The sequence below is a fragment of the Cryptomeria japonica genome, chromosome 6 (genome assembly GCF_030272615.1).
Source record: "Cryptomeria japonica chromosome 6, Sugi_1.0, whole genome shotgun sequence".
NCBI classification, from domain to species: Eukaryota; Viridiplantae; Streptophyta; class Pinopsida; order Cupressales; family Cupressaceae; genus Cryptomeria; species Cryptomeria japonica.
This window is the reverse complement of record NC_081410.1, coordinates 523,490,159-523,562,247: the sequence shown is the minus strand read 5'-3', so window position 1 is coordinate 523,562,247 and position 72,089 is coordinate 523,490,159.

Genomic DNA, 72,089 nt, shown 5'->3' with positions numbered 1-72,089 from the left:
TAGTTACTAGTTCGATGGAAGAGTTGTGGAGAGTTATTATTTGGCAATTGATATTTATGGTGGACTTCACTTTCAACAAGTGGTGTGAGATAGGTGTTACATATAGCAAGGTGACTATTTATAGATGAGTTATGTATTGTTGCATTATAATTTGCTATGTGAAATTTGTCATGGGTTTAGCAAGTTTTAGTTTATGACTCCACATACCTCTTTAACATTGGAGCTAGTTTTAGAAACCATTGGCACTTTTTGCTTGTGTTGAGATCTATAAATACATGGCTTATTTGTGTATTTTACATGATAGGTTGTATATCTTCTAAGAAGCTTTATTGTGTCGGAAATTCTCTAGATTTCACTATTGTTGTATTTACTCCTAAAGAGCATTGGCTCTAGGCATCGTATTGTAATTATTGGTGTTGCTAATAATACAATTGAGTTTGGATTTTGGAGTGTGCTTTTTTTCCTCATAAGTTTTTTCCCACTTATATCTAGTGTTTTGGTTTATTTATTTAAATATGACTTTGTATGTGTTTATCTAATCTACAATAGTTTAAAATATTGTAAGATTTTTTTGTCATCATCTCTCCTATTAGACTTATCATTTGGAAGCGTTATCCCACACTTTGGTTTTCTTTTAAAATAGATCTATTTGTTATATATTCAATAACTAATGCCAAACAACCAAATATATTTATTTTCACCAAAAATAGCCTATATATCCTAGAATTTTAGTTCTTTTAAATTCTATGGCCTAAAAAATATATTTTTTGTATTCTTAGCATTATGAAAAAGGTCAGAACACCTTTCCTAGCACTCTTAAATCCTTCTAAAGTTTCATGCATGCAAAATATTCTATAATGCCAATCAAACTGACCAAGATTCCAATCTTGGACACTCCATTAGGAAATTCAATAATTGTGTCATAAACACAAATTAGGGAAGATGCTTTATAACTGATTTTTTACCTTTTCATTTTAACCTCCCAATTTAATGGCCTCTTAAATAATATCCCAAATATATAAAGAATAAATAATATTTGTAAAGGGGAAAATTGGGGTTTCCACCCCAAGGAGGATGAAAACTGCTAATTTTGTGATTTAAGACCTTTACATTCAAAAGAGAGTTATAATCCACCAGATCCAGTCACAAATGATAAGGAGTGAATACTAAGTGGATTGGATTGATTTGGTTAATTTGAGTTCCCTCTTTTATGATTTGAAGTGTTTATTTAGTGTAAAATGTTGAGATTTAAAGACAAAATTGAGAAAACAGTGAGCCATAGATTGTTGGCAATTGACCCTCATCTGGGCTTATGGTGTTGTCATTGATGGAAACACATATCATTTTGGGTTGGATACTTATCCGGTATTCAAGGTTTAACATCTACCAATCAAGGAAATCGGCAAGCAAGGGAAACCGGCAAACTAGGAACAGGTATTTGGAAGCCGACATGGAAGATTGATCCAGCAAAGGTTTTAGGAGCAATGGTCACGAAGATTAATGTTTATATTTTTGTCTAGGCAAACATGTATTTATTTTTTGTAACATGATTGTAAGCCGACATAAGGCATTCATGTTTATGTATGTAAAGGGTATATAAGTCAGTTTTGCTAGGTCATTTTGATATATAGATGTGATAGGTTATGTGATATTATACGACTGAGATCTTGAATGGCAGAATGTGGATGTAATGATCTGTTGTCGATCTTTGTTATTTGTGGAAAGGATTGGAAAGTGAACAAGGTTACCAGTAAAGAAGAAGATAGTGATAACTGGTACAGTCTGTACTTAAATTGAAATTCATCCAGCATATTTGTTGCACACTTTGAGTTTAGAATTTTATTTGTAGTTCAGTACTTTGTATCTGTAGTCAGTGAGGCTCCTTTGTGTTGACCAGTGCGCTCTAGGCAGTGTGCCTTCCTGCATGTGCAGGCCCCCATCTTATATAATATTTATTCATCTGTCCAGTGGATAGATATTATGGGTCACAAATCCCACTATGGTTTTTCCTCTGAGGTTTTCCATGTATAAATCTGTGGTATTATGTTGTTGATCTTTGTGGTTGCTTTGTTCTTCATTATACTTTTTTATATGTTTATCGGCTGTTAATTGGTAAAATATCTAAAGGAATTAAATTTTACTTAATTGGTAGACATTGATTCACCCCCCCCCCACCCTCTTAGTGTTCTTGGATTCCAACAATAATTATTGCAAGGTGTGTGCCCTTGGTCTCCTTGTGCTGTGTAGTGCAGCACTCGGGTTTGTGACATGGATTAACCACCTCCTATGGATTCTATAGGTCTAGTGGTTGTATCGGGCATTAACAGGTCGATCTTTGGTGCAACGGCAACCACACTTGTAACAAGTGGTATCAGAGCTTGGTCACAAGTTCAAACCACTCGCTTGCGCTGGGGGGATTGTTGCAAGGTGTGTGCCCTTGATCTCCTTGTGCTATGCAGTGCAGCGCTCGGGTTTGTGACATGTCTTAACTACCTCTTGTGGATTCTATAAGTCTATTGGTTGTATGAAGCATTAACAAGTCGATCTTTTGGTGCAATTCTCTAGGAAATTTAAATTTAAAATTAGGATTATGTAAAAATAATCTCTTAATTTAAATTTAAAATTATCCAAAAGAGATTTTAATTTAGAATTAGGGCCTTATGAAAATAACCTCTTTATTTTTTGAAATGTTGAAATTTATGAATTAATTTAAATTTAAAAATTGGGGCTCTTTTAATTAACCACTTAATTTTAAAATTTAAATTTAAAATTGAAATTTCATCCAAGATTGTAATTTTGAATTGGAATTGAAATTAGCAACCAAATTTGAAGTGGGAATTTCAAAATTTAAACAACCCACAAGCTTAATTTTAAAAATTAGGGTTTTTGGAACTAACCACTTAATTTTAAAATTTAATTGTGAAATTTGTCTTGTAAATAAAATTTTAAATTTTGAAATTGAAAGAGTACTTAGATCTGAAATAATTAATCCAAATTAAAAAATTCACAAGCTCAATTTTGAAATTAAAAATTAGGGTTTTAGTGAAATTAACCTCTAAATTTTTAAAATTTGCAAGGAAATCAAACTAGTAAATGAAAACTTGAATTTTAAATTGCATACACTTGAATCTAAAAAAAAAATCAGAATTAATGGTGTAAGGATTCAGGTTCACCAAAATGTAAAGGGAAAAAATTAGGGTTTCCATCCAAAGCAGGATGAAAACAGCTAATTTTATGATTTAAGACCTTTACATTCAAAAGAGGGTTATAACCCACTAGATCTAGTCACAAATCAGATAAGGACTGAATACTAAGTGGATTGGATTGATTTGGTTAATTTGGGCTCCCTCTTTTATGAGTTGAAGTGTTAATTTAGTGTAAAATATTGAGAATTGAAGACATTTTTTTTTGTAGTAGATTTCTAGGTAGGATCATGTGCGAGTTTTTAGATCAACGTTTGGGATCACACTCTATGATCCATCATCAGGATGCATGAGAGCACAAGTAGAAAATTTTCTTCGTATGCTCTCATGCATCTTGATGCTGGATCATGGAGTGTGATCTGAAATGTTGATCTAAAAACTCACACACGATCTTATCCAGAAATCTACTACAAAAAAATTTGATGGATTGTGGAAATCTTATATCTCAAATTGAAGACAAAATTGAGAAAATAGTGAGCTATGAATATGGGATTTTATCATGCACTTGGAATTTAGCAGTATAAGTTGATTAAGACATGTCCCTTGAAAATGCCCTCAAAAAGAAGGGACCATGACACGGCAACACAGTCCTCCAAATTTTTTCGCACACCAAAAAGGGTTGTTATGTCTCTATGTTTGAAGCTTATTCTGAGAAGTACAGTTGCGCACCTATTTCATGCACACAGAATGAAAGGGAAATAGGTTAGGAATAGGGGTTTGCCTAAGTCAAACCTCGGTTGAGGAATCAACTGTTAGGACCCAGAGACAACTGAGAGGGGGGGTGAATCAGTTGTCTATTAATTTCAACCCAGATATAACTTAACCAAACTTAATGCATAATAATGGTAAACCAAACTTAATGCGGGTAGACAGTTTGATAGTTAATAACAGTACCAGTAAAGTTTAATGCATGAAACAGAAAGACAAATAACATACACAACACATAACAAAGTTATTTGTACGTGGAAACCCTCTAAGGGTAAAAACCATGGTGGGAAACCTTACCCACAATCAGATGATACTACTACAGATAGTATGTGTGTACAAATGGGGTCTACACATGCAAAAAGGCCAACTGCCTAGAGCTCACTGTTCAATCACAAAATGGGAGTCACACTTACTACAATTGGATGGTTAAATCCAATGATAATGTACTGCTCAAAATAGCATCTTCATATGCTGGATTCAGTACCGGTTAAGCTCTGATTGTCTTTGTCATACCTTCCTTAAATCTTCAAATGATGTCTACATGTATAGCTCTGCTTATATTCACATATACCTTATTAAAATTATTTTTCCTCTCCTTTTCTATATTTAATCTCACAAATGAGATCTTACATATATACCAAAACCTAAGACCAAATGTGTAGGTCGGCTCACTAAGATATTACAATAAAATCAATTACAAATGAATCAATATGTGATGCATGATGTCGGCTCAATGCATTTACAACAATAACCAATCAATAAAACATCTTCATAATGTGTCGTGCTGATCTGGAATAGATAACGCTTGTCGGTCCATAACCTGGACCTATTTGTCGGTAATAGAAAATATGCAAACTCGATTAGACCAATAACCAAATCACCAAAACCAAGTGTCCAAACAATGTCTTTGACATAACCAAGTAATCTCCAAATGATGACAGATCATCCTCAATGTCGGTGAATAATATAACCTGTCAGTGAACTAGATACTGGTGACTGTGCATAAGTCACTGAACATGTCGATGAACATAACCAAAGATCTCCAGAAGAATAAGTGTTGACAAGTGTTGACATCAATGACAAAACCAATGCAACACATCCATAATACCAACAATCTCCCTCTTTGGCATTGATGGCAACACAAGATGGAAAAACCATCTAAGTGCTAAAGCAGAAATGCCAAAAAACCAAAAACCAATAATTTCCCAAAGAGGTCATTAACCAGAAATCAAAATACAGATACAGAGAGTAAAAATCTCTCCCCTAATGAATAATCTCTCCCCAAAAGATAATGTGTTTTTCCATAGATATCTCTCCCCCTTTGACATCAAATGTTAGAGCAATACAAAACCAAATACAATCAGTTCATAGAACTTATTACAAATACCAATTGTTATAACCAAATTTATTCAATCTACTCCCCCTGAGAAGTAGCTCTCCTTCATCAAAGCCGGAAAAAGATTTCTTTGTTAATTTTGTCGGTCTGATGCCATGTTCCAATTGTCTAAGTTTCTACTGGTGAGGGTATAACTCCAAGCTTCTCTCTTAGATATTCAAAAGTTTCCTTAGACAAAGGCTTAGTAAAGATATCTGCAATTCACTCTTTAGTATTCATATAAACCAATGTCACTTATTTTGCTTCAACATTCTCTCAGAAAATTGAATTTGATTGAAACATGTTTAGTTTTAGAGTGAAATACCGGATTCTTTGATATATCAATTGCTGCCATATTATCACAGTAAATGATTATAGGTTCTTTTCACTTTACCTTTATGTCCTTCAACATTTACTTAATCCATAATACCTGTGTACAATTAGTTGCTGCTGCAACATATTTTGATTCTGTTGTTGATAGTGATGTACAATTTTTTTTCTTGCTCAACCATGAAATTAGTCTGCTGCAAGGAAAAAATGCTCCACCGGTGGTGTTTTTTCTGTCATCTACATCTCTTTCCCAATTTGCATCTATGTATGCACATAAATCAAAATTTTCATCTTTAGGATACCATAAACCAAGATTTGTTGTGCCTTGTAGATACCGAAAAGTCCTTTTTACTGTTGATTCATGATTTTCCATAGGATTACTTTGAAATCTTGAAACAATGCATACTGCATCCATAATTTGTGTCAAATATAGTAAACCTCCTATCATAGACTTGTATCTTGTCGGATTAATAGGTGTTGATTCATCCTTCAATGATAGTTTATCAGTTGTAGTCATAGGTGTGCTTACCGGTTTAGAGTTTTCCATGCCAAATTTCTTAAGTAATTCCTTCAAGTACTTTGATTGATTTATGAATATACCTTTATCAGTCTGTGAAATTTGCAGTCCTAAAAAGGATTTTATCTCCCCAATCATAGACATTTCAAATTCTTCCTGCATCTTATTAGAAAAGTGTTTACACAATCCATCTTCTCCTCCAAAAATGATATCATCAACAAAAACTTCAATAACCAAGATGTCATCATTAGTCACTTTGAAATATAAGTTGATGTCAGCATTACCTTTAGTGTAACCAAGCTTCAAAAAATATTTGTCCAATCTAGCATACCAAGCTCTAGGAGCTTGCTTCAATCCATATAAAGATTTCCTTAACCTGCAAACCATATCTTTGTCATCTGTCAAAGAAAATCGATCAGGTTGTTCAATGCAAACTTCCTCTTCAAGATCACCATTCAGAAATGCACTTTTAACATCCATTTGATATACTTTATAGTTCTTGTGTGCTACAAAAGCTAAGAATAATTTGACTGCCTCAATTCTAGCTATCGGTGCAAAGGTTTCATTGTAATCAATTCCTTCTTTCTATGAATATCCCTTACACACTAATCTTTCTTTGTTTCTGATTACCTTATCTCTTCATTAAGTTTATTTCTGAATACCCATTTAGTTCCAATTACATTTTTGTTTCTAGGTCGGGGAACCAATGTCCATGTGTTATTCTATTCAATTTGTTCTAATTCATCAATAGCAGTTACTTTCATTTTGTATGTCGGTGGCAATGCTCTTAAAACTTTAGAAATAATTTCATCTTCACTTAAGGATCCTCCACAATATTGTATACCCAAAACAATTTCATTAACTCTTTCCATAAAAGCATAAATCCTTTCATCTTCTTCCATTTTCAGATTTTCATACCTGACCCGGAAGCATTCCAGTTTTGCAATTTTGACAGTGGTATCACCTTCATTTAATGTCTCCAATTTATCCCAAATAGCTTTAGCAGTAGATTGGTGTAATGCCCCGCCAGGAACCCTAAAGGAAAACAACACAACTAGGCAACTAAAGGGTGAAATAAAAAAAAAATTAAAAGACTAAGTGCATTAGCTACAACCATTGCACGTTTAATAACACAGCGGAAGTCTAACATATGATTTCCTAAGGGTTACCAACGAAGATTAATTCATAGATTATATTAACACCACAGTTAATCCAATTGTCCATTTAATTAGATAAATTAAATGCTTAAGTTTTACACTACACATACATCTAAATTCCATAATGAAGAAATTAAAGTATTCCAATACATCCAATTTCCATAAATCATTTAAACATAACATCAAAGCAATTGAATTAACATACATTCCACTGACATACTATTACAATATCCATAAGTACATGACTTCCAATAATGTCACAGATTACAAAGTTACAATCTCAAGGTTACATAAAAGTCTGATACAATGACCACAAGGTCTCAACTGAACAATGATCTCGAACAAGAGCTGGTACATAAACCACGAACTAAGAAACACTAGCGAAGCCTTTCCTCACCTGAAAATACAATCCAAAACATCCGATGGGAAGTGGCACTACCACCTGACTATGTGATCCCGAAATGGAACCACCCCACCGTGCTAGGAGATAGTAGAAAACCCTCAAGCAAGCAAAGTAAGACAAGTACGAAAGGACTACAAGACTTCACAAACATCCATGTGACTCAACTCACAAAACACTAGTGACTCTAAGGAGAGAGTGTCATCACATGTCCTACGGTGGATACCATGGTACAGCCTCCATAGGTCCCGGCCCCCATCCTAGGTTTCTCCTGGTAACCTCTCCCGAGCCTCCAATTCCATCTAAGTCTCATGCGGAGCCTACCAATCCTTTCGTGAAGACAAGGTAGTAATTTTGCCATTCCAGGCCTTCTCGTAACATTATGAGCCCTGTACAAGCACTACACCTATGCACGAGGTACATTATCTTAATTAATATTTATTCTACCCACCCCCTAATCAATTATTAGGTTATCACTTTTTAACTGACTTTTGACAGGTTATCCTGTCATCCACTTCGAGCACAGCCCCCGCTCTAAAGCCACTCTCTCTCATAGGACACTAACATGAAAGGTCTCTCTACGAGAACTTTATGGTGAAACAGAAAACCATAACCAATCCTGACAAAGCACAGGTGAAGGATACACAATCACTAACCCAAGATTGACCATTTGGACAAAACACACAATGGCTCACATCAATAAGGTTATACAACAACACTTGACCAAGGAGAAATAATAACATAGGACACAATGACAATTCAACATGAATTGCAATGAAATTAAGCTTGACTGCAAACACCATTTACACAAGATCCTAATATAGGCAATCTTTTCTTACAACAGCCAAAAGCATAAATAATTTGCAAATAAAGAATTTCCAGATAATAAGAAAATACAACTATATTACACAAGGAAAACCAATGTTGTCATTTGTCCAATAAAGTTAAATAAAATCACATAAAAATTAACCCCCTAAATATATGTTCATGATTAATTTACAAATAAACCCGATTAGCTTATATCAATAATTTAAATTAAATTCCAAATTAAAAATTATATATAATAATATAATATAATTTCATAAATATATATATTCTACGAATATAATATTATATAATTATATCACATTAAAATATATAATAAAAATAAGATTTAATTTTGAAATATCTTTCATTTCCAAAATAACATAATTAAAACCACAGAAAATACTATATACATATATATATAATATTATTATTTTATTTTTTTTAATTAAATTTATTTTATTTTATTTTTTTTAATTAATTTTTTTTATTATTATTATTAATTTTTTTTTAATTATTTTTTTTTTTAATACAACAATCTAAAACAAGTAAATTGTCTTTTCACCCAAAATTTATTTCCAATCAAATTTATTTACAGGGAAATTAATTAATACATAATATCTCCAAAATAATATAATAAAATAATTTCCCTTAACTTTTAATAATACAATAAATTCAATTAATAATTAAATTTATTTCTATAATGACTAATAATATCACAGAGATACACAAATGTTAAAAAACACTGCCATAGCCAAATATCGAAACAAAAATCAAACAAGAGGGAATGATTTCTCTGGTAAATCCCATTCCTCTCAAATCTTGCAATTTCCATGCACAATAAAAATCTTGGCAAACTTTGTCAAAATAACTTTTCCCAATTTTCTCAAAATTTAATCTACAAACACCCAAGTAATAACTTATTTCCACAAACTAGAAATTAACTTCAGAAATGGACTTTAGCCAAGAACAAGAAATAATCAGACAGGATTTTAGATTTGACAAACATCTTAACACACACATACCTATTTCCTATGTATCTAAAATAAAGACTTGTTCCCCTATTTAAACTAAAATTCTAGGTTCAATAGCTTTTTCTCAAAAACCCAAATTTAGAATAAAAGTAATTTTATTTTCTTTTCTAATTTTATAACAAAAGATAAGCTAACATGCAATAATTAAAAATCATTATTCTTTCTTTTCTTTTCTCATGCAAATTAATTAATTTTCTAAATAAAGAATTAAAGCAATACTTTAATTCTAATTAATTCTTTTATTCATTTATTTATTTATTCTTTTATTCTTTTATTTATTTATCCTTTTATTCTTTTATTTATTTATTTATTTATTCTTTTATTTATTTAAAATTCTAGGAAATAATAAATACAATTAATTTAATTTATTTTTTCCACAAAAATTTAAATAAAAATATATTTCTAATATCATGCAGCTTGCAACTTAATTTAATAATTTCTTTTAATTAACTAAATTTATAATCTCAATGCATAAACAATTTAACTATGAGATAATTCCATAAACTTAATTAATTAATTAATTAAATCCACTAAAACACTCAAATTGAACAAATCTCAAGCAATTACCCATAAAAGATCAAATGGCAAAATACGAAGGTCGAACAAACTAACAAGACGACCAACTGACGACACTCACACGAGTGTAACTGAGTAAAATAGGGTCAACTACTATCTCCTCCACTTCCATCAGAAAATATAAGGCACGCTCAGACATGTGAAGCCAGGTGGAGATGATACCCCGTACCTACCCGATACTTGTACCTGCAATATCATGCATCACTGAACCACACATGCATATATATACAATATAGAAAACACGGCATATACACCGATGAAGGAGAATCGCGACGTTCCCTGTCTCACCAAAATGAGTAAAGGAAAATCGTTCCCTTGCATCCAATACACTCGCAAACATGCAACATATAATTCCACATTGCATAAATAAAGTAAAATGTCAGTACATAGCAATAATCCATAAAATGCCATAAATCACAAGTATTGAAATACTGCAAATAAATTATGCATCTCATATCCAGATAAATCATGAAATAATGTCATAAAAATATGAATAACACATCGTGTTAATGTATCCACTGAAAGTAAACAATAATAAATATGAGTCTAATAAGTTCAAACGAGTAGGGGTACTACAATCGGTCTGATAATCCCATGATTTGTTGATCTGACAATGCACTCAAAAGTGCTTCTCTTGCTTTGCAATCATTCTCCTAGTCTTTAGCTAAGGTTGGTGGATTAGGTTGACTCTGAGTAGGACCAACATAGCCATTCTTTGTAACATCCCATATGTCTTTTCCAATGCAATTTAGATGTGTCTCCATTCTGATCTTCCATATACCATAGTTAGTTCCATCAAGCTTCAGATTGTCCTTCCTGAAATAGTTAGTTGCCATATAATCTCCTCAAGCTATTAAAATTCTGCAAAAAGAGGACTAGGCTCTGATACCAATTGTTAGGACCCAGAGGCAATTGAGAGGGGGGGGTGAATCAGTTATCTATTAATTTCAACCCAAATATAACTTCACCAAACTTAATGCATAATACCAATAAACCAAACTTAATGCCAGTAGACAGTTTGACAGTTAATAACAATACTGGTAAAGTTCAATGCATGAAATAGAAAGACAAATAACATACACAACACATAACACAGTTATTTGTATGTGGAAACCCTCTAAGGGGAAAAACCATGGTGGGAAACCTTACCCACAATCAGATGATACTACTGTAGATAGTATGTGTGTACAAATGAGGTTTGCACATGCAAAAAGGCCAACTACCTAGAGCTCACTGCTCAATCACAAAATGGGAGTCACACTGACTACAATTGGATGGTTAAATCCAATGATAATGTACAGCTCAAAATATCATCTTCATATGTTGGATTCAGTACCATTTAAGCTTTGATTGTCTTCTTCATACCTTCCTTGAATCTTCAAATGATGTCTACGTGTATAGCTCTTATTATATTTGCATATACCTTATTACAATTCTTTTTCCTCTCCTTTTCTATATTTAATCTCACAAATGAGATCTTAAATATATACCAAAACCTAAGACCAAATGTGTAGGTTGGCTCACTAAGATATTACAATAAAATTAATTACAAATGAATCAATATGTGATGCATGATGTCGGCTCAATGCATTTACAACAATAACCAATCAATAAAACATCTCCATAATGTGTCGTGTTGATCTGGAATAGATAACGCTTGCCGGTCCATAACCTAGACCTATTTGTCGGTAACAGCAAATATGCAAACTTGATTAGACCAATAACCAAATCACCAAAACCAAGTGTCCAAACAATATCTTGACATAACCAAGTAATCTCTAGATGATAATAGATCATCCTTAGTGTTGGTGAACAATATAACCTACCGGTGACTATGCATAAGCCACTGAACATGTCGGTGAACATAACCAAAGATCTCCAGAAGAATAAGTGTTGACATCAATGACAAAACCAATGCAACAGATCCATAATACCAACATCAACCTTAAATGAAATGTTGCAAGTACTGAAATAAATAATGGAAATATATACCTCAGATCTATAATGACTGATGATGATGCTTTTCTTCTTGAATGTAACCACATATGTTGAATGAAATGGCATGAACATGACAAAACCTTAACACACACACATTCTTGCAAATGATTTATGTAATGTTGCTCCACAATGGATAGATGAAGAATATGCAGCCTTGAAGACCTCTAGAAATGATTGATGATGAATGCTTCAATGCTTGAATGTTCTTGTTGCCTTATGATCGTATTTTCCCTTATTGTTGCCTTATTCCCAAATGAGAGAGGAAGACATCCTTATATACTTGTCTATCGTCAAACATTATTTTTTCGACATAGGCCGACATGGAGAAGTAATTCTTGCTCAAATTCTAGATAGGGCCTAGGGTTCAAATTAGGACCCAATTAGGGAGGACCATGGCCTGGCACCATGCCCTAGTCCTAGCCCAAATTAGACCAGGGTTAAGGTGTCTCGGTAAGGTACAAGATGAAAATATGACATTTATTGCATGGCAAAGGCATAAATGGGTCCAAATCAAGTGTGAGGATGAGAACACTAAGGTGAGGGCCCCAAATACGGTCAAAATTGCAAAGGGTGCAATTTTAGGATGCTACAATATCATCACCCACACATGGTATCCTATTTAGCCCATTCCAACATGTTTGGAGTTCATATAGATTTTATCACCTACATAATTAAATATAATTAATCAATACTTAAGATTACAAAGTGAATGAAACCCTTGATCATAACATCTTAGATAGAGGTTGATGCAATCACGATTGGAGGTTCCAATGAATGACTATTCATCGATTCAACCAACCATCAAGGGACACACATAATATAGGGATATCATGGAAACACTAATATTCACATTGAGTTAAACTTTCGATATTATCATCATGATTACAAATTAATTTTCCATAGTGGGCCCTCTTACATGCTAGGTTGTAGTCATTTCCCTTGTCATCCACAAAACAACTAAACTATGGAATTGCCACTTCTAGAACTTAACGCATGGGCTACACGGATTAATTTTATATGAATTCAACTAAAATTACATTATAATTTAACATTAGGAATTATAAACTTCTATAATGACATATACTTTGACATATTTTTATATCCCTCTAGATTGCACTCACATCATACTCCTTATTCTCTACTCATAATCTCCATCTCAAACCTCACACTCTTACTATACTTCTTCCTTAGCTCTTCACTTGATTTTAAATAATCATCATTCTTGTATAAATAACATTCTCAAGCCTCCTCTATGATTTGTGATGGCCATAAGGTGATACAATCCCAATACCACTTAAAACATGTCATTAGCTAGAAATAATAACTTTCCAAATTATAAATGATACAATGGTAGAGAACCTCTATACAATACACAACACCCATCCATGGTTAATCAAATTATTACATATATTCCTCTATTAGTCCAACCCCAAATAACTTATCTCAAATAAAAATAATCACAATTATACATAATTACTCTAAAATCAATTTGTAATATTTTATTTATCAAAATATCCTTAATGTTCTAATTGATTAAAAAAATAGGTTTTCAAGACCCAAAACCTTTAAAATAGGAGATTTTATTTATCAAAATATCCTTAAATGTTAACATGACATCCATCAAGAATAATTCAAACTACCTTCAAAATAAAGAAAGTCAATTTCAAATTATAATAGATTGCACTCTCTTTATCATAGAGAGGTAATCATAGTCTTACAAATAAACAAATAACTAAAATCAAGCACATAACAATTATCCCCAAAATGATGGAAAATTGCAACATAGCCCAGGAATGCTCCTACATCAAACACTTGGGGTTAATAAAAAATGAATTCCTCATTCTCTAGGATAGTCTACCCCTACTTGGGAATTCCAACCTATATCTTCCTAACTCGCTCTTTCCACCTCCTTAGGTATGCCTCAAGTGATCCACCTTATGCACTACTTTCCCCAGAACTATCTACCATCTCATCCAACTTTGTCATATGTGGTTGCAATAGTCTATTACATCAATCATCTTTGGTGCCACTTTATTTTGACACGTAATCAATCATAATCTTCAAGTATCCACTAGTTTCTCACATGTGCCAACCTCCTTTTTAGCTATCACATACTCTTATGTTATGTACTTAATATATAGATTGCACTCTAACTTCTAGTTCTTTTCTTCACGGTCAAATCCTTGTGTCATTAACCATACTTGAAATAGGTTCTTCTGAAGGATTTCTACCTTTTCCTCTCAGATTATCTTCTACTCTACTAGGGAAAACTCTCCATACTCTCAATCAACCTCTTTTTTGCATGCATCATTACTCCTCTCATCTTCAAGATAACATCCATTGTTATCTCTATCTCTATGGTAGTAAATTTCATCTTTTTTCTCTTTGAGATGGTAAATTCAACCTTCCCTTTTGTTGTGGTATTGGATACCTCTTTTGTAACCCCTTGAGATTTATCCTCAACCACTTCATGTTGTCCTAACTCTTTAGCTCTTCTATTTCCTTTGTCTCTAGTAGATCTTGTTGACTGAGGTGTTAGCACGACAAATAAGAGAAGGTCCATAGGCGGAGCTCCTCTCTTCAAAAGTGAAAAAATATCCACTCCAAGGTTATGGAAGCCTAGATCATAGTAGCACAAGATAGATCAATGTGAACAGTTATGATTGTAAGCAAGGGGGGTTATTGGTATCCTTACTCTCGAGACTGGAAATATAGTGCCTTTACTTCTGAAACTAAAAATCTACTTCTCTTTTTTGTGTTTTTTTTATTTTAATCTCCAACAATAACTAAAAGAACAATTTTATTTTAACAATCCTACTCTAATTTTCTGATCACAAAATAAATAGAAACAAAAGGAAGGTTAAGGAAACTACTTAAAAATAATTCTAATAGACAATACTCATCAAAAGATCACTCAAAAGCTTCGACGGTTAAACCATATCAACTTAATCATATTTGTATAAATTAGATCAACACAATTCACACAAATATAATGCAATCATAAAAGGAACAAAATGACAACAAATATTCAGAATTCATACAACTCTGAGGCCATACCCATGCACACATACAAGACAAATCCCTATTATGCTCTTTGAAATATTGATGCAACCAAGTTATCCTTGCTATTGACTAATATAATGACAAGTGCTACCAATTACTAGGCTTGTTTGAATCATTAACATAAACCAATGATATGGAATATGAACGCACTTCATTCACACTTCACAAGATTAAACAATATAATTCACACCAAAAATTGTATTAATATCTCATGAAAAGTGTATATGCCAACAATCCAGCCATTTTCTTAATTAAAATGAGGTTTTATATAGAGTTTACAAGTGCATATTTGCAAACCCAAAATTAGGATTTCTAGGCAAAATTGAAGCCTGAAATTTATTAAAATCAGCAAGAAAATACCCTGCAATTGCTTCTAAACTAAAGATATAGCTCCCTAAACTAATTCTTAGTGGTAGAGGACTAATTTGGGTAGCCACATTTGAAGAAAAATACATCTTTCATCACGGTTTTAAATAACTTTTTACTGTTGTTATTTTCTTCACGAGTTTGCATTCAAAATGTGGGCATGTCTTTCTCCTCTTTGTTGCAATTGATATGGTAGTTGTTGTAGCTCTCAAGACGTGTAAAATAATGAAGAATATTCCCTTTATCTATTGCATTCAACCCTTATACAAAACTGAATCTTAATTGGCTGAAAACTAAAAACATTTATTGACTTTCAAGTTGCTTGTCTCTTGTTTAATTTGGAATTTTCTTTCAAAACTTGAAGTATTTTACTTCACTAGCTTGGCATTATTTCTAGAAAATGTTGCTTGAAGCTTTCAACCATATTATGTAACTCTTCAATGTCTGGCATCTTGGTATATTTCAGCTTTATCATTATATTTTTCACAAAGGTGGGGAATTTCTTCTTTACATCCTCAAATTGAGGAAGCTCAACCTTCATATTTTCTAGATTTTGTTTGGTTGACATCATTTCTTCAATTATTTGGGGTGGAAAATCCTTGCGCATTTTGTCCTTGAAGGCTTGTATGATGATGAGAGCACTATCTAGCTCAAGATTTTTATTTGGAAGAGTGCCATGAAGACATTCAATGACCTTATCCTTATCCTTTTTGTACTCACGTACAACCATTTGATTGGTTCTTATCCACTCTACTACTGTAACCCTATCTGCATCTTCAAGTAAAACACCTTTATCATGTAGAAACTTCTCATTAGTATTCTTTATCATCCAGAGAGTAGGGAGATAATCATCTCATAAAAGAATCGACTCTTCAATATTTATGCCTTCTTTGCTTTTCATAATTAACAAGTCATCAAGAATAGTTAATTTCTCATCCAAGTAATCATAATCTACCAAAATAGGATGAATAACTATCTCCTCGAGCTTTTCAATCTTAGCTCTCCAATTTAATGCATAAAAAATAAAAGAATCTCCAAGTGACACAATGCTAAGGTGGCCTAAATTATTGTAGAAGGAGCATTTGTATCAATTAGTCCAAGGAGTTAACTAATGCACTTTCTCAACTCTATAATTTTGAGCTTTTAGCTCCTCCTTAGTTTCTTCCTCGTCCATTCTTAAAAAAATCATATCTACAACTTGTCATAGAGATTTCCTTCTTCCTTCTTTGTTCTGTTGTCCCAAATCCACTTCTTGGATATGGTGATATTTTTATCTCATCTCACTTTCTAGCCTATCTACCAAGGGAACAACTATTTGGGCCTTTTGGTGCCCGAATACATTAGTGGTAACCACAAAAAGTTTCCTTTCTTATATTCAAGAGTTTTCAAGGCTTTTTTTATCATGGAGAAATCAAATTTATCTTCCTCCTTATATCTCCTTTCTCTTTGAGTAAATATCCTAGTCAGCCAAGCAAGAATTGAGCTCACACCTGCTATTTCCATTTGTTGTTGTCATTCATCGTCTTGAGGGAGCTCTACTCTCTCTTGGTCTTCATCATTCCCAATTTTCTCCTCTCTTGGGGCTCTTACATCTTCATGAAACTCTTCATCCTACTTATGCTTATATTCTTCTTGATCCTTTTCTTTCTCATGTATCTTTGGTTGCTCAACATTATCTTGTTCATCCATTGATGCATCAAGTTCTTGATGTTTTTCTTGATTTGGAGGCACAAATGCATCTTCTTATTCTTGTTGTTCATAAAGGATTTATTGTTCTTGCTAAGATTGTACTCATTTAGTCAATTATTTCCATGTGGATGGAGATCATCTTTTTCTTTCTCCTGTTGTTCTCCAATATCTCTTCCTAGCATGGAAAGCAAGGTTTCCTTGCCAGCTTTGTCAAAAGTATCTCCTTCTGTACCAGCATCGAGAAGTTTCAAGCTCATTTGAGTAGAAGGGACTTCAATATTTTCTTGTGGCATCTCTTCCTCTAGCACATTTGGTTGAAGAAACTATTCTTCAATTCTCACTTCTTCCTTACCTACAAATATTTATTTCTCTATCTCAATTTCTTTGTTAGGTTTAGCCTCTATATCAATCTCTATGTCCACAATTTCTTGAGGCAGTTATTGTTCAGTTGCTTGTTCTTGGGGAGAATCTATTTAAGAAGATAACTAAGGGCCTTCTCCTTTAAGAGTTGTGGTTTGCGATGTAGTAGGAATTACAGTAGGTGCTTAGTGTGTTTCATCACCTTGTTGCTACAATGAGTCTCAAGCCTTGTTCGCTTCCTCCACTGTAGATGTGGACCAAGATCCTCCTCTTTTTCTAACCAATCTTGTATTACCCTTATAGGAGGAGGATCTTTGGGACCTTTTCTCAACCTTTCATATACCATGGTATCTTCCTCTGAAACCTCTTTATATTTCTCCTTTTCCTTACCTGATCTTGTTCTTTGATGAATTGAAGGTGAAGGAGGATCTGCAAGAGTAGACATTGTTTCTTTCCCTTTGTTGGATTGAGGAGTAGTGGAAGAAGTTCCTTGTGTTTCCTTCTTATTCTTCATCTATTTATGCACTTTTAATGTAACCTTCTTATTCTTCATCTATTTATGCACTTTTAATGGAACTTGTTCTACATGTAGCCTTGCATGCTTCATTTGATCTTTGAGAGGAGGATATATTTATTTATGATTAGGGAAGATCTTTCTTACCCTTTGAAGCATTGGCCCCATCTTGTGATGATCGAGTTTGTTACACATTTGGATGTCATTGTTGTCATTGACATCAAACCTTTATCAATCTTATATTTCCCTGGTTGTTATGGGTGGTCCATATTTTGGATAGGATTAGTTGGTAGTCTGGATGTTTTGTTCTCTTGACATTATGTTGATGAGAAGATATGGGATGATGTGTTAGTATGTTTCTGGAGTTTGGTGTTCTTTACCTGGTTCAGAAGTACTTCTATTTATTTCTTTGAAGAAACTTATCATGGACCAAAATTAGTATTTTGTTATGGATATATCTTGGGATATAATAAGTTACTATTTTGTTGAGATAGATGTCATGGTTCCCTTGGATGAACTGATTTATTTGTTTTTGGTCTAGGATAAGCAATGCATTGCACAAAATAGAATTTTTGGTACTGATTTGTGCTTTTTGAATCGATCGGTTGGGTGTAAAATGTTTTTGATATTAGTTGGAAGGATTTCGGACTTGGTACATATCCTTTTTACCTTCTAGATAATATATTTTTGGGTCGATTCTATATACATGTCACATACATGCTTGGTTGACCTAGTCATGGTTTTTTTGGATCCGATTGGTATTATATATTGGTTGTAATAGATGTGGATGAGATATAGAGAGAGGATAAAGGGAAGAAGAAGTGATGTGAGTGCAGGATGGATAGATGACTAGTAGATTAGAAGTGAGTAAGAGCAGTGGTTTAGAGATATACAAAACAATCAAATGAGTATATTTTGGGAATTGTTATCGCATTCTAACAGATACTTTTTGTATATAGTTCAATCTATTAAATTTGTATTGCTTTATGAGATCAGTTTTGTATCTTGCCATCGGGAAGTTCTCTTCAATAGATCAAGTCCCTTTTTGTATCTTACCTCGGGTTGTGCATCTCAATCTGCAAGTCCAAAGTAGTAATCTCTTTTGGCAAGAAGCCTTGTCTATTGTAAAACTGCTACTATTGAGTTAAATTCTCACCATGGTTTTTCCCAGTTTGGTTTTTCCATGTAACAATATGGTGTCATTATGTGGATATGTTATTGTTATTACAATTTACTTTTAGTTCATTAATATTAATGAATAATGAAGTTAGAATCACTTTAATTTGATGATATTTTGTGAATGTTGATTAACCCCCCATCTCAGCCTTCGATATTGCTCAATGGAGTCTCTACTTGAGGATTAGGAAGCATTTTATTTGAATGAATCAACCATTTATTGGTGAAATATTTTAGATATTTCACTCTCTCCATATTCTCCAATTCCAACCAATTGGGATCAACATTATGAATTGAAACATCAAAGACTATCTTCTCCTCATAAAGAGGATGCAACTTGTTTTTATTGTGATATTTCCTATCCTCATCAGATATTAACAAGTTCTTAGGTAGATGTGCCAAATCTAGGTCTAATCTACAATAATCTTGAATTCTCACTTCGTGATCATCCATGCAATTTTCCCAATGATCCTCTATATTAGGTACACGTTTGAAATGTGAGCCCATAAACTTACTAAATGTGCCTACTAAGTCAAATTTTTTGCACTCAATCTTCAACAATTTTAAAGAAAATTAAGTAGTTCCACTTCTACGTTCTTTGTGGCTTTTATTTCCTAACATGAATGTGCATCTATGCTAACAAGCAATTGAAAACATGGCTTATGTTTGTTCTTTACCAATTTGTTTGCATCCACAAGATGTCAACATAGTTCTAAAACAACTAGTCTATTGCATAGATATCAAGACAACTTATGAGGGGTAATAGTACATCTCGCAACCCGAGTGTAAGTGAATGTTCTAAACTAAATAAAGTAATTTCCAAAGTGACAAATTTGACTAGTAGCTTCTAGGGACAACCTTTTGCTAAAATTACCTTAAATATTTTTTATCACTACAAACACGAAGAATTCATTTCCAGAGTGATGAATCCTCCAGCTTCTTTCAAGCCACAACTAAGGATAAATATTGTAAACATGTGCATTTGGGGCTATGAGAGACCCTTATTTTCTCATGCCTGGATAGGTAGACTATGTAGAAAGAATATAAATAATATAAGAAGTCATGTATAACTTGGGGTCATTCTTCACTCTTAACATCTGTTCATCCAAGTTTTCACTTGTCATCATCCCCCAATCTATGAATTCCTTTCTTGCAAGAATAGTCTTTATGAACAATAGCATCCATGGATGAAACTCCTTCACATCCGACAACCCTTCCATCCTACTAAAAAATGTAACATAATCCCAAGCATCTACATACAAATATGTTCGATTAATGATTTTTAATTTCTCTAGCTAACTGGACTTCTCAAAATTATCCATAAGATTCGCCTTAATGTATGGCATGGGATCTCTTTCATTATTGTACTATTGTTCCCCATGTTCAACAGTCACTCTAGCATTGGTATCATGTTTCTGAATGTGAAGAGAATCTTCAGTGGCATTTGGTGAAATTTCAAGGATAACATCTTCCAAAGGACTAATAGACTCTCTGTTCATCTAAATTATACTTTGATGTGCAAGCCATAATCAAGTCTCGAGACTAGAGTGCCATGAAAAAAGAAGCCACATGTACCAATCCCAATCTAACTAGTGAAATGGACCATGTAGTTCTCCCAATAGATGTGGCCATCCTTTGAAAGAACTCTTTTAATTCTACATGATCAATATCCATGTCAATGATTTATTGATCAATGGAATGCAGATTCATGAGTGGAAGGTAGCCATTGAATCTGTACTTCATTGGGATAGCTCTTTGTTGTGACATTAGCAAATTTGCACTCAAAAACACATCTATTAGAAGCTTTATTATACTAGCAAAACAATTATAATTTTTATGAGAACATCTTATTGAAGACATAAACTAACTATATAAAGCATCAAAACTAAACTAAAAGTTCTCATGAGTTAGCTAAAAAACTTATAAATCTCGGGGGTCAGGGGTAGCAACATCCCCAATCCCCGCATTGAAACACTTCAAGAACCTTTGGTGGTTAGGGGTATTTCTATCTCTAATCCCCAAAATAACAAAGGGTGAAGGATTAAGCTGGGGGCCAAGGGAATTTCTACCTTCGATCCCTGCATTAATGACCATCGGGGGTCAAGGGTAGCAATATCCTTTCTCTTCGCTAGTATTATGTGTGGCTTATGAATTCAAGAATGCGGGCGTGCAACATCCATGATCCTCAAGATGGGGGGAGTCAAGGATGTTGCATCCCTAATCCCCACCAAGGATCAAACTTCAAAAAAAAAATTGTTTCACATTATGGTCATAAGTCATTGGAGGAGTAACACTTGTGTGAGGTGAAAAATGATGATAACAAACTATTGCAAAACTACAAAGATCCAACCACATTAAACCCTAGTTCTACAATAAAACATTCACCCTACACCAATGAAGAAACATAAGAACATGCAAATCAATAAATAAAATAATAATATCATTCACATGCCAAGTAGGATTTGAGCTCCATTGTCTCCTATCTCCATTCATCTTGTTTGATATATTTACTCTCAGATTTTGTATTATGCACAAGAGTTCAACAAAGAAAGGATTGTGATTGTAAAGTTGCTTGATTGCAAAAAAGCTTGATAGACACATTAGGATTAGAAGGATAAAAGAATCCTCTTATATATAAGACACTTTAGAAAATGGAGGGATAAGATTAAGAGGTGAAAAGATAAATGGTCGAGTAGGATTAAAGAGTAGGTAGAGAAAATAATAAAATGATGAAGGGGTAGGTAGAGAAAAAATTAAGAGATAAATGACATGTGTCATGGAAGGGAAAAAGCTAATGAATTAATTAATATATAAAGATTTATTTCATTAATAAAAGAAGTGGGACCAATTAAATAAATAAAATATTTATTTAATTTAGGGAAAAAGATAATTTAAATAAATAAAATATTTATTTAAATAGGAAAAGGCTAGAATAGGATAAGTGAATTAATTAAATAAACAAAAATCAATTTAATTAATAGAAGACTAAGGATAAACTAATTAAATAAATAAAAAAATTATTTAATTAAACAGGACAATTTTAGGCATCTACAACACCAAATCATCGTTCTCTAACATTAGGCATTATTAGGTCATTCATCTGGATTGATAGACAAGACTTCAGAATTCACTTAAGGCAACTACGGAAAACAAAAATGGAACCTAAACTAACCCTAACCCTAGGTGAATTAAAGAAATGAGCAACAAAAACACGAGGGCACACACCGACCAAGTGGAACTATTGAGCAATGAAAACTCCAAAATATAACTGAAAGAACTAGTAGAAGGATGTGGCTCGAAGTGAGGTAAAACACTTGACGAAAACCCTAACACAAAGACAAAAAGGAAGAAGAAAAAAATAAAACTAGTTAGAAGGACATAAATCGCACCTACGTCAAAATCCAACTCTGCCACCAACCAATGATCACCAAAACATGCTTAGATTGCTCATAAAACATGCAAATTCACTTGGAAGTGATGAGGAGGCAACAGACCGAAAGGATGACCTTGAACCAACCAACCTCTAAGTCTCACAAACTCAACCAAAATCCCTAATTCCAAATATCCTTACACAACACCAAGTCAATAAATGGTTCAATGACACCAAACAACACCTTGGAAGGCCCAAAGGCTCCACTATGTCTACTTTCTCAAGTTCTTGTGTGATTACCCACACCCTTGCATACATGAGTGGGCTACTACTAGGCTTTAGGGTTTGAATGGCCCACTTGACCAATTCAATACAAAGATCCTTGGAGGTGTTTTCTCACAACATCTTAACACAAATGAACCAGGATTTCATGGTTTAGATCCACTGGAACATCAATTTTAACTCACTCGCCCACAAACAGAACTGGTTGCAATTAGGCCTCCATTTGAAGGAATAGGGTGATAACTTTTGACACCCTGAGGATCTAGGCAAAAAAATTATATATTCAGATACCTTTTTTGGATTTCTCAACAATATCTTAGTTTCTAGTACTGGACCAACTTACAGATATCCCAACTATCACTGCACTAACAGACCTAATAGGGCTATTAGACCTATTTGACTGAATGCCTTCCACAAATTGGTTTGGTTCTCCTAATGGGTGACCATCACTAACCATGAAATATTATTTAAACCTCCAAATTACTCTTCTACCACATTCAAACCCCTTTCCAGTGCTCTACCACTCAAGTCTCACACATTGCACTCATCAAACTAGTCTGTCACATAGAGATGCCAGACCTAGGGTTAGTTCTCCATCCTCTTCGCCCTGTTGTGTCCTCTTAATGTCTTTAGCTATTTACATATGCTATAGTGGCCTATAATATCCTATAACGGTAGAGTGTTCATTTAAGGATTGATAGGCCAAAACCCATTATTGGAGTCAAACCCTAGGGGTTTAAGGGTTTTAGGTTACCTGATAGAGATTTGCTTGTAGAATGGGGCAGCGATCACTTCAAGAATTCACACTAAAATAAAAACAAATGTAAAATGATCTATTTATATGAACTATTCCATGAGAATTCTTTCCAATCCACCTTCAGTATGCAATCAACAGAAATTACACGGTTTTATGAGTTTACAACAGTTCTTGATGCTTTAATTTTCTTTCCAAATCAACCAACATACATCCTTTGGTTTTTGGGGCCTTTAAAGGTATCTCCCAAATGACCACAACCTCCTCCAATTGTTTTTCAAACTAAACTGACCATTGGAGAATCAAGACTTAAAAAAAAGTGCAAAATTTTCATGACAACAAATTGACAATATGATAACTTTTACATAATTCAACCAACGTATACTCTAGACTATCATATTCCCCCAAAATGATGACATTTGATTCTAAAACATCAAAAATGACTCAAATATACTTGTGGTCACTTGATCCCTCAATTTAGACCATTGTGACCTTTATTGACTCAATTTACTCTACAAGACCCTAGATGACAATTTGAACCAAACAATGGACAAACTTGTCACACTCCTAGGACATTGAATTACAAAAAGGACCCATTGGGTCTTATTACATTCCTTCTAGGCTAATAAAAAATCATCTTGTTCTTGGTTCATGTCTTTATAGGTAGGTGCTCCTACACCAGGAAGTCACTCTTGACGCACAATACAAAGTGAGTAATTGATCGAGGCTCCAATATTATATATGCCCTAAAGGCCACAATCAATGCACTTTGTGGTAGGTGAGAGTGTTGGGGGTCGGGGGTTGAAATAGCCCCAATCCTTTTCACTATTATGGGATACATTAGGGGTCAAGGGTGTTGTTGTTGGAATCCAATAACCCTGAGAGTGGGGGTGAATTAGTGTTATACTGGAATGATCAATTTTAGCCTTATTAAAACATGCATACACCAACCAGTATGTCGGTACATATAGAATTGAAAGAAGTAAAGAAACCAATAAGACAATCACAAAAATGAGAACCATAACATAGAATTATACGTGGAAAACCTCAAAGAGGAAAAACCACGGTGGGATTTGTGACCCACAATATCAATCCACTGGCCATATGAAGAGATATTACAAATATAAGGGGTCAGCATTTGTAGGCAGGCTTACAGCCTAGAGCACACTGCTCAATCACAAAAGGAGCCTCACTGACTACATATAAATCTAGACAACAATCTAGAGAAGTGTTGAACTACAAAAGGTAGCATCTTCTATGCTAGAATACAGTTCCGGTTAAGCTCTATTTGTTTCGGTCTGAAACCTTAAACCCTTTACTGGAATAACCCTTACATAAATATCCTCATATACATGATCTCTCTGATATATTTCACATCATATCACATCCACATCTCCATTATATTTCCATTACCATTATGATTTTAAAATAATCTAATCCAACTGACCTATATACCCTATACAACTTATCATGCCTTATGTCGGCTTACAAAGATAATTACAATATCAATATATATGTCAACTAGATAACATAAATACATGAATATCAAAAACAATTGTCGATGTCAGATCCAAGAGATGTCGGCCTCCAATATTGATAACATTATTATAAACCATGTCAGCCTGTATTGTCAGTAATCAAAGAAATCCTTCTATCCTATTGGTGTCGGTGTAGTGTTTGTGAAGTGTCTGTCGGTACACAAGTGAACCAAAACATGAAGTCAAAACAAGATACCATGTTGCCATCAATGACAGCATAGTGAAACCAACCAATTTAGTGTCAATTGCCAAAAATCTCCCTCTTTGGAAATGATGGCAACACTCATGTGAAAAATGGTCATGGTTTCATCCTGCCTACTCCCCCTGAGCTGAATATTAATCAATGCAAAATAATTCATACTCCATGTCTCCCCCTAATGAATAAAACTCCCCTTTTTCTTTTTCACATCTATATCACTCCCCCTTTGACATCAATGCCAACAAAAATTCTAAAAAGAATGTCAAAAATACACAAACTGTACAATGAATATCCCAAAAATATCTTACCGAAGCTTAACAAATTTGAAAATTTCTGGATAAGCCTTCTCCAATAGCTCAAGATAAGTATCCCAACTAGATTTGAAAGTGTTGGAAATAGATACAAGTCCATTTAGTATATGAGAAAATGATTCTTTCTCACTTATCTTTGGCGATATGGGCTTTCCAACCATATCCATAAACTCCTTCTTATGTACACTGAGTGAATCCAACTGGGGACTCACCAAGCCTCTAAGACTTCTGTCTCTTCTTATGATTTTGTCTTTTTCCTTCTCAAGAACAGAAATTTGGGCTTCCAAAACCAAAATTTGACCATCAATGGATGTAGTCAATGAAGTCAATCCATCAAAATAATTAGCTATACTTGCAATTTTCTCCTGAAATTCCTTAATCTTCTTATCCATATTAACTGTAAGTATACCTGTATTACAACATACGTTGTATATATTTGTACACTACTTCAAATATTTATATATCAATTTCAACTTTTCATCAATCTTCTTCTTCTCACATTCAATCACCTAATCAAATGTAGCTCTTTTAGCTTGTATGAACCTCTCCAAAGCTTGCCGGTTTGAAATTTGTTGCAAGGATTGAAAATATTTGAAATGTGCTTAGTAATTGTCTTAAGATTGTCGGATGGGATCACTTCCTTGTCAATCTTGAAATCCGATACTAGTATATATAACACAGTGATAGGCTGATCAATAATCCCTTTATCCATAAATCCCTCCATCAATTTATGTGCAGCCATCATCATGAGTTTAGTAGTACTCATCTCAGTTATGTTTTTCTTTACAACCTGCAAGGTTTCAATAGACAATAATGATGGACCTACTATAGGTTCCCTGCCAGATTCCCCTTTCTTCTCCTCTAATGACTTATCCTTTATAGCTTCCTCACTTGCACTGGTGGCTTTGCCACTTGGTGCAATCTCTGTAACTATCGGTTCCTCTCTAGGAACTGTAACCTCAACCTGTACATATGTATCTAGAGGACTGTTATCCTCAACATTAGTATCTTGTACAATATCAATATTTTCACTCTATATATTTGTCGGTATCTCAACATTTGTCTATGCATCAGGGGCTTAATTTTCATTATCTTAATGTTTTTCAAAATTGAGGGTGAAGTACCCATAATACCCTTTCCTTTTCCTTCAACTGGGGTGTCTGTAGTGTCTATCTTTGATTCCAGTGAAGTAAAGAAACCTTAGTTCTCTCCAAAGAACTTAACCCATGTCTTTTGGGTCTCCTTTATTATCTCATTTACCCTTCCTAGCATCAAACTGGTTATTCTATGTTTGTTGTTAAAGACTTTTCTATCTGCCACCTCAAGTGTCCTATCCATATCCTCTGGAGTAATAGAAACACAAATAGATAACAACTCTTGAATTTTAATATGCTTGTCTTCTTGCATTGCTAATAGTCTCCTAGCATCTAACATATCATATAATTCTGTCAGTATTTGATCTTCAATTTCTATCAAGGCTTTCTTACAAATATCCAAATATAACAATACTGCTTCCTCTACCTCTCTTTGTTCATCATTCTCTAAATGATCATAGTAAAACTCTACATTCTTTAACATGCCATCCTTAGTTATTTCATCTACTAACTCTGCACAAGTTTTTGGTGGAACATTACCAGATTGAATAGCCCTATCAATGTCATTCTTCTTCTTCCTTTTTATAATATCGAATGGAGCTGAAGTTGTTCCTTTTGGTGCTTGCTTCTGTGTTAGTAACTTGAATGTAACTTTCCTAACCGGTTGCTTTTTAGCCTCTACCTTAGTTTCCTCTATTTTCTTCCTTACAACTCTTTTTAATGTCAGGGGCATGTCATCCTCGGATTCAGACTCAGTTGTGATAGACTCAATGAACACTTTTGGTTCTTTCCTCTTCCTGCCTTTCTCTAAGATAGCATCAATTAATGCTTTGATGTCCTATGAAACCTTCTCAATAAACTTACTTGCCTTTCCTTCCTGATTCTCTCTCTTCTTTTGGTTGAACTTTGTTTCAACCTCATGTGTATTTTTTTTAGTAGTACCACAGGGCTTCTCAGCCTCATCAATTGGTGCATCAATCAACATTTTTGCATAAGCATCTAAAATCTATCCATCAACTTCATAGCCCATTTCCTCAATCCAAATCTTCTAGGGCTTAATGGCTTCCATAAGTGTTTCATCCTTCTTCACCATGAAGCATATGTTCATTGACTATTTTTCAACAATATGCATAGGAATCCTTTTCCTAGATTTCATAGACTTTTGGAATCCCTTAAAATACCCCCATACTTTGTCATCCCTCTGACTGCCTAAAGTAGCAATTGACTATTTCAATTGTCTCCCTACCAGGATATCAAATGCCCATTGCCTCTTCCCAAAACTGGGAGTGTCATTCATGAAAAATAACATTAAGCAGACAATTAAGTTGCCATACTAGAAAGTCCCTTTCTTTTCACCTTTAATCTTTCCTAGGTTTATTAATAATTCATCTAACATCCAACCGCATAGATCCAGTTTCTCATTTTCTCTCATCATTTTGTAACTTGTGAAAATGTAGGAGATAGAAATAGAATTCGGTGGGTTTGACTGAGCTACCTTTTAACCGATGATCATGCTACCTGATTTGATGTCTGTATCGGTAATAGTGTTGATTCTCATAGATCTCCTGTCAGATGTTGCGCCAGTGATTTATTGGCATAACCATTAAAGACCTTCTTATCTGGACTTTGCCCAACCTATGGTAAACCAGTGATTTCCCTGACCTCTTCCTTGGTGATCTTTTAAGGTCTATCCAACTAGATAAACTCTCCATGTACTTTTCTTAAAACATACCTAATGATTTCATCTTCGAATTCTAGAATATCCAGAATGTCGGTAAACCCTAAGTCTTCAATGTGCTTGTATGTTGGTTTGATCTTTCTAGAATCTCTCGTAAGCTCACTCATGTACATTCTCTTTATATCAGATGTCCCCAAATCCTCAATGTGACAGTGTATATATTCCCTAACATCTTTGACATAAACAACTCCCTCTGAAACACGAGAAAATGCTCCAACCGAATCTTCTAGGGTAACCACATGTGGATACCGCTTGAAAATTGCCCTGGGATGGTCGTTGACCTCAACAACAGTCAGATTTGCAACAAAGATAGGAATAGTTGATTATCTCCCTTCCATGATTAAATAAAATACCTGATGATCGCTTTCGGTGAAACCCTTAACAAATTCTTTCAGTCGTCAATGAAATAGCTCAAGAAGAAATTTGATTGCTCTGAATCGCCTTTAATCGCTCTTAATCGCACTGAATGCAAGGTGATAAAAAATGAAATGAATTCGACCTTTTATCCTCCAAGAAAAACCCTAATCTTTCATTGACATCAATGGCTTCTGGTGAAAGATACCAGATCTTGAACAAAACATATCTATGTTGAATAAGCATCTCCAATGTCTGGAACATCTTCCAGAACCTCTTCTCGTGGTATATGTAGCATCTTCATGAATTTTTCCTACCCCTAAGGCATCTACCTTAGTTGCCGGATGAGCTACCTGTCGGTGCAGGAGAAACCTCCTCTTCCAAATAAGTAACCGATGCATTCCCATTTGCTGATTGTTCTTTAGTCTTCCTGACCCATTTCTGAGTATGATCTTGTCGGATTTCATTAACCTTCTCTTTTCTTTTCTCATTTGATCCTCCATTACCAACCGATGGATTTCTGCTTCTACATAATTTAGCAATATGTCCAACCTCATTACATGCATAATATGTAATATTATTCCTTTGAATTGCTTTGCTAAAACCGGTATAATTGCTTGACCTACACTGATTAGCCATATTTCCAAATTTCCCACATGCATAGCATTTAACATTCATTTTTCAATCTTCCATCTTTTGACCATACTTATTACATTTAGAACATTCATCGGGAGCAGAATCAAGGTTCTGATTTGCTCTGTTTCTACATTGCTTAGCCATGTGACCAAATCTATTGCAAACAAAACATCTACCATTAAATTTATAAGCATTAAACTACCTTGTTGGTGCCTTATGGTTTTGATCTTCATTAGCAGTACTGGAACTTTTTCCTTGCTCAAATCCAAGTCCACTGGAATCTCCAATCTATCTTTGTCTCTTCAATAACTTATCTAGTTGTGTTGAACTAATCTTGAATTTCTCTTTGTACTCACTTGCAGTAGTTAGATCTTCTCTCATAATTATTATTTGTCTCTCAAGCTCTTGTTCATTACTCTAGGATTGTACTAAATTAGTTATCAACATATCATTCTCATGAACCAACCTACCACAGTCTTCAAATTTGTTCTTCAAGGATACAGCAAGATTTTCTTCCTTTTTATTTCTGTCTTCAATCTCCTTAGACATCCTAATAGTTACAGCTTGCATTTCATTTCTCATAATCATGTTCTCCTAACTCAGCTTCTGACATTGTTCCTTAAGTGCACCTTTCTCTTCATCGTCCTAATTTTGCAAAACTTCCTTCCTCCTAGCTTGAACAGATGATAGCCTCTCCTATAGAACAAGAATGAATTCCTTAGTAGAATTTAATGCATCTTGTAGCTTTAAGTTCTTCAACCTTTCAGCATCATAATCTTCAAGTGTCATCTCGAGTTGCTTTTCCAAACCCATGTCCATGGATTCCGGATTCAGGATCCTCCTCAAGCTGTTAAACTTCCTCTGAGGCACAAGGCTTTGATACCGATTGTTGGAATCCAATAACACTAAGAGGGGGGGTGAATCAGTGTTATACCAGAATGATCAATTTTAGCCTTATTAAAACATGCATACACCAACCAGTATGTCGGTACATACAGAATTGAAAGAAGTAAAGCAACCAATAAGCCAATCACAAAAATAAGAACCATAACACATAGAATTATACGTGGAAAACCTCAAAGAGGAAAAACCACTGTAGGATTTGTGACCCACAATATCAATCTGCTGGCCATATGAAGAGATATTACAAAGTATAAGGGGCCTGCACTTGCAGGAATTCTTACAGCCTAGAGCACACTACTCAATCACAAAAGGAGCCTCATTGACTACATATAAATCCATACTACAATCTGAAGAAGTGTTGAACTGTAAAAGGTAGCATCTTCTATTCCAAAATACAGTTTCTGTTAAGCTCTGTCTTTTCCAGTCTGCCCTAAACCCTTTACCAGAATAACCCTTACATAAATATCCTCACATACATAATATCGCTGATATATTTTGCATCATATCACATCCACATCTCCATTACATTTCCATTACCATGATGATTTTAAAATGATCTAATCCAACTGACCTATATACCCTATAATTTTTATCATGCCTTATGTCGGCTTATAAAGATAATTACAATACCAATATACATGTCATCTAGATAACATAAATACATGAGTATCAAAAACAATTGTCGATGTTGGATCCAAGAGATGTCGACCTCCAATATCGATAACCTTATTATAAACCATGTCGGCTTGCATTGACGGTAACCAAAGAAATCCCTCTATCTTGTGGGTGTTGGTGTCAGTGTAGTGTCTATGAAGTGCCTGTCGATACACAAGTGAACCAAAACATGAAGCCAGAATAAGATACCATGTTGCCATCAAGGACAACATAGTGAAACCAACCAATTGAGTGTCAATTGCCAAGAGTTGCCACCCTCTATCCCTGATGTGGGAAGTGATCATTTACAAGACAAGTCAGAGTTTGGGAGTCAGGGATCCTAATCCTTGAAAGGGAAAAAGGATCCTTGAAAGGGAAAAAGGAACCTTGCATCCCTGATCTCCAAAAGGGCAAAAGAGGCAAAAATGAAAACAGAAAAAAAAGAGAATAAATATAAAAAAGAAAAAGAAAAGAAAGGGGAGGTAAAGAGAGGAAAAAAGGAAACAGGGGGAAACAAATAGAACAAGGGAATGACAAAAGAAAAGGTAGAGAAATAGAGCAACGAAAAGAAAAAAGGAAAAAAGAAAAAAAAGGGGTCCCTATTTTCTCAAATGAGAAAACGAGGTGTGATTTGTGGATTCCCAGCAAATAGCCCCCAAACAAACTAAAATACTTTTAGCATTTACTTACCAGCGAAGGATGATCTGGACCAAACCTTGGCTAAAAGAAAATAATGCAAAATTAACTTGGGTTACTATACATCATAAAGATCATTGATTTATTCATGTGTACCATCATCAAGTGTGCGCACTATGAATTAATCCATTTCGAGATTCTAGCAAGACTTCTTGAGAGAGGACCTAGGTCAAAATCTATTTTATCTTATTTTGTTTCTCAATATATCTGGGCATAGTTCTACTACCAGTCAGGCATCCATAGCCTTGATAGAGATACCTTTAATTTCCTTGGAGCATATTTCCACTACTAGCTAGACATCTATAGCCCTGATGGAGATTCTATAATCACCTCGTTATGATTGATTCCTTGAGATTTTATCAAATATTTTACTTGTTTTGATCTTTTCATTTTTTCATCATTAATTTTTTTCTTCTTTTCAACACCTTTATTATCACATACATTTCTCTCAATCACCAAACTTTACACAAAAGTTGTAATAGGGGTTGAAACCACAATGGAATCTTAAGAAAACACATTTGAAAGATGTATTCTAACTTAAGACTACTCAAAGGACAATCTTACTAAAGTTTGGTATTAAATATGTTTTGAAATGTAAACCCAAGACATAGAATAATTTCAAGTAGTCCTATATGATGAATATCCTATTGAGCTCATGATATTTCAAATGTGTCTTTCAAACAAGAGTTGAGACCTTTTGACAAGAAAATACACAAATCTTTTCAATGGTCTAATATGTCCATAGGATTAACTATTTGGGAAAAAGCCTTAAACAACCTCACTTGTCAAAAAGAATGAGAAGGGAGGAGAAAAGAAAACAACTGAAAAAAAGAAAACAAAAAGGAACAAAACCTAAAATCTGCTATAATACAAAGGGAAACAAAAAAAACCCATCCTACTAGGATCCAAAGTAATCCTTAAGAAATTTCCCATTGATGAGAAATGGAACAAGTTCTCCTTTTAAAAAACTAACCCTAAAGGAATTGTTACCAATAATTTTTTCAATCTGATATGGGCTAGTCTACAAATATTCAAACTTCAAATCACTACCAGCCTTTTCCTTAGACTTATCTCACATCAAAACTATACCAAAATTTCTAAAATATTTCACCTTAGCTCTCTTATCAAACCAACGCTTGACTACTGATTGATGTTTAGCCATGTTTTTGAGGGAAATCACCCTCTTTTCTTCAATTTCTAGCAAATTGGTAAGTCTAATATGGACTTTAACTTCACCTTTGACATGGCCTTCCATAAACTTAAGGATAGTAATTTTGAGAGTCATTGGGAAGATGAGGACAAGCCCATAGACTAATTGGAAAGGAGATGCACCCAAAGAGTTCTTTATCTTAACTCGCTCTATCCATAAAGAAAATTTCAACTAGGAGAGCTAGACCTTCGAGTTTTTCTCTAACAATCATCTTATTACCATGATTAAATTTTTATTAGTAGACTCAACCACCCCATTTCCTTGCACATAATAGCTAGATGAAAATTTAACATTACCTTGTTCACGAAATCCCACTGAAGCAAATGAGTAGAAGAAAAAGAGGGAAAATAATCACATACCAAATAAAAGGGCATCCCAAACCAAGTGATAATATATTCCTCCAAAAAGTTGATCACAACTTCAGTGGTACAATTTTTACAACTGAGGACTTCAATCCATCGGGTGCAATAGTTGATTGTAGTAAGAATATACCTATTTCTTATAGAATATGGAGGGTTAATAATATGAATAAAATCAAGGCCCCACTGGGTGAATGTATGTACCTCATATACTAGTTGCATCAGCATGGCAATATTCCTTTCTTTAGTAGCAGTCGTTTGGCAAACATGGCATGACTAAACATGTTCATGAGTATCCTGGAACAAAGTAGGTCGGTAGTAACTAGACCTTAGTATCTGATGTGCAGTGGCCTTAGTTGTTCCACATCTAGTATCATATTTATCATGAAAGTCTCATAACATGGCGACAACATCTTCTTTATCTAAACACCTTAAACACAAATCATGATAGTTCCTCTTATATAGGTACCCACCTTTAATCATGTATGAACTGCTCTTAATTTTCAATGCCTGGCACTTTGATCTTGTCATCCCATTGGGGAAACAACTTCACAAAAGATAATATACCATCTTGATACCATTCATCTGAATTCACATCTTGGAAGGAATATTGATAACAAGTAATTTTCTCCTTGGCTCCTACTAGTACCTTGAAAAGGCATTGTCCATGCACAAGTTTCATTGGTTGGATGTCCAAATATAACTCTTGTAGTATCATCATCCACTTCCCTCATCTTTCTCCCAACTCATTCTGCATAAGCATGGCTTTGACAACCAAGTCTACTACAATTGCGGTGGTTTTACTTTTTAGAATATAATGTCTAAATTTCTTAACTACTTTCACCTATTGGGAAAATGGTGTCTCAACCTTACATTTATATTAGGTTACTATTTATAGTAATTTTTCTCTTGAGCACGAAATGGTGTGAAATTCTCTCCAAAGCTTCAGATTGGCTAGATAAGCATGTCAGTAAATTTTTGTCGTAAGATCACAACTAGTTTTGAAGATATTAAAGTTTCCATTTTTTAACGGTGCGATGAAAGGTTAATTTAATTTTCAAGACTTTAGACCCTCCAAAACACCCTAAAAATTGGTAATAATAGCATAGTAGGTTATAAGGTGATAGAGCACTTCGCGAGCTTCCTGACGCATCAAACAGTTTGTCAATCAGACACTCAGTTCACAAGTTATGGCCTCTAGAACTTTGGACCCCTGTAATAGGAAATATAAAATTACATCGGACACATAAATGAATTGTAAAAAGGATGAACACGTGATGATGTGTATTTTGACACATCATAGGGCATCTAGAATGGAGATAAGGTCGGGTCTAGTTTATTGGGTGGTTTTAGCCCATGGTTTTGTAATACTGTTTGATGGTTTCTTGTATTGTATCTCCTATATATGAGGTGTGTGAGCTAGAGGTTGTGTGTAAGAGTCTTATGGCTATTGAGTTACCTCTGAGTCTCTTATTAGTGGTACTTATGTGAAGATATTTCTCTGAAAGTATATTGTAATATGTTATTGATTTCTGAATAATATATTGGGCTGCTTTTGGAGTGTGGATTTTTTTCTCCCGAAAGGGTTTTCCCCATGTAAATCATTGTGTTGTGTTGTGGTATGCATGATATTTTGTTTATTTATGTTAAAGTTCTTGTAATTGTTGTAATGACCTATAAAAAAATTGCATTACCCTCCTCTGTAGGTCAGTGTAGGAAGTTGTTATGCTACTTAACTTCCTTACATCACCAATGCAAAGGACTACTTGTCTAGATTTGGATACCTTAACTCAACATACTTAAAAGGTGCACTCATGAAGACAATTGGATTTTCATGTCTCTCTACCCTCTTTTGAGTCAACACTCCCATATAAGAATGTTCAAGGGCAAAAGAATAAATCTTAAATGGAAGTGAATAGTCAAGATTGGAAGCACGAGTGTACTAACTATAGCAATACTGATTTCATAAAACACTTTCTTTGCCTCTTAATTCCATTCTATCTTGGCATCCTTTTTGAGCATATCATTCAGAGGGTGCACTATTTCTGTAAAATTCTTGATGAACTTTCATACAAAATTATTTTTTCTAAAGAAAGACTTCAACTCCTTACTATTAGGTAAATTCATTTTTTTGTATGGCCTCAATGCATTTAGGATCTATTGCAATACCCTCGTCTAAAATTACATGGCCAAGCAATTTCTCTTCAGTGACTTCGAAGATACACTTTTTGGGGTTCAATGAAATACCAAAGTCTTGACAACGCTGAAGCACCTTTTGGAGATCACCTACATGATCAACTATATTCTTTGAAAACATGGTGATATCATCTATGTAAATGAAAATACACTTTCCCACCAAACCACTAAAAGCAATGTCCATGGCTCATTGAAATATTTCTCCGGCATTGATCAACACAAAGGGCCTTCGGTGATAAGAAAAGGTCCCCCATTTAATGGTGAAGGTTGTTTTAAGTTTTTCTTCTTCATGCATGATCACTTGGTTGTATCTTGAGTATTTGTCAAGGAAAGACATCATTTGGGAACCATTTACTATTTGCAACACTTCATCCAATGAAGGAAAGGGATAGTTATCCTTTTTAGAAGCCTGATTGAGATTTCAAAAATCCACAAAAATCTTGATCTCTCCACTCTTCTTTCTAACCGGGATGAAGTTTTCCACCCATGTGGAGTGTCAAGCTACTAGAAATACAAATTTTTAACTTCCTTAAGGATTAGGGGCTCTATTAGCACATTTACTGGGCATTCTCTCTGCCTAAATGGTCTTGTTCCCAGCTTCAATGGAATATATAGTATGTACTATCACTGATGTGTGATATGTCTTTAACTCTTCATATTTCCATGCGATAACTTCTCAATAATCTCTTAGAGCCTAGACAATTTTCTATTTTTCTTGATCAATGTATACTTTGTCGATCAGGACCTCCCTTATATCACTATCATCACCAAGGCTATGTAATTTGCCTTTATCTTCTTTAGACTCAGTGGGGGATTTTTAAACACAGAGAGGTCCATCTTAGTCAAATATCATTTCTAAATCCATCATTCCTTTTGGGATAGTATTGGTCTTAAGTTTAATGATTCCTTTATCTTCTACCTTTGTCAAATCTCTTTCCATTCATCAATATTCTAAGTTTTAAAGATACTACTACACAATATGAAATCTAGTATATATGGTCATCATCCTCAAAAACTTAAAAATTGGTAACATTATCAAGCACAAAGGGGATGAAAACTAGCTCAAAAAAAACCTTTTTGAGTCTAGAGCCCTCCATAGGCTCAAGAGAACTAGCTGAAACAGTAAGAGAATCGATGGTATTGTTCTTCCGATTAGGGGCAAACCTTATGTTGAATGCATCAAAGCTCTCAATCAAATCCCATTCTTGGTTATGGTATGCACATAGTCTCTTATCATGACATGAATATTGGCTTTGTACTTGGAAAATAACCAATTGGGAGTCACCTTTAACAATTATCAGCTTGACTTTCTTTCTAAGTGCAAACAAAAAACCATGTATTAGAACCTCATATTCTGTATTGTTATTGGTACATGGAAATTAGAGCCTTAGGGCAACAAAAAAGGACTTATGTTTAGGATTAATTAACTCAATTATATCTCCACAACCTTGCTTACTTTTGGATCTGTCAAACATTAACTTCCACATTCCTTCTTTCTTCATAATCTTTTGTTGATTCTTTACACACCCTTTCCTTGTGTGGGTGAAGTAGCTTCACTTTCCTCTTTTGACTTGGGTTGTGAGGGATGTTGATTTTCAATTGAATCCTCTTGCTGATATGATTGGTAAATGGTGGTTGGACCACTAATTGAATCCTCTAAATCCTCTAGAAGGGTAGGCTTTACTTCAATATCCAATCTATTTGAACTATCTTCATACGAGTTACTTTCTGACTCAATAGTTTGTTCGCCTGAACCTACAAATTCATGATGTGGCTCTTGAAGAAACTAGAACTCGACTCTTTCCATTACATCTTGACAAGTCAGGAAACAAAACTTTGAATGCTCTTGGTGGTAGGTGAGAATGTTGGGGGTTGGGTGTGGTAATACCCTCGATTCCTGCTACTATTCTAGGCTAAATCAGGGGTCAAGGGTGTTGCCACCCCCAATCCTTGGTGTGGGAAGTGGTAACTACAAGACAAGGTAGGACTCAAGGGTTGGTCCCAATCCTCAAAAGGGGAAATGGAACCCTACATCCTTGATCCCCACAAACTCGAAAGGGAAAAAGAGGCAAAAACAAAAAAGGGAGAAAAGGACAAGGAAGAGAAAAAAAAAAAAAAAAAGGAAGGAAAAGAGAGGAAAAAGGAAAAAGAGGGGAAACAAACACAAGGGGACAAAAAAATAAAAGGAAAAGAAATAGAACATTGAAAATACTAAAAATAAAAAAGAGAGGGGATCCTTGTTTTTTCAAAGGATAAAATGAGGTGTGAGTTGTGGAGACACAACAGTTCCACCTTTCCACTAACTCATGATTCAATGTATTCTCTATAATTGTGTTGATCAAAAGGTTAATAATTGGAGAGAGAGAGAGAGAGAGAGAGAGAGAGAGATCCTTCCTTGACCAAGCAATAACCCAAGGAGAAGGTATTTCTCCAAATGATAGAATTAACACTATTCATATCAATTACGAGTAGGCCCAAAAAATTCTTCCTAATTCAAGTACACTCATTTTGATAATCTTCCAAAATTTGAACACAGTCTCTTAAGCCAAATGGATTATTTGCAAGGATGAGTAGCTTTCATATACTCTGCTTCAGTAGTGGACAAAGTAACCACAACCTGTCACTTACTCATCCAACTAATTGCACCACCAAATAGAGTAAATACATAAGCACTGGTGGATCTTCTGCTATCAATATCACCTGCCTAGTTTGAATCCACATAACTATGAATATGAAGGGAAGTCATGTCTCCAACCAAATTACCATGATAACACAAAGAATACTCTGAGGTACCTTTCAAATATTTGAAGACTCTTTTAACTGCATCTCAATGAACTCTACCAGGATTAGACATATATCTGGAAATAACTCCCACTGCTTGTGCTATGTCTAGTCTACTATAGACCATAGCATACATCAAACTTCCAACTACACTTTGTTAAGGCACTCTTCTCATGTCTTCCACCTCTGATGGTGATGTAGGACAATCTGAATCAGCTAGTTTTGTTCCAACTACAAAAGGAACACATAATGGTCTACAATCATGCATGTTGAACCTCCCCAAAATTGAATCCAGGTACTTACTCTATCCTAGCCATAGCTTTCTATTCACTCTATCTCTTCTAATTTTCATCCCAAGAATGTGCTTTGCAGCACCAAGATCTTTCATTTCAAATTTAGCAATGAGTTGAGACTTTAGTTCTAAAATCATACCTTTCCCTTTACCAATGAACAATGTATCATCGGCATACAATGCAATGTATAGGAAATGATCACCATCAAATTTATAATAAACATAGTGATTTGATTTAGAACACTCAAATCCCAAACTCAACACATATGTATAAAATTTTTGGTACCGCATCCTATAACTCTGTTTGAGGCCATTCAAAGATTTCTTTAATTTACAAACCAAATTACTTTTACCTTTCACCACATAGTGCTTCGATTGTGTCATATAAATATCCTCCTCCAAATCACCATGAAGGAAAACATTTTTCACATCCATTTTCTCAACCTTTAAATCATAAGTAGCAACAATAATAGAAAGAAATCTAATGGATGTCATTTTTGCAACAAGAGAAAATATCTCACCATAATCAACACCCTCAACCTGAGAGTAGCCTTTTGCAGCCAACCTTGCTTTATACTTCTCAATGCTTCCATCTGAACCAATATTTTTCTTGAACACCCATTTACAACCAACAGGCTTTCGTCCTTCAAGCAATTGTACAAGATCCTAAGTATTATTCTTTTTCAAAGCTGCCTTTTTTTCTTCCATAGCAATCTTCCAAGATTCTGCATCATTCATGTCTAATGCCTCTTCTATAGATCTAGGTTCATCCATATTAGTATTCAAAGAAAAAATATGTCTACAATCGTCAGATGAATACCTTTCAAGTGGTTGTGTATGTCTTGTAGACCTTAGAACAAACTAAGTTGGAGGTTCTTCCCCCTCTTCTGAAGATTCAGAGCTAGATGAGCTCTCCTCAACTTCTTGCCTATCAAGTGGTCTTGATTCAACTCTTTCAGGTGTAGAAGAGAATTGAATCACATCTTTCTATTTGGTTTGTTATGGCTGCAATGTAATAGAAGGAGACTTAATTTCTTTAAAAATAACACTTCTATTATGAATTACCTTCTGTGCAACAGGGTCCCAAAGCTTGTATCCTTTCACACCATAACTGTAACCGATGAAGATACATTTCACAGCCTTGTTCTCCAACTGCGTTTGCTTCTCCTTTGGCACATATGCATATGTTACATATGTTAGACAATTCAGATAATCGGAAGACAACTGAGAGGGGGGGGGTGAATCAGTTGTCACATATTACCAGAAGCATTAGCAATTTAAACTTTAATACCAGAACTCAAAATAATAATAGTGGAATAGCAATTAATCCAATTAAGCATAAACAATAATCACAAAATAAAAGCCATCCACACAACACCAAGATTTGTATGTGGAAAACTTGATAAAGGGAAAAATCATGGTGGGAAGCCTACCGATAGCCAGATAATACTTCTACAATAATTATGTGAATTACAATGAAGGGGACTACACTTGCAGAAAGGCCAACAGCCTAGAGAAAACTGTTCATCACAAAAGGAGCCTCACTGACTACATATAAATCCAGACTACAATCCGGAGAAGTGTTCAATTGAAAAAGATAGCATCTTCTATGCTTGAGTACAGTTCTTGTTAAGCTCAATATCAGAGGACTAAATCTCTTACACAAACCCAATTTGATCCCCAATGATTGACCAACTCCTCTGCCTAAATGATATTACATTAATCGCACATTACATTCCTTGACCATGACCTCTTACATTAACCATGATGATCTATAATGAGATCTTACATCTTATTTATACAAACCCTCGACCATAATAAACCAATTACATAATTACAAACCATGTCAGCCTTACACCAAACAAGTAATATCAACACATAAGACATCCCAAAAATACATCAATAGGCCCTATCCACACATTACATTAAAGTCGGTCCATAACCTAGATCAATCAGGACCAAGTATGGGTCCACATATTTCAGAAATGATCTCCAAATGCCAAGTCTTGAACATGATCACCAATAGCATCCTGAAACGCCATCAAAAGATGCACCAACACCACTTATGCAAAAGATCTCCACCAAAATCTTTGTCGGTGAAACCCTCACCGGAACTAGAAACCAATATTCTAAGCAAGTAGGATAGCATCCAATCACTAGACCAAAACCAACTGACCAAATAAGAGTATAAGTATCATGAACAAGCCAAGTCCATCACCAGATTAAACCAGAGTCTACCGGATCATGCCGGATCTAACTTAACCAAAAATCACTCAACCTACTAGGACCAAAGGATGTCAGTAAAGCATCCAAATAGATAGTATTGACATCAATGTCAAAACATCAATACAACACATAATCAATTCCACCAAATGGCCAACAATCTCCCCTTTGGCATTGATGGCAACACTATATGTGAAAAACATCTAAGTACCAAGAAATACCGAACAAGTCTCCCCATGTGGAAGACAGCCAACAATCATCTGCATATAGCTCTGAATATCAATATCTCTCCCCCTTTGACTAATATCTTTAACTTTTTCACATCAATATCACTCCCCCTTTGCCATCAATGCCAGAAATCTGACAGAAATATCAAAGCAAAAAAAATCATAAGCCTCTGAATCTCAAAGCTGACTACTCCCCATGAGTAGTAGCATCCCACATTAGTGCCAGAAAAAATAGTATCTCTAATAGTGCATGTCAAACTGATGCCAAACCACATCAATCAAGTCTCTACTAGAGGGGCAGAAACCCTCAATCTATCTCTCAGGTACTCAAATGATTCCTTGGATAAAGGTTTAGTGAAAATATTTGCAATATGTTCCTTAGTGTTCACATAAACTAGTTTAACCTCATTTTCTTCCACCTTCTCCTTCAAAAAGTTATACTTGATAGATATCTACTTTGTCTTAGAATGAAATACTGGATTCTTTGATATATCAATAGCAGCAGAGTTATCACAGTGAATAACTACTGGTGCATCACAATCCACCTTTATATCCTTCAACATTTTCTTCATCCATAAAAATTGTGTACAGTTAGTAGCAGTAGCAACATGCTCAACTTCAGTAGTAGATAAAGAATTACATGATTGTTTCTTGTTGATCCATGAAACCAACTTCTTTCCAAGAAAGAAAGCTCCACCGCAAGTACTTTTTCGGTCATCAACATCTCCAACCCAGTCAACATTTTTATATGCACATAAAGTAAAGTTATCATTCCTAGGATACCATAAGCCATATTTTGATGTACCTTGCAAGTATCGAAAAATCCTTTTCACCGCCATCTCATGATTTTCTCTAGGATCACTCTGAAATCTTGAAACAATACAAACAACATTCATAATGTTAGGCCTAGTTTGAGTCAAATAAGTAGACCTCCAATCATAGATTTGTATCTTGTAGGATTTATCAGTGCAGAAATATCTTTTCTTGTCAATTTCTCACTTGTAACCATAGGTTTACTTACCGGTTTAGAATCTCACATACCAAATTTCTTCAACAATTCCTTAGCATATTTAGTTTGACAGATAAAAATACCTTTGTCAATCTGATTAATCTGCAAACCTAAGAAAAATTTCATCTCACCAATCATAGACATCTCAAATTATTTCTCCATATTCTTAGAAAAATATATGCATAATTTATCTTCACCTCCAAAAATAATTATATGCATAATATATTACCTTTTGTCTGTGTACCGGTTGCAATCTCCAAGCTAGATCTGTTAATGATTTTGCATTTTCCATCCTTGAACTGTAATTGAAATCCCTTATCTACCAATTGTCCTACACTCAAAAGATTATGCTTAAAACCTTCAACATAATAAACATTGTCAGTATTGTTCTTACCATCCAATGATATAGTTATTTTTCCTTTGATCATACATACCTTGTCATCTCCAAATCTAACTAGTCCACCATCAAATTCTTGCAAAGATAGAAACTTCCCTTTATGTCCAGTCATATGATGTAAACAACCACTGTCAATTACCCATTCATCTTTGTCCTCAATTTTAGCAGCATGTTCCTTCTCGTTAGGTACATTCTCTTCTATTGTCGGATCATCTTCCTTGATAGCCAAGAATACCCATTCCTTCCCATTGTCAGATCCACTAGCAGAGTCTTCTGTCGATTCATCATCTGAATCACTAATGCCTTCCTCATCTGCTATGTAGCATGATTTGTCTCTGTTTTTCTTGAATCTATACTTGTTCTGATATCCAGGGTTAGGATTAAATGATCTTTTAACTCTTTCTTAAAATCTTGAATTTCTTTCAGGACATCTAGATGCAAAATGATCAATCTTATTACATGCAAAACATTTAAAAGGTGTTTTTCCTTCATACTTACTTCCTACCGGTCCTTTGGGTACTCTTCTAGAAGATAGTGCTTCAAGTTTCTCAAACTCATCATCTTCTCTCTTCATATCTTCTTGTGTATGGTGAAAATGGATAACAATAAACAACAATATTGAAAGACTAAATGAATTCAACCACAAAACCCTAGCCTAACAATGAACAAAGATCCACCATAACATATGAAGATAACCTAAGACAATGCAAAATAACTCAAAATCACAAAGATTCTACCATCACATGTCCAATAGGGTTTTGATCTCCATTCTTCCTATCTCCATTGATCTTGCTTGATATATTTGCTCTCAGATTTTTAATATGCACAAGAGCTCAACAAAGAACGGAATGTGGTTGCAAGTAGGATCGTAGTGTAGCCAAGTACTCCAAAATCAGTCATTAGTCATTAGGATGCTTCATTAGGGTTTGACAATGAAGAAAGCATCTTCTTAAATAGAAGACACAATATGAAATGGAGGGATAAGATTGAGAGGTGTAAAAAGGAGGTCGGCTAGGATTAGAGGGTAGGTAGAAGAAATACCAAAATAATGAAAGAGGTAGGTAGTGTATGAATTAAGAGATGAATGACATGTGTCATGGGTAGAAAAAGATAATGAATTAATTAAATAAATAAAGATTTATTTAATAAATAGAAGAAGTAGGATAATTAAATAAATAAAATATTTATTTAATTTAGGAAAATGATAATTTAAATAAATAAATGTATTTATTTAAATGAGAAATAAGGCTAGAAGAGGATGAATGAATTAATTAAATAAATAAAGATTTATTTAATTAATAGAAGAATTAGGCTTAGATAATTAAATAAATAAAATATTTATTTAATTAGACATGACAATTTTGGGTGTCTACATTTTGCCCCTCTTTGAGACAATGCGGCTTGTCGCGTTGTTTCAAAGAAGATAAGATGAACTGATACAGAGTTGCCCCAGAATGGGAATGATATGCCCCCTCGAGAAATTGGATGAAAATGTCTGAAAATATTGCAGACAATCTCTCGATAAGAAAGAGAGACTAGAATGGACTGACCGGATAAAGTGACAAAGTCACGGGATGAAGAATACTGACTCGGGAAAAGAGGGCGAGGGCTAGGGTAGGCTATAAGATAGACCACGGGCAAAAGACATCCTCATTATCATCCACACCCTTAGAAGATCACAGTATAGAGCGAGAAAAGAGCAGCAGCAGTCAGCACCGATGGCTTTGGTTCATAGATTTGACTGTGTTCGCTGATTCCAGCGACCAGCAGATGCAGGAGAGCCAGTAAGTACCCAAAAACCTCCTCGTACTTTCACGCATTTCAAGTTTTGTCATTAATGCATGCTAAGTAGCAATAAATGCGCTAGGAATAGGGTAGTTGAAATATGCAAAAATGCGCAACTGTGTCTGTGTCAGTGCCAGGCGCGTCTGTGTCGGACAGGCGCGTCTGTGTCGGGTCCAGGCGCGTCTGTGCCTGGAACCGCATTTGCGGTGAATACGGACGCGTTTGTGAAATGCAGAAGCGTCTGTGCCCTGTAGGGGCGTTTATGTCATGTAGGGACGTCTGTGTTCCCTGGTCGCGTTTGTGCATGGTATAGGCACGTTTGTGTTCAGAAAACGCATCTGTGTTGCAGAAGCACGTTTGTGCAGTTTATAAGCGCGTTTGTGAGTTTAAAGCGCGTGTGTGTGTCAAAATGCATAAGTTGAGTCTTCTAGGTCAAATCGGTAGTTCTGTGATGAACATACGCTGTCGATTGGATAAGCTGCTGAGAGGATACACTCAAGCAGGTCCTCTAGGAAGACTAGGATAGATCAAGGCACTTTGTGATGAACAGGGAGCACCAAGATAGGCAGCACTTTGTGATGAACAGGAAGTGCGAATGTGAGTAACACTTTGTGATGAACAGGGAGTACCACTAGGATAATCAGCAACACTTTGTGATGAACAGTGAGTGTCACTAGGATAGGTAAGCATATGCATTTAGATAGCAAGTAGCATTTTCTGATAAACAGTGAATGCCACGATAACTGACATGATTGATTGGTTGACTGCAGGAGTATCTGCCTATGCTGGAGTCACGGGAGAGATTCCCATCGACTCAGAGGTTGCGACCAGAGTTGTTGATCCAGGATAGGATTTCCATTGAGGAGATGGGTCTTACACATGTGCTATTTGTGCCTGAGTTTCGGGCAAACATGGGTTTGCTGACTGCGTTGGCTGAGAGATGGCACTCTGAGACGTGCACGTTTCATCTGCCGATGGGTGAGATGACAGTGACACTGGAGGATGTTTACAGGATTTTGCATATTCCGATCGATGGAGAGTTGATTCCATACGATCGAGATGGTGACAGGGAGGCACTGAGATGGGTATTCTAGGATCCCAGGTTGGAGATGCGAGCAGGTCACATAGCCTAGACTACCATGAGCGCCACAGGTTTAGCTTTGCCAGTGGTTATTGGAGGAGCCATCAGTGGGTACTTGTGTCCGGATAGAGCTACACGAGGATTGGCAGTTGGCTGGGGAGGGGCATTGGAGACACTGGTGACAGAGCACACCAGATATGCATGGGGGCCATGTGTCTTGGCACATTTGTACTATGAGCTGCATCAGTTTGTGTATCACGGATTAGTGGGCTTGGGCTGTGGAGTGACTCTCCTTCAGGTGTGGGCATATGAGCACCTTCCCATCACACGACCGATCCACTTCAGAGGCAGAGGGCAGGGACGGAGCTTCGTGCATTTGTACGACATGATCACATCAAAGCCTCGGATTGGTAGATTGGAGCATTGGAGGCGCGTCATAGATGACATAGACATGGTTATCTGGAGGCCATACCTGGGGTGCGAGGAGTGGGATGACGACGCATTGGAGCTACCCTATGCATTTAGGAGCAGGTATCTGATTGGGCGGACGCCCTATATTCTGGAGAGGCAGCTTGTTGACAGGGTATGCAGGCAGTTTGGCAGGATTCAGTGGATGCCACGAGGCTCGGGCATGTATGCCCGTACAGTTAGAGATCAGGTACAGTTCGGGCCACTGCTATCAAATGATCAGGTCGTGACACAGCTGGTAGAGATGATGCCATTACCATGGGACATGTGGCCGGAGGTAGAGGATGTCGGGATGGACGCAGAGTGTTCTGCGTATTGGGCAGAGCATCCCTTTCCGAGATTGACAGATCCGGGAGAGCTGCTGGAGGGAGAGGTGGGGGGGATGATGATGATGATGGTGGAGGAGATGGAGGCAGGGGCAGACGGAGGTGGAGAGGAGTGGTGGGGGAGAGGCGAGTAGCACCTCGGAGGGAGGGAGGACATGAGAGACCAGCCTAGGTGGTGGTGAGGGGTCGCGGTGGAGTACCCCTAAAGGTACCAGCGGCACAGGGTCCTAGACAAGGACCTGGACAGGTGCAGGGATAGGGACAGATACAGGCATAGAGACCTATTCAGGCACCTAGACAGGTGCAGGCAGAGGCACAAGGACAGGCACCTGTAGAGGAGGAGCCACAGGCAGAGGCTGAGGGCGGAGATCCTGAGGAGGATGAGCTATTGAGGCTACGAGAGATCTGCCAGGGCCAGGCAGATGAGATTGAGGATTTGGTGTAGGAGAGGGATCACCTCAGGATCAGACTCAGGGACACAGAGCGAGAGAGGGACCAGGCCATCTAGAGATATACTGAGGCCGAGATAGCTCTGAGGGCAGGGAGGTGGGCAGCAGAGGATGCAGGGGCAGGCTACGCATATGTGCTGCGAGCCGAAGAGGAGATCGCCTATTGGAGGGATCTGTACTATGCTGCCGTGCCAGCAGATCAGCGGGCGAGGAGCTTCCTTAGATCGTCGCGCATAGCGATGGCTACGGGAGGGAGTCGCAGGAGGCAGGCATCCAGCGGTGGGGTTATGGGTCCTCCACCACCACCAGAGAGACAGGGGGATCCTGGAGTGGGTCCATCTACAGCTCAGACTCCGTCGAGGCCAGGCGGCTCCGAGGGATGGAGTTCATCATAGCCATAGAGGACTCCCTTGTATCAGTATATGTACCATTTTTGTATTGTAGACACCTGCGGGTGATTTTGTAGCCATATGATTTTTGACATCATTGTATGATGACACTTTTGATTATATATGAGATGATTCATTTTTGCAGCAGCTATATGCATGTGTACCTTATGTGATGAGATGTTCTTATGATGCATGTTTCTATGTGATGGATGCAAATATGTATATGATGCAATGCAATATATTTGTTCTTTTACGTTGTATATGTGATGCATGATGCAAATGTGAATGTATGTGATACAGATGAATATGATAATGTAAGTGTAAATTGTGCTAACAGGTGTTGTGCAGGATGTGATGCAATTGTGATATATGTATGTATGAAATGCTTATAGGTGGTAATGCAGGTGTAACTATATGAAATGCAAATGTTTTTGGTGTGTCATTATACTCAGTCATGTGACAGCGGGCTACGCGGACTCGAGAAGGATGATGGAAGTTAATCAAGAAAGGGGGATGAAAGAAAGAAGATATGAACGTGAAAGAGCTTCTTGTGTGTTATCATCATTGAGCTTATTATGGCAAGTAGGTTATGACAATCGAGGCATTTGTTCGACCCAGAAAGTCATTGTACTTATTTGCATGGAGATAAGACAGTCACAAACAAGGAATGCTCCAGTTCATACTAGACTCACAGTGCCCTCATATCCTTGGACAAGTCATAGCATTACTAAAAGACAATCCACAGATAGCAAATGCAGATAGGTGACGATACCCCATCCTCGCCTTTCTAGTCAAAGACATCCTGGAGATAGAATCTCTAGTCAGAGACATCCCGGAAAAGCTAAAAGACATGTCACAAAAAAAAGATGAAATCAAAAGAAAACCAAGACTCGACACCAACATCCATCGTAGTCCTCAAGTTTAGTGTCTCTTGTCACTTGTATAAGTCAAATTTTGATTGTGGTCACAATGTTCACTTTCACAAAAATGATAGATAGCACTGAACCATATGTTGTCTGAGTCTGTTGAAAGATTTGATTTTGTTAAAGCTCATTGTTGCTGCTATGTCTCATCTGAAACTAACTGAATCCATGAAACTGATACATTATTGTAGATCTGTGATGCCGATGTTGCTTTATTGCGGATTGTGCGCGGATAGACTGAAGAAAGCTGGAAGAAACTGTACTCCTTGAAACACGTGATGTTCTCAGTTCCACGCCCATTACTAGACGTAGGATTGGCCGTAGTCACAGATAGGATCTGATTTATTATGGATGGAAAGGGATGTGAAAAGGGAGGTTTATTATGAATGGCTAACCAATCTTGGGTAGATCAATAACAAGCCATGATGGGATTGGGTAAGTTCATTATGGATGAATAGGTTGTGAGTGTGTGCAAAGTGAAATGATGAAAGAGAATCCTGAAGGAGGGAGGAGCAAAGTCTCTACGCATGGCGTTGGTGACCCAATTTTCACCATGGTACTTGCCCAGGGCGCCACCGAAGTGATTTTCACCATTGGATGAAATTATTTCTCTTTACTTTTTCGATTTTTCAATTTTTTTGTTGTCACAAGGCCCCTGTTTGCCAGGTTTTCACCAAGTAACGATTTTTTTGTTTTATAATTTTTTTTATTTTTTATTTTTTATTTTTTTGTATTTTTGAATTAGGATATTCCGAAGAGCTTATGTGTAGAACCTGCGAAGGTGCATGCTGTTGATAGGATCCTCCAAGGGTTCACCTTCTGTAGTTGAGAGCTGATATGCCCCAGATCCATATACTGCTGTGATGATGTAAGGACCAAGCCAGTTTGGTTCGAACTTGCCCTTCTTATCTCTGTCTTGCTAATTCTTGGGGTTCTCTCTGAGGACTAAGTCACCTACCTCAAATGTGCGAGGCTTGACTTTGTGATTGTAACTGCGACTCATTCGTTGTTGGTAAGCCTTGAGATGATTAAAAGCAGTGTGCCTTCGTTCCTCCAGCAGTTCTAGTTCTTGTAAGCGAGAGACCCTGTAGTCTTCATCATTGATTATGTTTCTCAGGGAGACCTGTAGAGAAGGTAACTCGACCTCCATAGGAAAGATGGCTTCAGAGCCGTAGACAAGTGAGTAGGGTGTAGCTCCTTTAGGTGTGCGGACACTTGTGCGGTAGGCCCAAAGTGCAGGATTGAGTTGGATATGCCAGTTACGGCCAGCGTCGTCGACTGTCTTTTTAAGGATTTTGAGAATTGTTTTATTAGACGCCTCAGCTTGGCCATTACCTTGGGGGTAATATGGTGTGGAGAAACGATGGGAGATATGGAAGCGTTCACAGAGTTCATGAACATCCTGATTTTTGAAAGGATGCCCGTTATCAGTAATAATGGAAGTAGGAATCCGGTATCGGCAAATGATGTAGTTCAGATAGAAGGTAGTGATTTGTTTTCCAGTAACTTGTATGAGAGGCATAGCTTCAATCCACTTTGTGAAATACTCTGTGGTTGTGATAATGAATTTATGACCATTGGAAGAAGGAGGGTGAACCTTGCCTATGAGATCGAGTCCCCACCGACAAAAGGGTCAAGGAGACGCAAGTGGTTGTAGTTCTTGTGCTGGTGCATGTATAAGGTCTCCATGAATTTGACACTGCTTACACTTCTTGACAAACTGATATGCATCTTTTTCCATAGTAGGCCAGTAGTATCTAGTCCTGATGAGTTTCTTGGCCAAGGTAGGACCACTAGTATGCGGACCACATATCCCTTCATGCACTTCTCGTAACGCAATCTGAGCTTCGTCACTCTCTAAACATCTAAGAAGGGTGCCATCTAGACCTCGTCGATATAGGATATCAGCTAGGATAACGTATCGGGAGGATTGGCGAATGAAAGTGCGGAGTTGGTTGTTCGATAGATCAGGAGGTAAGATATTGTCACGAAAGTATGTGAATATGGAACCATATAACTGGGATTTAGGACCAACAATGCATATCATTTCCGTAGGAGTGATCTCATATGAAGGAATCAGCAGGTTGTCTACCAGGAACTCATAGCAAGTCTCATTTTGCAGTAGATCAATGAGCAAAGCAATTGTAGCCATGGCATCAGCAGCGCAATTCTGTTCTCTTGGTATCTGCTCAAACTCTATCTTTGCAAAGTGCTGTTTCAGATCATCGACCAATTGTTTGTAAGGCATTAGCTTTTCATCTTTTGTTTGATAATCATTAGTTGCTTGACGGATGACCAGTTGAGAATCCCCAAAAACACAAAGTTCTTGGATCTTCCATTGAACTGCAATTCTTAGCCCAGTTGTTAATGCCTCGTATTCCGCTATATTGTTAGTGCAAGGAAATGATAAGCGGTATGACTTTGGTATAGAATCACCTTGAGGAGTTATAAAGAGTATACCCGCTCCTGCCCCGTGCTGTGTGTATGAGCCATCAAAATATAATTGTCATGGCTTTGCAGGTGATATCGCTAGAATGGACTCATCTGGAAATTCTGACTGTAGAGGAACATCATCTATCATGGGAGCATCTGCCAGTTGATCTGCGATGGCTTGTCCTTTTATAGCTTTTCTGTCCACGTATTCAATGTCGAATTCACTCAAAATCATTACCCACTTGGCCAGCCGCCCAGTAAGTGTAGCTTTGTTGAGCAGATATTTTAGTGGATCAATTCTGGCAATCAACTTAGTCTTGTGAGTGAGCATATAATGTCGTGATTTTTGTGAAGCAAAGACCACAGCGAGACATGCACGCTCAATTGGTGTGTAGTTCAGCTCATATCCCACCAATGTGCGACTGATATAGTAGACTGCTTTTTCCTTGCCGTCAGGTATTTGCTGTGCTAGGAGTGCCCCCAGTGCTGTCGGAGTAGCTGATATGTAAAGTAGCAATGGTTGATCTGGAATTGGTGGCATCAAAACTGGCGGGTTCAAAAGATAATCTTTGAGTGCCTGAAAGGCCTGTTGACAGTTCTCATCCCATTTGAACTTAATGTTTTTGTGTAGTAGGTGCTGGAAAGGGTTACACTTATCTGCAAGTTGTGCTATGAATCTTCGTATGGACTGGAGTCTCCCTTGTAAAGATCGAAGTTGACTAATATTCTTGGGTGGCGGCATGTCCAAGATAGCCTTGACTTTTGCTGGATCAGCTTCTATTCCTCTTTTAGACACAATGAATCCTAGGAGCTTCCTGGAGGTTACTCCAAAGACACATTTCTTTGGGTTTAATCTTACCTTGTACTTTTCCAACCGATCAAAAGTAACTGAAAGTATGTCCAAATGTGTATTTCTATCTATTAATTTAACCAAAAGATCGTCAACATAATCTTCCACGGTTATGTGCATGAGATCATGGAAGATAGTAGTCATGGCTCGTTGATACGTGGCACCGGCATTTTTCAGCCCAAAGGGCATGACATTCCAGCAGAAGGTTCCCCATGGACAAGTGAATGATGTTTTATGTTGATCCTCGGGTGCTATCCTGATTTGATTATATCCAGAAAATCCGTCCATTAAGGATAACATCTCATGGCCTGCTGTGAGATCAACAATTAAATCAATGTTTGGTAATGGGAAATCGTCCTTTGGACAAGCCTTGTTGATATCTCTGAAGTCTGTACATATTCGGATGTTGCGATCTGGTTTGCTAACAGGTACTAAGTTGGAAATCCATTCAGGATAATCAATTGGGCATATGAATCCGACATCCAGTAATTTCTCCAGCTCTGCCTTAACTAATAATGCCACTTGTGGGTGCATTTTCCTCAATTTCTGTTTTACTGGTTTTGCCCCCGGTTTGACTGTCAAATGATGCATTACTAAATCGGGGTCTAGCCCAGGCATATCAGCGTATGACCATGCAAAGTTGACTTGTCGTTCCTTGAAGAAGCTTATGAATTTTGTCCTCTCAGCCTCTGTCAATGATTGAGCCAAGAATATGTTGTGTGGAACCTCTCCTATACCAATATTTGTCTTTATAGTCTCCTCTACCAACATGGATGATTTTTCCTCGTATGATGCTGGGAGAATGTCAAGCCTTCCATCTTCGGGCGCCTCAGAGAGGTTTTCACCCTCAGATACATCCTTTCTTTTTACTTTTTTGGAGTCAGATAGCGCCACAGTGTGGTTTTCGCCATAAGACCCTTGTTTTGTTTTTATTTTTACATTTTTGCGACTAGAAGGCCCGACACCCTCACCAAAGTATGCTATGTTGTTGAGGTCTATGGCGTATCCTGCTTTGTGGTCTCCAAGGGGAAGATCATCTTGAATGCTAAGGTAGTTGATAATAGCTTCGTCATTTTGAAATGTATCAAATTGTGCTGGTCCTTCATGATCCCAGTCAATGAGTTGGGGGTGAACAAGGGGAAGGTCTTTAATGTTTTCATGGTTTGCAAGGCTAATAGTGAAGATGTGGTTATATTCAGGTATGTCAAGGCAATCATCGAGATCATCGATGGCACTCTCCTCATCAGTTTTGATCGTGAGCGAATCCAAATTGTCATCACTAGTAACGTCTTCTGGGACAGGTGTCCTCATCCTATGTGATTTTGACCTAGGACCTTGAAACGAAGCTTGTGCGGGATCCTTATGGGTTGGTTCTTGACCCACTCTGAACTTTTTGTAAAATTCCTCCTCCTCTGTGGGTTCATCTGGCTCTCTGAATGTTTCAGTGAGCTCATAGTCACTGGAGGATTTGTCTGAACCCCATTCCCACTCATTGGAGTCTGTGGAAGGATAATCCTCTTGTTGAACTTCGGCAACTTTAATTCGCCATACCTCTTTTGTTCTTTTATTATGTATTCTGGGATTCAGAAAACCAAGCCCCTTGGAGCGTTCCCTTCTTGTAGTTAGCTCAGGTTGTAAGGGCTCCATGACACCTTCTTTGCGTAGTCCGAGAGGGCTTTTTCCATCATACCCGAATCTTTGCAAAATTTTGAAGCCTTTGCCGTAGTTCTCACAGGGTATAATAATCTGATCATGTGTGTCCTCTTCAACGTCCTTATAGAGCATTTTATATAAATTTTCTTCTTCTAGTTCACCCCATTTTTGAAAGATGGTAGGATCCCATTTGAGCATCATGATGGAGATTTGCTTGTTAGGATGTGGCCTCCCATATTCCTTGGGAGAGGTCATGACTTGTCGTAAAAACATTGTTTGATTCAAAGTGTATTCTCCCATGCCTTTGTCTTGAAACTTGCCTCTAAGTTCACCTTGTTTGGATGTCGAGGGCTTTAATGACTCAGGATCAATATATGCTGAAGAAGGAGTAGCCTCACGATTGTTGGGGATGATAGTCTCAGTATGTGATCTCAAGTTATTACAATATATGAATGGATTTGGATCACCATTGACTATTACCTCGACTCCATTGTGAGGGAACTTTATGCACTGATGGTATGTTGATGGGACTGCCCTCATTTCATGAATCCAAGGACGTCCTAGCAATATGTTGTATGTGAGATCAAGATCTAGGACTTGACAAACCACATCCTTTGTGACTGGCCCTATTCTTAGCGGTAAGGTGACTGTTCCCTTGGACGAGCGCTCTTCATCATCATAAGCCTTGATGGTGATTTGGTTTGTAACATTCACAGCCTTGTCAGAATATCCCATGTGTCTTATGGTACTCAAGGTACAAATATTAAGACCTGCTCCTCCATCTATCAGGACTCGCTTTATTCGGTGTTTATGTATGAAAGCTTCAATGTGTAGAGGTGCATTATGTGGCTGACTTATGGAGGCGTCATCGGCTTCTATAAATGTGAGGGAGTGTGGAACGGATAGGTATCCCACCATGGCTTGAAACTGGTCCACGTTCAGATTAGTAGGGACAGCAGTATCTCTCAAGATTTTGTCAAGGATAGCTTTATGTGCAGGGGATATACGTAAGAGCTCATACTCAGGTTTAATTGATAAAGGATTGGTATTCTTAGTGGAGGTACCTGGCAATGTAATCTTACCTTGACGGGTTGTAACATGACATTCGGAGGTAGATTCAGATGAAAATCCCACACCTTTTAGGACAATTTTGGGTCTTTGAGAAGGATTCTCAGGATTTTTGTTTTTGATAGTAATGGTAGAGATATGATTGTCCATTGAGATGTGATTGATAGTAGAATCATAATTGTAAGATGCTCTAGTGTAATTGGCTTGATCATCTGTGACTTTACCTTTTCCTTTGTCATGTTTTGGGAATGGTTCCTTAAACATCTCATGCTCTTGATTAGATGAATGTCCCTCAATCTCAATATCTCCTATGTCAATGAGATCTTGTACAATGTTTTTCAATCGATGACAATTACCTGTCTTGTGACCCTTGCTCTTATGAAACTCACAAAATTCATCATCATTCCACCAATTCGGTTTGACCTTTGGTTCATAAGGAGGAAAATCTGGAACCATAATTACTTTGTTTGCTACAAGCTTTTTGAATACTGATTCAAGTGGTTCTCCCAATGGAGTGTACTTCCTTCGTCGTCTAGAAATTGTTTGAGTGTTCACCTGATTGTTGGTAGAACTTGATCCAGAAAAGACGAACTTGGGTCTCCCTGTATTGGCATCAACAATGCCATCATTGACTGTGTTCTTGTTCTTGTTCCAAAATTTTGGTTTGTCCTTTCCCTTAAAGTCAACTTTGTTTTCTTTGAATAGTTTGATAACTCCTTGTTCAATTAAGACCTTTTCTGTTGCTAGGCCCTTTTCAATGACATCCTTGAATGTAGACAAACAAGCTTTTCTGAGATCATAGCCAATAGCCTTATTAACATTTTGTGTGAACATCTCCACCATTTGTTTCTGCGGGATTTCACAAGAGCATCTGCTAGCTAAGTTTCTCCATCTTTGTAAAAATGCTGCGAAAGATTCTCCTTCTTTTTGTTTCGTATTGCACAAGGTAGTAACTGAGACATCTATTTCAATGTTGTAGGAGAAATGCTGAATGAATGCCTCTGCTAAGTCGCCCCATGACTTAATACCAGGAGGTAATTGAGAAAACCATTCCATAGCTTGATCGCCTAAGCTCTGTGGGAATAACCTCATCAAGTATGTTTCTTCTGCTGCTACTTCAATGCAAGTTGTGAAGAATTGTCTTATGTGTACCTTGGGGTCTCCTCTCCCTCTATATTTGTCAAATTTTGGCGTTACAAAGTGTGGAGGAAATGGAGGCATTGGAATGCTCTTATCAAAGGGATAAGGACATATATCTCTCATAGTGTATGTAGGTTTTGGTGTACTCATGTCCTCCATTTTCTTTTGTAGATCTCTAATTTGTTGCTCCAAATTATTCTTGGGAGGAGATTGATTTCTTGTTGCATACCCCATGTTTGAAACACCCATTTGAGGAGGAGCTTGCTGCATGTATGGATGATACTAATCGTAGACATGTCCATATGGAGGTCTATATTGTTGCGACATATATGGAGCATTTGGCATAACTTCTTGTTGGGGAACCCCATATCTATTTTGTGTGTATAAACCATATTCAATAGGCCTTTCATTTTCCATTGTGTTGCCCCCAATTTTGACATGAGGTCTCTTTGTGTCAAAATTTTGAGGATGTCCTTGAGTATCCACTTGTTTTGATTGATTCATACCTTGAGCATGTGATTGAGCATAAGGCCTCCATGATGGTCCTTGAGTGTAAGTATCATATGTTTGAGCTTGTGTATGTGGGATTGCTGGTTTTTGAAGCAAAACTGATGGTGACTCAGGCATCATATTATTCGGTCCTCTATTTCCTCCACTATTTGGTCTCCTTTGATCCATGTTAGGTTGAGTTTGTTGTGAGGGTCGACTTTCCATAAGTTGAGATAAGTCAAAATCATGTGGTATTTTAGCTCCACTTTGTGCCATCATGTTTAAAAAGTATTGACGATCTCTCCTCATTATCTCTTCAACCAATCTATTGAATTAAGGATTCATTATGGATTCTTGTATGTCTGCTGATAGTATTGAAGAATTGTCCACTGTGTCATTGTGTGTAGCATTCTTGTTTATAGTGTTTGTGCTTTCCACATTTGGATTGTGTCTATAAACATTCATGTCTGGTAATGTAGTGTGCTTAGGATTGTAGAATAGATCATTGTCATACTCATAAGAACTCATGTTTACGAATTCTTGAGCTTCTTTAGCTATTCTCCTAGATTTTTGAAGGCGGGTTTCAACCATGAACTAGGTGTTAGACCAAGATGTGAGAAACTAGATGAAAAGTGAAAAGAGTATGGAAGACCAAGAGTTGTATGGAGTGTAAATGAATCTTGAGGTGTACTTGCAATGTCCAAAGTGTAAGACCAAGTATGTAAGTAGTAGAGTAGGTGTGACTTCCAAAGAGAGGATCGTTTCTCTTGATGAGGTAAGCTGACCTTGACTCTAAGTAAGACCAAATGAGACCCAAAGGTAAGAAACCTTGATGAGGGACCACTTAGCAAAGTGTTGTTGTATGTAGTGTGTTGACAAAGTTTGATGAGGACAAGCAAGTGACCTTTTGACTCAAGTTTAGACAATTGTGAATGTAAAATGAGGTGTGAAGCAATGATGGACTGTATGAGACCCTAGAACAGGCTGAATGCTAGATGAAACCTGAAGAGACAACCTAGGAAGCTCAAGTATTCCGAAACTGATTTCTCTTGTTTGTTGGATTCTGAAATTTTCTTTTTTTTGCAATTTTGAACACAGACGCGACTGTATTCTTCACAGATGCGGTTTACAGACACAGATGCTACTCTGTTAAACACCAACGCGATTCTGAGATATTCTTGTTTATGTTTGTTGGACTGTAAAGTTTTTGCAATTCTGGATACAGACACCTCTGTATACTTCACAGACGCGATTTACAGACACAAATGCCTCTCTGTTTGACACAGACGCCGTTAAAAAAATAGATGCTATTATGTACTTCACAGACGCACTTATCCGACGCAGACGCAGTTTGAACAGACACAGACGCGTTTATGTAACCTTAGTGCAATTTTTCCAATCTGTAAAGTTGTTTTGTTGTGACCAAATCTGATTTTTCGACTATTTTTCGTGACAAGAGGACACAATGTTGATGACTCAATGTTTGCAGACTGTTTAGACTCCAAAAGTGTGTTGTTTGATGTAAAAAGGTTTTGCATACACTTGAAGACACAAAAGACACAATGTTTTTGCTGTTTTGTCTTGAATGTTTGAATGTTTAGCATAAGACAAGCACAAATCTTAGGGCTGGCCAAGACAATAGTTGTTGATCCCACATAGGGTTTTACCCCCGAGGCTACGCTATTCAGAGTGGATACTTAGATGCTTGACCTCACTGGCTCCACCCTCGGCACTCACTTCTCAGGTCAGCCAAGCATCAGTCCCCATGAAAACTCCCCATGGCGAACTTTGTATCTCTACTAAGAACCGTATGTGTGTGGGCCGCTACCAGAGGTCCGACCTCCTGCCTCAACAACTAGAAGGATTTGGGCATCTAAAACAAAGAGGTGCTAGTAAGGGCATCCACTCGTGTGGCCATACATGCGGCACTTTCAGCTCTGTAAATAAAGAAGGCTCCCAGCCGGTAGGGGTTACGCCCTATAAATGATCAAATAAATTTGATCAAACGGGTTTATGGGGAGACATAGTGTCGGTATGAACTAATCAGCACACGTTATCCATAGTTTTCACCATGAATACATTTGATTATAGTGGTTTGGATGAGGTGGGTTTTCCTCGCTACCACTTGGGTCGTTCTCTTCTCACTAGTAGTCCTAATGACCACATGGGAAGACAGGCCCTCTAAAGAGTAAACAAAAAGAGCCTATTGCTCAAGACACAAAAGACAAAGATTCAATTTTAGTGCACCAATGGAAGTGTTTGCTAAGCAATGAAAACAAGGCACACAACAAAATTACAAAACCCTAGCCAAGGCCCTGCAACAAAATTGTTAGTTGTTTGGGTTGTTTCAAATGATAACCCCTTCCTGCAAGCACACAAGTTAGGTAAATTTTAGAAAACCCAAAAGACTTTGTGAAAAGGGGCCTTCAACAAAAACGTTTTTTTGCCTTCAAAGCAAGCTGCACAAACCAGGTTAGCTAGATCTGCAAGGGTTAGCCAAAAATAAACCAGATCTGAAACCCTAAGTACAAATTCCGAAAACCCGAATCAAAGAAAATTGACAAACTTGCAAAACAGAAAACACAGATGCTGCTATACCAGACACAGACGCGTCTGTATGACACAGACGCGGTTCTGTTGTTCATAGACGCGATCAGAGGTCACAGACGCGACTTCCGAGTGTAGACGCGATAAGATCCAGCACAGACGCGGTTAAAATTCTCAGACGCGATTCCAGAAACCTGCAAAAATAAAAATTGGCAGAAACACAGACACGATTCTCGATATCGCAGACGCTTCTGAAACACAAAAACGTGATCCGAACACTCGCAGACGCGGAAAAACCTAAAATGCCGTCGAAAACTGTCCGATCTGCAACTTCAAAAATGCAAAATCTGCAACAAAAAATGTTAAATGCAAAGGGACAAGAGTCCCACCGGGCGTGCCAAAATGTGTATGGTGAAAATGGATAACAATAAACAACAATATTGAAAGACTAAATGAATTCAACCACAAAACCCTAGCCTAACAATGAACAAAGATCCACCATAACATATGAAGATAACCTAAGACAATGCAAAATAACTCAAAATCACAAAGATTCTACCATCACATGTCCAATAGGGTTTTGATCTCCATTCTTCCTATCTCCATTGATCTTGCTTGATATATTTGCTCTCAGATTTTTAATATGCACAAGAGCTCAACAAAGAACGGAATGTGGTTGCAAGTAGGATCGTAGTGTAGCCAAGTACTCCAAAATCAGTCATTAGTTATTAGGATGCTTCATTAGGGTTTGACAATGAAGAAAGCATCTTCTTAAATAGAAGACACAATATGAAATGGAGGGATAAGATTGAGAGGTGTAAAAAGGAGGTCGGCTAGGATTAGAAGGTAGGTAGAAGAAATACCAAAATAATGAAAGAGGTAGGTAGTGTATGAATTAAGAGATGAATGACATGTGTCATGGGTAGAAAAAGATAATGAATTAATTAAATAAATAAAGATTTATTTAATAAATAGAAGAAGTAGGATAATTAAATAAATAAAATATTTATTTAATTTAGGAAAATGATAATTTAAATAAATAAATGTATTTATTTAAATGAGAAATAAGGCTAGAAGAGGATAAATGAATTAATTAAATAAATAAAGATTTATTTAATTAATAGAAGAATTAGGCTTAGATAATTAAATAAATAAAGTATTTATTTAATTAGACATGACAATTTTGGGTGTCTACACTTCTAATTCTTTTGCATATAAATATTTCAAGTCTTTCTTATCAGTTGTAGATGTAGATGCATGAAAAGCAGGTTCAGTCTTCACATCTCTAGAAGGTCCAAATTCCTCAAGCTCAAAAGCAGATAGTTTCCCAACCAAAGTATCTCTATTGACAGATATATTAGCCATTATTCTCGACTCATTGATAGTAGTAGCCTTCATTTTGTAAGCTGGTGGTAGGGCTCTCAGGACTTTAGAAACAATTTCATCTTTACTTAGAGTTCCACCACAACATTGAATTCCAATAATAATCTCATTAACCTTTTCCATGAATGCAGTAATCCTTTCATCTTCTTCCATCTTCAAGTTTTCATATCTCACCCGGTAACCATTAAGTTTAGAAATCTTCACTGTAGGGTCACCTTCATTAAGAGTCTGCAACTTATCCCATATAGCCTTTCCACCTGATTTGTTTGTTAATACCATTATTGGCTGATCAGAAAGTGTACACAACAGGGCTTCTCTTGCTCTACAATCATTCTCAAGGTCCTTGTCCAGGTTTGCTAAAGGAGGATTGTCAGATCCTGGATTATAGGGTGTTTTCTGTTTTGCAAGTTTATCAATTTTCTTTGATTCGGGTTTTCGGAATTTGTACTTAGGGTTTCAGATCTGGTTTATTTTCGGCTAACCCTTGCAGATCTAGCTAACCTGGTTTGTGCAGCTTGCTTTGAAGGCAAAAAAAAAAAAAACGTTTTTTGTTGAAGGCCCCTTTTCACAAAGTCTTTTGGGTTTTCTAAAATTTACCTAACTTGTGTGCTTGCAGGAAGGGGTTATCATTTGAAACAACCCAAACTACTAACAATTTTGTTGCAGGGCCTTGGCTAGGGTTTTGTAATTTTGTTGTGTGCCTTGTTTTCATAGCTTAGCAAACACTTCCATTGGTGCACTAAAATTGAATCTTTGTCTTTTGTGTCTTGAGCAATAGGCTATTTTTGTTTACTCTTTAGAGGGCCTGTCTTCCCGTGTGGTCATTAGGACTACTAGTGAGAAGAGAACGACCCAAGTGGTAGCGAGGAAAACCCACCTCATCCAAACCACTATAATCAAATGTATTCATGGTGAAAACTATGGATAACGTGTGCTGATTAGTTCATACCGACACTATGTCTCTCCATAAACCCGTTTGATCAAATTTATTTGATCATTTGTAGGGCGTAACCCCTACCGGCTGGGAGCCTTCTGTATTTACAGAGCTGAAAGTGCCGCATGTATGGCCACACGAGCGGATGCCCTTACTAGCACCTCTTTGTTTTAGATGCCCAAATCCTTCTAGTTGTTGAGGCAGGAGGTCAGACCTCTGGTAGCGGCCCACACACATACGGTTCTTAGTAGAGATACAAAGTTCGCCATGGGGAGTTTTCATGGGGACTGATGCTTGGCTGACCCGAGAAGTGAGTGCCGAGGGTGGAGCTAGTGAGGTCAAGCATCTAAGTATCCGCTCTGAATAGCGTAGCCTCGGGGGTAAAACCCTATGTGGGATCAACAACTATTGTCTTGGCCAGCCCTAAGATTTGTGCTTGTCTTATGCTAAACACTCAAACATTCAAGACAAAACAGCAAAAACATTGTGTCTTTTGTGTCTTCAAGTGTATGCAAAACCTTTTTTACATCAAACAACACACTTTTTGGAGTCTAAACAGTCTGCAAACATTGAGTCATTAACATTGTGTCCTCTTGTCTCGAAAAACAGTCGAAAAATCAAATTTGGTCACAACAAAACAACTTCACAGATTGGAAAAATTGCACTAAGTTTACAGAAACGCGTCTGTGTCTGTTAAAACCGCGTCTGCGTCGGATAAGCACGTCTGTGAAGTACATAATAGCGTCTGTGTTTTTAACAGCGTCTGTGTCAAACAGAGAGGTGTTTGTGTCAGTAAACCGCGTCTGTGAAGGATACAGTCGCGTCTGTGTTCAAAATTGCAAAAAAAAAAAAAAAAAAAAAATTTCAGAATCCAACAAACAAGAGAAATCAGTTTCAGAATACTTGAGCTTCCTAGGTTGTCTCTTTAGGTTTCATCTAGCATTCAGCCTGTTCTAGGGTCTCATACAGTCCATCATTGCTTCACACCTCATTTTACATTCACAATTGTCTAAACTTGAGTCAAAAGGTCACTTGCTTGTCCTCATCAAACTTTGTCAACACACTACATACAACAACACTTTGCTAAGTGGTCCCTCATCAAGGTTTCTTACCTTTGGGTCTCATTTGGTCTTACTTAGAGTCAAGGTCAGCTTACCTCATCAAGAGAAACGATCCTCTCTTTGGAAGTCACACCTACTCTACTACTTACATACTTGGTCTTACACTTTGGACATTGCAAGTACACCTCAAGATTCATTTACACTCCATACAACTCTTGGTCTTCCATACTCTCGTCATTTTTCATCTAGTTTCTCACATCTTGGTCTAACACCTAGTTCATGGTTGAAACCCGCCTTCAAAAATCTAGGAGAATAGCTAAAGAAGCTCAAGAATCCATAAACATGAGTTCTTATGAGTATGACAATGATCTATTCTACAATCCTGAGCACACTACATTACCAGACATGAATGTTTATAGACACAATCCAAATGTGGAAAGCACAAACACTATAAACAACAATGCTACACATAATGACACAGTGGACAATTCTTCAATACTATCAGCAGACATACAAGAATCCATAATGGATCCTCAATTCAATAGATTGGTTGAAGAGATAATGAGGCGAGATCGTCAATACTTTTTAAACATGATGGCACAAAGTGGAGCTAAAATACCACATGATTTTGACTTATCTCAACTTATGGAAATTCGACCTTCACAACAAGCTCAACCTAACATGGATCAAAGGAGACCAAATAGTGGAGGAAATAGAGGACCAAATAATATGATGCAAGAGTCACCATCAGTTTTGCTTCAAAAACCAGCAATCCCACATACACAAGCTCAAGCATATGATACTTACACTCAAAGACCATCATGGAGGCCTTATGCTCAAACACATGCTCAAGGTATAGATTCATCAAGATAAGTGGATACTCAAGGACATCCTCAAAATTTTGACACAAGGAGACCTCATGTCAAAATTGGGGGCAACACAATGGAAAATGAAAGGCCTATTGAATATGGTTTATACACACAAAATAGATATGGGGTCCCTCAACAAGAAGTTATGCCAAGTGCTCCATACATGTCGCAACAATATAGACCTCCATATGGACATGTCTATGATCAGTATCATCCATACATGCAACAAGCTCCTCCTCAAATGGGTGTTTCAAACATGGGGTATGCTACAAGAAATCCATCTCCTCCCAAGAATAATTTGGAGCAACAAATTAGAGATCTACAAAAGAAAATGGAGGACATGAGTACACCAAAACCTACATACACTATGAGAGATATATGTCCTTATCCCTTCGATAAGAGCATTCCAATGCCTCCATTTCCTCCACACTTTGTAACGCCAAAATTTGACAAATATAGAGGGAGAGGAGACCCCAAGGCACACATAAGACAATTCTTCACAGCTTGCATTGAGGTAGTGGCAGAAGAAACATACTTGATGAGGTTATTCCCACAGAGCTTAGGCGATCAAGCTATGGAATGGTTTTCTCAATTACCTCCTGGTATTAAGTCATGGGGCGACTTAGCAGAGGCATTCATTCAGCATTTCTCCTACAACATTGAAATAGATGTCTCAGTTACTACCTTGTGCAATACAAAACAAAAAGAAGGAGAATCTTTTGCAGCATTTTTATAGAGATGGAGAAACTTAGCTAGCAGATGCTCTTGCGAAATCCCACAGAAACAAATGGTGGAGATGTTAACACAAAATGTTAATAAGGCTATTGGCTATGATCTCAAAAGAGCTTGTTTGTCTACATTCAAGGATGTCATTGAAAAGGGCCTAGCAACAGAAAAGGTCTTAATTGAACAAGGAGTTATCAAACTATTCAAAGAAAACAAAGAGGACTTCAAAGGAAAGGACAAACCAAAATTTTGGAATAAGAACAAGAACACAGTTAATGATGGTGTTGTTGATGCCAACACAGTGAGACCCAAGTTCGTCTTTTCTGGATCAAGTTCTACCAACAATCAGGTGAACACTCAAACAATTTCTAGACCACAAAGGAAGTACACTCCATTGGGGGAACCACTTGAATCAGTATTCAAAAAGCTTGTAGCAAACAAAGTAATTAAAGTTCCAGATTTTCCTCCTTATGAACCAAAGGTCAAACCGAATTGGTGGAATGATGATGAATTTTGTGAGTTTCATAAGAGCAAGGGTCACAAGACAGGTAATTGCCATCGATTGAAAAACATTGTACAAGATCTCATTGACAGAGGAGATATTGAGATTGAGGGACATTCATCTAATCAAGAGCATGAGATGTTTAAGGAACCATTCCCAAAACATGACAAAGGAAAAGGTAAATTCACAGATGATCAAGCCAATTACACTAGAGCATCTTACAATTATGATTCTACTATCAATCACATCTCAATGGACAATCATATCTCTACCATTACTATCAAAAACAAAAATCCTGAGAATCCTTCTCAAAGACCCAAAATTGTCCTAAAAGGTGTGGGATCTTCGTCCGAATCTACCTCCAAATGTCATGTTACAACCCGTCAAGGTAAGATTACATTGCCAGGTACCTCCACTAAGAATACCAATCCTTTATCAATCAAGCCTGAGTACGATCTTGTAGAACAACTAGGGAAGACACCCGCACTCATCTCTATTCTTGAGCTCTTACGTATATCCACTACACATAAAGCTATCCTTGACAAAATCTTGAGAGATACTGCTATCCCTACTGATCTGAACGTGGACCAGTTTCAAGCCATGGTGGGATACCTATCCGTTCCACACTCCCTCACATTTACAGAAGCCGATGACGCCTCAATATGTCAGCCACATAATGCACCTCTACACGTTGAAGCTTTCATACATAAACACTGAATAAAGCGAGTCCTGATAGATGGAGGAGCAGGTCTTAATATTTGTACCTTGAGTACCATAAGACAATTGGGATATTCTGACAAGGCTATGAATGTTACAAACCAAATCACCATCAAGGCTTATGATGATGAAGAGCGCTCGTCCAAGGGCACAGTCACCTTATCGCTAAGAATAGGGCCAGTCACAAAGGATGTGGTTTGTCAAGTCCTAGATCTTGATCTCACATACAACATATTGCTAGGACGTCCTTGGATTCATGAAATGAGGGCAGTCCCATCAACATACCATCAGTGCATAAAGTTCCCTCACAATGGAGTCGAGGTAATAGTCAATGGTGATCCAAATCCATTCATATATAGTAATAACTTGAGATCACATACTGAGACTATCATCCCCAGCAATCGTGAGGCTACTCCTTCTTCAGCATATATTGATCCTGAGTCATTAAAGCCCTCGACATCCAAACAAGGTGAACTTAGAGGCAAGTTTCAAGACAAAGGCATGGGAGAATACACTTTGAATCAAACAATGTTTTTACGACAAGTCATGACCTCTCCCAAGGAATATGGGAGGCCACATCCTAACAAGCAAATCTCCATCATGATGCTCAAATGGGATCCTACCATCTTTCAAAAATGGGGTGAACTAGAAGAAGAAAATTTATATAAAATGCTCTATAAGGACGTTGAAGAGGACACACATGATCAGATTATTATACCCTGTGAGAACTACGGCAAAGGCTTCAAAATTTTGCAAAGATTCGGGTATGATGGAAAAAGCCCTCTCGGACTACGCAAAGAAGGTGTCATGGAGCCCTTACAACCTGAGCTAACTACAAGAAGGGAACGCTCCAAGGGGCTTGGTTTTCTGAATCCCAGACTACATAATAAAAGAACAAAAGAGGTATGGTGAATTAAAGTTGCCGAAGTTCAACAAGAGGATTATCCTTCCACAGACTCCAATGAGTGGGAATGGGGTTCAGACAAATCCTCCAGTGACTATGAGCTCACTGAAACATTCAGAGAGCCAGATGAACCCACAGAGGAGGAGGAATTTTACAAAAAGTTCAGAGTGGGTCAAGAACCAACCCATAAGGATCCCGCACAAGCTTCGTTTCAAAGTCTTAAGTCAAAATCACATAGGATGAGGACACCTGTCCTAGAAGGCTCTACTAGTGATGACAATTTGGATTCGCTCACGATCGAAACTAATGAGGAGAGTGCCATCGATGACCTCGACGATTACCTTGACATACGTGAATATAACCACATCTTCACTATTAGCCCTGCAAACCATGAAAGCACTAAAGACCTTCCCCTTGTTCACCCCCAACTCATTGACTGGGATCATGAAGGACCAGCACAATTTGATACATTTCAAAATGACGAAGCTATTATCGACTACCTTGGCATTCGAGATGATCTTCCCCTTGGAGACCACAAAGCAGGATACGCCATAGAGCTCAACAACATAGCATACTTTGGTGAGGGTGTCGGGCCTTCTAGTCGCAAAAATGTAAAAATAAAAACAAAACAAGGGTCTTATGGCGAAAACCACACTGTGGCGCTATCTGACTCCAAAAAAGTAAAAAGAAAGGATGTATCTGAGGGTGAAAACCTCTCTAAGGTGCCCAAAGATGGAAGGCTCGACATTCTCCCAGCATCATACGAGGAAAAATCATCCATGTTGGTAGAGGAGACTATAAAGACAAACATTGGTACAACAGAGGTTCCACACAACATATTTTTGGCTCAATCATTGACGGAGGTCGAGAGGACAAAATTCATAAGCTTTTTCAAGGAACGACAAATCAACTTCGCATGGTCATACGCTGATATGCCTGGACTGGATCCGGATTTGGTTATGCATCATTTGACAGTCAAACCGGGGGCAAAACCAGTAAAGCAGAAATTAAGGAAAATGCATCCACAAGTGGCATTGCTAGTCAAGGCAGAGCTGGAGAAATTACTGGATGTCGGATTCATACGCCCAATTGATTATCCTGAATGGATTTCCAACTTAGTACCTGTTAGCAAACCAGATCGCAGCATCCAAATATATACAGACTTTAGAGATATCAACAAGGCTTGTCCAAAGGACGATTTCCCATTACCAAACATTGATTTAATTGTTGATCTCACAGCAGGCCATGAGATGTTATCCTTAATGGATGGATTTTCTGGACATAATCAAATCAGGATAGCACCCGAGGATCAACATAAAACATCATTCACTTGTCCATGGGGAACCTTCTGCTGGAATGTCATGCCCTTTGGGCTGAAAAATGCAGGTGCCACGTATCAACGAGCCATGACTACTATCTTCCATGATCTCATGCACATAACCGTGGAAGATTATGTTGACGATCTTTTGGTTAAATCAATAGACAGAAATACACACTTGGACATCCTTTCAGTTGCTTTTGATCGGTTGGAAAAGTACAAGGTAAGATTAAACCCAAAGAAATGTGTCTTTGGAGTAACCTCCGAGAAGCTCCTAGGATTCATTGTGTCTAAAAGAGGAATAGAAGCTGATCCAGCAAAGGTCAAGGCTATCTTGGACATGCCGCCACCCAAGAATATTAGTCAACTTCGATCTTTACAAGGGAGACTCCAGTTTATATGAAAATTCATAGCACAACTTCCAGATAAGTGTAACCCTTTCCAGCACCTACTACACAAAAACATCAAGTTCAAATGGGATGAGAACTGTCAACAGGCCTTTCAGGCACTCAAAGATTATCTTTTGAACCCGCCAGTTTTGGTGCCACCAATTCTAGATCAACCATTGCTACTTTACATATCAGCTACTCCGACAGCACTGGGGGCACTCCTAGCACAGCAAATACCTGATGGCAAGGAAAAAGCAATCTACTATATCAGTCGCACATTGGTGGGATATGAGTTGAACTACACACCAATTGAGCGTGCATGTCTCATTGTGGTCTTTGCTTCACAAAAATTATGACATTATATGCTCACTCACAAGACTAAGTTGATTGCCAGAATTGATCCACTAAAATATCTGCTCAACAAAGCTACACTTACTGGGCGGCTGGCCAAGTGGGTAATGATTTTGAGTGAATTCGACATTGAATACGTGGACAGAAAAGCTATAAAAGGACAAGCCATCGCAGATCAACTGGCAGATGCTCCCATGATAGATGATGTTCCTCTACAGTCAGAATTTCCAGATGAGTCCATTCTAACGATATCACCTGCAAAGCCATGGCAATTATATTTTGACGGCTCATACACACAGCACGAGGCAGGAGCGGGTATACTCTTTATAACTCCTCAAGCCGATTCTATACCAAAGTCATACCCCTTATCGTTTCCTTGCACTAACAATATAGCGGAATACGAGGCATTAACAACTGGGTTAAGAATTGCAGTTCAATGGAAGATCCAAGAACTTTGTGTTTTTGGGGATTCTCAACTGGTCATCCATCAAGCAACTAATGATTATCAAACAAAAGATGAAAAGCTAATGCCTTACAAACAATTGGTAGATGATCTGAAACAACACTTTGCAAAGATAGAGTTTGAGCAGATACCAAGAGAACAGAATCGCGCTCCTGATGCAATGGCTACAATTGCTTCGCTCATTGATCTACCGCAAAATGAGACTTGCTATGAGTTCCTGGTAGACAACCTGTTGATTCCTTCATACGAGATCACTCCTACTGAAATGATATGCGTTGTTGGTCCTGAATCCCAGTTATATGGTTCCATATTCACATACCTTCGTGACAATATCTTACCTCCCGATCTATCGAACAATCAACGCCGTACTTTCATTCGCCAATCCTCCCGATACATCATTTTAGCTGATATCCTATACCGACGAGGTCTAGATGGCACCCTTCTTAGATGTTTAGAGAGTGACGAAGCTCAGATTGCGTTACGAGAAGTGCATGAAGGGATATGTGGCCCGCATACTAGTGGTCCTACCTTGGCCAAGAAACTCATCAGGACTGGATACTACTGGCCTACTATGGAAAAAGATGGATATCAGTTTGTCAAGAAGTGTAAGCAGTGTCAAATTCATGGAGACCTCATACATGCACCAGCGCAGGAACTACAACCCCTTGCGTCTCCTTGGCCCTTTTGTCAGTGGGGACTCGATCTCATAGGCAAGATTCACCCTCCTTCTTCCAATGGACATAAATTCATTATCACAGCCACAGAGTATTTCACAAAGTGGATTGAAGCCGTGCCTCTCATACAAGTTACTGGGAAACAAATCGCTACCTTCATTCTGAACTACATCATTTGCCGATACGGGATTCCTACTTCCATTATTACTGATAACCGGCGTCCTTTCAAAAATCAGGATGTTCGTGAACTCTGTGAGAGCTTCCATATCTCCCATCGTTTCTCCACACCATATTACCCCCAAGGTAATGGCCAAGCTGAGGCGTCTAATAAAACAATTCTCAAAATCCTTAAAAAGACAGTCGACGACGCTGGCTGTAACTGGCATATCCAACTCAATCCTGCACTTTGGGCCTACCGCACAAGTGTCCGCACACCTACAGGAGCTACACCCTACTCACTTGTCTACGGCTCTGAAGCCATCTTGCCTGTTGAGGTCGAGTTACCTTCTCTACGGGTCTCCCTGAGAAACATAATCAATGATGAAGACTACAGGGTCTCTCGCTTACAAGAACTAGAACTGCTGGAGGAACGAAGGCACACTGCTTTTAATCATCTCAAGGCTTACCAACAACGAATGAGTCGCAGTTACAATCACAAAGTCAAGCCTCGCACATTTGAGGTAGGTGACTTAGTCCTCAGAGAGAACCCCAAGAATCAGCAAGACAGAGATAAGAAGGGCAAGTTCGAACCAAACTAGCTTGGTCCTTACATCATCACAGCAATATATGGATCTGGGGCATATCAGCTCTCAACTGCAGAAGGTGAACCCTTGGAGGATCCTATCAACAGCATGCACCTTCGCAGGTTCTACACATAAGCTCTTTGGAATATCCTAATTCAAAAATACAAAAAAAATCAAAAATTTCAAAACAAAAAAAAAATAAAAATTATAAAACAAAAAAATCGTTACTTGGTGAAAACCTGGCAAACAGGCGCCTTGTGACAACAAAAAAATTGAAAAATCGAAAAAAAGTAAAGAGAAATAATTTCGTCCAACGGTGAAAACCACTTCGGTGGCGCCCTAGGCAAGTACCATGGTGAAAACTGGGTCACCAGCGCCATGCGTAGAGACTTTGCTCCTCCATCCTTCAGGATTCTCTTTCATCCTTTCACTTTGCACACACTCACAACCAATTCAGCCATAATAAACTTACCCAATCCCATCATGGTTTGTTATTGATCTACCCAAGATTGGTTAGCCATTCATAATAAACATCCCTTTTCACATCCCTTTCCATCCATAATAAATCAGATCCTATCTGTGACTACGGCCAATCCTACGTCTAGTAATGGGTGTGGAACTGAGAACATCACATGTTTCGAGGAGTACAGTTTCTTCCAGCTTTCTTCAGTCTATCCGCGCACAGTCCGCAATAAAGCAACATTTGCATCACAGATCCGCAATAAAGTTTCATTTTCTCCGCAATAAAGTATCAGTTTCATGGATTCAGTTAGTTTCAGATGAGACACAGCAGCAACAATGAGCTTCAACAAAATCAAATCTTTCAACAGACTCAGACAACATATGGTTCAGTGCTATCTATCCTTTTTGTGAAAGTGAACATTGTGACCACAATCAAATAAGACTTAAACAAGTGACAAGAGACACTAAAATTGAGGACTACAGTGGATGTTGGTGTCGAGTCTTGGTTTTCTTTTGATTTTATCTTTTGGTGACATGTCTTTTAGCTTTTCCGGGATGTCTTTGACTAGAGATTCTATCTCCAGGATGTCTTTGACTAGAAAGGCGAAGATGGGGTATCGTCACCTATTTGCATTTGCTGTCTGTGGATTGTCTCTTAGTAATGCTATGACTTGTCCAAGGATATGAGGACACTGTGAGTCTAGTGTGAACTGGGGCATTCCTTGTTTGTGACTGTCTTATCTCCATGCAAACAGGTACAATGACTTTCTGGGTCGAACAAATGCCTCGATTGTCATAACCTATTCTGCCATAATAAAGCTCAATGATGATAACGCACAAGAAGCTCTTTCATGTTCATATCTTCTGTCTTTCATCCCCCTTTCTTGATTGACTTCCATCGTCCTTCTTGAGTCCACGTAGCCTGCTATTACATGACTGAGTATAATGACACACCAAAAATATTTGCATTTCATGTAGTTTGCACCTGCATTACCACCTATAAGCATTTCATACATACATATAGATATCACAATTGCATCACATCCTGCACACAACACCTGTTAGCACAATTTACACTTACATTATCATATTCATCTGTATCACATACATTCACATTTGCATCATGCATCACATATACAACGTAAAAGAACAAATATATTGCATTGCATCATATACATATTTGCATCCATCACATAGAAACATGCATCATAAGAACATCTCATCACATAAGGTACACATGCATATAGCTGCCGCAAAAATGAGTCATCTCATATATAATCAAAAGTGTCATGATACAATGATGTCAAAAATCATATGGCTACAAAATCACCCGCAGGTGTCTACAATACAAAAATGGTACATATACTGATACAAGGGAGTCCTCTATGGCTATGATGAACTCCCTCCCTTGGAGCCGCCTGGCCTCGACGGAGTCTGAGCTGTAGATGGACCCACTCCAGGATCCCCCTGTCTCTCTGGTGGTGGTGGAGGACCCATAACCCCACCGCTGGATGCCTGCCTCCTGCGACTCCCTCCCGTAGCCGTCGCTATGTGCAACGATCTATGGAAGCTCCTCGCCCGCTGATCTGCTGGCATGGCAGCATAGTACAGATCCCTCCAATAGGCGATCTCCTCTCCGGCTCGCAGCACATATGCGTAGCCTGCCCTTGCATCCTCTGTTGCCCGCCTCCCCGCCCTCAGAGCTATCTCGGCCTCGGTATATCTCTGGATGGCCTGGTCCCTCTCTCACTCTATGTCCCTGAGCCTGATCCTGAGGTGATCCCTCTCCCGCACCAAATCCTCAATCTCATCTACCTGGCCCTGGCAGATCTCTCGCAGCCTCAACAGCTCATCCTCCTCAGGATCTCCGCCCTCAGCCTCTACCTGTGGCTCCTCCTCTACAGGTGCCTGTCCCTGTGCCTCTGCCTGCACCTGTCTAGGTGCCTGAATAGGTACCTGTGCCTATAGCTGTCCCTGTCCCTGCACCTGTCCAGGTCCCTGTCTAGGACCCTGTGCTGCTGGTACCTGTAGGGGTACTCCACCCCGACCCCTCACCACCACCTGGGCTGGTCTCTCCTGTCCTCCCTCCCTCCGAGGTGCTACTCGCCTCTCCCCCACCACTCCTCTCCACCTCTGTCTGCCCCTGCCTCCATCTCCTCCACCATCATCATCATCATCCCCCCCCACCTCTCCCTCCAGCAACTCTCCCGGATCTGTCAATCTCGGAAAGGGATGCTCTGCCCAATACGCAGAGTACTCTGCGTCCATCCCGGCATCCTCTACCTCTGGCCACATGTCCCACGGTAACGGCATCATCTCCACCAGCTGTGTCACGGCTTGATCATATGATAGCAGTGGCCCAAACTGTACCTGATCTCTCACTGTACGGGCATACATGCCCGAGCCCCGTGGCATCCGCTGAATCCTGCCAAACTGCCTGCATACCCTGTCAACAAGCTGCCTCTCCAGAATATAGGGCGTCCGCCCAATTAGATACCT